The 60,948-nt window shown below is 43.1% G+C and overlaps 2 protein-coding genes across 3 annotated transcripts; both read right to left on the bottom strand.

Moving 5' to 3' along the window:
• Positions 1-707: 707 nt before the first annotated feature.
• LOC118389612 (SAM pointed domain-containing Ets transcription factor-like) lies at positions 708-22,071 on the bottom strand. Of its 2 annotated transcripts, none has more exons than XM_052526500.1 (6): positions 21,653-22,071; positions 7,172-7,637; positions 3,214-3,411; positions 1,662-1,709; positions 1,327-1,461; positions 708-1,110 (listed from the first exon to the last, which is right to left on the bottom strand). In XM_052526500.1, exons 2-6 carry the CDS (start codon positions 7,623-7,625, stop codon positions 932-934), a joined length of 1,014 nt encoding a protein of 337 aa, XP_052382460.1. In that variant the 5' UTR covers positions 7,626-7,637; positions 21,653-22,071; the 3' UTR covers positions 708-931. The 2 variants fall into 2 exon arrangements, with proteins under 2 accessions (XP_052382460.1, XP_052382461.1); XM_052526501.1 differs by lacking the exon at positions 21,653-22,071 and adding an exon at positions 8,144-8,288.
• Positions 22,072-45,843: 23,772 nt separating this feature from the next.
• Positions 45,844-54,799, bottom strand: LOC118388223 (protein ILRUN-like). Its single transcript, XM_035777054.2, has 5 exons — positions 54,436-54,799; positions 53,593-53,747; positions 53,238-53,435; positions 51,263-51,570; positions 45,844-47,663 (listed from the first exon to the last, which is right to left on the bottom strand). The coding sequence occupies exons 1-5, from the start codon at positions 54,591-54,593 to the stop codon at positions 47,628-47,630; spliced, it is 855 nt and encodes a 284-aa protein (XP_035632947.1). The 5' UTR covers positions 54,594-54,799; the 3' UTR covers positions 45,844-47,627.
• Between the last annotated feature and the right edge of the window lie 6,149 nt (positions 54,800-60,948).

Below are 60,948 nucleotides of genomic sequence, written 5' to 3'. Positions count from 1 at the left end.
AAAAGTATGGTGGAGGGAGCATCATGGTTTGGGGCTCAGGGCCTGGACAGCTTGCTGTCATCGATGGAAAAATGAATTCCCAAGTTTATCAAGACATTTTGCAGGGGAATGTAAGGCTATCTGTCTGACAATTGAAGCTCACCCTACAATGTGAATGTGTACAGGTTTTAATAAAGACATGAAAACGTATAATTGTTTGTGTGTTATTCGTTTAAGCAGACTGTGTTTGTCTAATTTTATGACCAATTTATTCAGAAATCCAGGTAATTCCAAAGGGTTCACATACTTTTTCTTGCCACTGTAAGTTAATGGAGCATGCATATAGGAGAGGGTCGGATGACTGTGGTGGCTGTATGAGTTTGCTGTCAAGGAGTTGTTGATGCACTCCCATTCAGGTTCAGTGAACTGCTCTAATTTTCTATTGTAAATGCCTTTCGGGAGAATTCCGAAGTGTGCCATGTGATGAGTAAAAAAAGAGGGAGTTGTTTGTTCCTCTGGATAACAGCCAGAACTGAATGCTACTGAAGCAAAACTTATAAACACATTCCCAAACGAAGGACAGGGACCAGATCTGATAAATTAACAAACAACAAACTGTTCTTCATTCTACAGTGTAGTTTTAAGATACTGATCATTGATTAAATGACACAATAGGAAAACAAGGACAGGCAGATCATGCAGATTAAAAAGGCAGTTGAAATGGCGGGGGGCAGTCCAGAAAGATCACTTAACATTCTCTGCGTTAGAAAAATAAAATCTTCATTTGCCAGCTTTGGCAGCTGACACTTCCGTACTGGCAAAGGGTATGTGTACTGACAGGGATTGGCCAGTGCATGTGTTTTACCCCTTTTCAGCTTAGTTGTGTAATGTTCAAGACCAAGGTGTGATCGTGTGGCCCTTTCTTTGTAGGCCTTTGTCCTCCTCCTTCCCCTTATACTGGGTGGACAAACTGGTAGACCAGTCTCTGGGAGACATCAGGCTTGCGGATGATGCCCTTCTTGTAATACTGCCGTATGGAGCGGCTCAGCTTGTCATAGTTCATCGCTGGTCGGTTCTTCCTCCGTCCCCAGAGTCTTGCCACATGAGCAGAGTCCTCGATTTTGAAAATACCTGGCAGACAGCAGAGTGGGATTAGATATAATATTATTATTATTATATGGAATACATTGTCACTCCATTCAATTGTCATTTTCCATCTTTTTGATGAAATTAGAAAATTATAATAAATATTAGAAGAGAGAAGAGGATGGATTATTGCAGAGTTGAAAATACTTCTGAACTTATCCCATCCCAGTTCTTGGCGGTCACACAGCCTGCCTGGCTCACCTTTCTCCTTGTTGAGCCAGCGGATGCAGCGTCCGTAGTTGTGGGGCTTGAGGAGCAGCTCTCTGAGGAACTGCCACAGGTGGATGGGCTGGCCTGAGCACGACGAGTCTGCCTCCAACCACAGCTCTTCTCCCCCTGCACAGAGGGGGGAGGGATGAGCACACACACACATATTTGCCAACAAGACTGCACTATACATGACTCTCTGCTCTTATACCTAGGAGCTATGAACACAACTGTCACTACTCCTTCCCAAGGGCCAACAACACTCTGGTCCTGGAGAAACGAGATTCATGTCACTTTCTGTCCTAACAAAGCCACTAGGCTAAACCTACCTATGATTTTGCTGTCTCCAACTGAACACCTCTCTTTCATCCAGGCAGCTGTGGGGAGAGAAAGAAGGGGATACAAAAAGATAGAGATTAATTGTTGTATTGTTTGAACAGAATAATACAAGCTTCACTATAGAAAATAGTAGCACAGTATGTGCAGACTGTCTACGCTAGTCATACAGCTACAGTATTATAACACAGCTGACTGTCTACGCCAGCCATACAGCCACAGTATTATAACACAGCTGACTGTCTGCGCAAGTCATACAGCCACAGTATTATAACACAGCTGAATGTCTACGCCAGTCATACAGCCACAGTATTATAACACAGCTGACTGTCTGCGCAAGTCATACAGCCACAGTATTATAACACAGCTGACTGTCTGCGCAAGTCATACAGCCACAGTATTATAACACAGCTGAATGTCTACGCCAGTCATACAGCCACAGTATTATAACACAGCTGACTGTCTGCGCAAGTCATACAGCCACAGTATTATAACACAGCTGACTGTCTGCGCAAGTCATACAGCCACAGTATTATAACACAGCTGACTGTCTGCGCAAGTCATACAGCCACAGTATTATAACACAGCTGAATGTCTATGACAGTCATACAGCTAAGCTGAGAAAAAATATAAACGCAACATGGAACAATGTCAAATATTTTACTGAGTTCCAGTTCGTGTAAGGAAATAGGTAAATCAAAATGAATTGATTAGGCCCTATTCTATGGACTGGGAATACAGATATGCATCTGTTGGTCACAGATACCCTTTAAAAAATAGGGGTGTGGATCAGAAAACCACCCCATTTGCGTTGTACAGTGCTACACATTTCCTTCGCATAGAGTTGATAAGGCTGTTGATTGTGGCCTGTGGAATGTTGTCCCAGTCCTCTTCAATGGCTGTGCGAAGTGGCTGGATATTGACGTAAATTAGAACACGCTGTCGTACACGTCGATGCTAAATGTGTGACATGTCTGGTGAGTATGCAGGTAAATGAGAACTTGTTCTCAACTTGCCTACCTGGTTAAATAAAGGTGAAATAAAAATAAATTAAATAAAGGCCGTGGAAGAACTGGAACATTTTTAGCTTCCAGGAATTGCGTACAGATCCTTGCGATATGGGGCTGTGCATTATCATGTTGAAACATGAGGTGATGGGGGTGGATGAAAATGGCCTCAGGATCTCGTAACACTATCTCTGTGCATTCAAATTAATATAATGGGCAGCCATATGCCATACCATAACCCCACCACCACCATGGGGCACTCTATTTGCAATGTTGACAGCAAACTGCTCGCCCACACAACGCCATACACAATGTCTGCAATCTGCCTGGTACACACTTCTCCAGCGTGCAAGCGGCCATTGAAGGTGAGCATTTTTCCCATTCAAGTCGGTTGCTCCATGAACTGCAGTTACCATGGTGAGTACGACGAGTACGCAGGTAAGCTTCCCTCATGAAATATGGGACCAACACTTTACATGTTGCGTGTATTATAGCATACCTGACTGTCCACACCAGTCATACAGTTATTATAACACACCTGACTTCCAGATGTCCAGGTGGGCGTGCAGAGTGTCTCCACACTGAGGGACCCTCTGCCTGAAGTCCTCTTCACTCATGGCACACAGGTCTTTCCCAGTCTGCTCCTGGAAGGTCTTTCCAGCCTGAGGCAGTCTGTACAGATGCTCTGTCCACAGCAACCACTTCTGAACGTTTCCCGAGCTCCACTCCATGGGGTCTGGGGATAACAGTTAAAAACAAAAAAATATTACTTTTTGGGTGGTTAGTCCCCTATACATCTATAGAAACCATTAGCTAGCAGTACTATTAACTAGCAGTAACATTTACGATAACTGTCAACTGCATGTCTGTTGACCTTCAATAGGGAAGGATCTTTTCAGGGTTAAAAAAAACATATGTGTGTGTGTGTGTGTGTGTGTGTGTGTGTGTGTGTGTGTGTGTGTGTGTGTGTGTGTGTGTGTGTGTGTGTGTGTGTGTGTGTGTGTGTGTGTGAGATCAAAGATCAGGTGACACTGTGGTATAGGGACCACACACACATCTAGCATCTACTGTGTTCATTGTTGTTTTGGTAACCCTCTTTAACTACCCTGAATAGATCCCTCCCTATATGTATGTATGCAGACATATACAAACACAAATGCTGTCAGTCCAGAGGCCTATCACTGTCTTCATCTCAAGCTGTTTTTTTTACTAGTATTTTCTCTGTGAGGTTCACTCTGGGTAAACTCTAATCACAGGCATGAGCTGGGGAGAATGGTGGTTTGCATAAGGTACGGACGGTACTGTTCTGTTGTGTATTCTACAATCGTTTTCATCAGTTGAAACACACCACGACACCACATTTTCGATACAACAGCAGCAGCAGCAGGACGAGGGGCTCTGAAATGTCAGGGTGTGACTGACTGAAGTCATCTTACAGTACACATACAGTACTGTATTCCTTCAACCTGCTGTTTGCTTTGCCAGTTGAACAGACCTCACCCAAGTACTGTGTACACGGCTGGCAGGCGAGCAACAACGTCATTCCCATAAAGTCCTGTTGGGTATGTGTTAAATGCATGCAAAGGTTGGGATTATACAGATCCTGGAGCAGACAAACATGACTTGCGTCAGAGAGATATCATTCTTCATCGAGCTGTCATCCAGCCATTATCATATAGCAGCAGGAGTATCTTTTGTCTCAGGGAGACTTGTCTGCTCTGAATCAATACATCAATACCTCTGTCAATACCTGGACAGTAATGCATGAATACGCTAGAATGATCGGCCATGGTGTTCTTAATGCTATTAGATAATAAGAAGAATCTACCGTACACCCACAGCTGATTAGTGAAGGTGCTGGAGGCAAAAGGCAAAACTGGAGAAACCGGAAAAAGTCTGCACACTTCAAGTCAGATGCACATTATATGCTATTTTGTTAGCCGTGTCGCATTGTTTCTAACTTATTTTGTACATAATGTTGCTGCTACGGTCTCTTATGCATCGTTCTTGTTATTTTCTTGTGTAACTTTTCATTTAATAAATGTTTTTACTTTTATTTAGTTTATTTAGTAAATATTTTCTTAACTCTATTTCTTGAACTACATTGTTCGTTAAGGGCTTGTAGTAAGTAAGCATTTCACCTGTTGTATTTGGAGCATGTGACAAATAAAATTTGATTCGATTTGTCATTTGATTTCTTTAATTATGGCTGAGCTTTCAGTCAGTCAACCTTCTTTTAATGCTCTTGAAAAGGAGACAGGATCATGCAGTGATGGCAGACATAGAATAACAATAAGGAGAAAGTGCATGGACTATGGTTTGTAGCCCACATCAAATATGAAATGCACAGAATGCTGATGTAACAACTAGAGGTCGACCGATTATGATTTTTCAAAGCCGATACCGATTATTGGAGGACAAAAAAAAAAGCAGATGCCGAATAATCGGCCGATTTTTAAAATGTATTTGTAATAATGACAATTACAACAATACCGAATGAACACTTATTTTAACTTAATATAATACATCAATAAAATCAAGTTTTAGGTTGTAGTTATTAAGGGATTATAGGTGTAACGGCGTTCTTCGTTTGTCGAAAGAGAGTCGGACCGAAATGCAGCGTGGTTGTTTCTCATGATCTTTAATGAAGGAAAACGGAACGATACATGAAATAACTCAATACAAAAACAACAAACGGAACATGAAACCTATTACAGCCTATCTGGTGAAACTACACAGAAACAGGAACCCATGAAATACAAAGCGAAACCAGGCTACCTAAATACGGTTCCCAATCAGAGACAACGAGAATCACCTGACTCTGATTGAGAACCGCCTCAGGCAACCAAGCCCATACAACACCCCTAATCAGCCGCGATCCCACATACTACAAACCCCAATACGAACATACAATATAACATAAACCCATGTCACACACTGGCCTGATCAAATAATTAAAGAAAACACAAAATACTAAGACCAAGGCGTGACAATAGGACTATGTCTCGCTATACCATTTGTATCTCATATACCTTTGGATGTTCTTATAGGCACTTTAGTATTGCCAGTGTAACAGTATAGCTTCCGTACCTCTCCACGCTCCTACCTGGGCTCGAACCAGGAACACAAAGACAACAGCCACCCTCGAAGCAGCGTTACCCATGCAGAGCAAGGGGAACAACTACTCCAAGTCTCAGAGCGAGTGACATTTGAAACGCTATTAGCGCGCACCCCGCTAACTAGCTAGCCATTTCACATCACATTGTTACACCAGCCTAATCTTGGGAGTTGATAGGCTTGAAGTCATAAACAGCAGAGCTGCTAGCAAAATGCACAAAAGTGCTGTTTGAATGAATGCTTACGAGCCTGCTGGTGCCTACCATCTCTCAGTCAGACTGCTCTATCAAATCATAGACTTAATTATAATATAATAACACACAGAAATACGAGCCTTAGGTCATTAATATGGTCAAACCCGGAAACTATCATCTCGAAAACAAGACGTTTATTCTTTCAGTGAAATACGGAACCGTTCCGTATTTTATCTAATGGGTGGCATCCATCAGTCTAAATATTCCTGTTACATTGCACAAACTTCAATGTTATGTCATAATTACGTAAAATTCTGGCAAATTAGTTCGCAATGAGCCAGGCGGCCCAAACTGTTGCATATACCCTGACTCTGCATGCAATGAACGCAAGAGAAATGACACAATTTCACCTGGTTGTATTGCCTGCTAACCTGGATTTATTTTAGCTAAATATGCAGGTTTAAAAATATATACTTCTGTGTATTGATTTTAAGAAAGGCATTGTTGTTTATGGTTAGGTACACTTTGGAGCAACGACAGTCCTTTTTCACGAATGCACACTGCATCGATTATATGCAACGCAGGACACTCTAGATAAACTAGTAATATCATCACCCATGTGTAGTTATAACTAGTGATTATGATTGATTATGTTTAATGTTAGCTAGCAACTTACCTTTGCTTCTTACTGCATTCCCGTAACAGACGGGCTCCTCGTGAGGCAGGTGGTTGAAGCGTTGGACTAGTTAACCGTAAGGTTGCAAGATTGAATCCCTGAGCTGACAAGGTAAAAATCTGTCATTCTGCCCCTGAACAAGGCAGTTAACCCACCGTTCCTAGGCCGTCATTGAAAATAAGAATGTGTTCTTAACTGACTTGCCGAGTTAAATAAAGATTAAATAAAGGTGTAAAAAATAAATAATAATAATACATAAATAAAAAAATTGGTAAAATCGGCGTCCAAAATTACAGATTTCCGATTGTTATGAAAACTTGAAATCGGCCCTAATTAATCAGCCATTCCGATTAATCGGTCGACCTCAAGTAACAACCATCATTTAATTGTACATTGGACATAGAATGAGTATCCACCACAGAACATAGCTTCAAACAAAAATATCCATAAACTCTAATAATAATATTTCTAGAATGAGAGTGCCAGCTTACTACAGTACCAGTACCTACCTGGGGTGATGTTGAGCAGCTTGCAGGCTGTCTCGATGTCCTTCAGAACCTCTCCGACCACCATGCTCTGGACCTGCTCCAGGGATCGCTCCTCCTCCTGGCCCTCTAGCCCTGGGGAGAGCCCCAGGGCCTGGCTGTCGATGACGGGGCACTGCTCTGGCTCCTCTCCGTGCGCCGTCCTGGGTACAGGGACAGGCATGGCGCAGGCCAGACCCGGGGAGGCCTCGGACACCTTCACCAGCCAGGCGGAGTCCTCGGTAAAGAGCATGTCGAAGCAGGACAGGTAGAGGCCTGGAAACCCACAATGCTCCAGAGCCTCCATGCAGGGCTTGGTGTCCTCCATCTCCCAGGCAGCCCCGGCCCTGTGTCCCATGTTTCTCTCGGGCAGACCTAGGCAGGGCGGTAACAATGAGCTGCTGCCCTCTGATGATAGACTCTCCCCCTGACTCGACATGGCTGCTGCCTCCTGGAATGGAAATATAGTTTACAATAGTCATGAATATTTACAGGTCAAAGGTCAAAGTAGTACATCAGTATTTTATATTTGATATGTTTATATACTGTAGGTGTGAAGATACAGTGCATTGGCCACATTCATAAAGTTTAGATGATGAAATAATGAATAACAACGGTTTGTCATCAAATGGTGTTTGATCCTGCAACACATAGCCTACTTGTTGACCCAAAGTAAACAAGTGTTTCTTTATTTAAGTGGGAATGAGCAATAGCACGCACTAGCTCTCTTATTTCATATTCAAATCAGTTCAATGTCGGACAGGAAAACGTAAAAGACTCTTTCACTGAAAACTATGTAAAGAAGATATTGCCAGTGACCTAAACGAGCTTCCTGATAGCCAAATTGTAATAACATTTTGGAATTATTGAAATGATTGAAATTCCAAAACAAGGAATTATGAACATATCATTTCATGCAGTAGGTGTTACTCCTGCAGTAAATCAAAATCACAGTACCTTCGAGAAACTATCCGTGCCCAAAGCTCCGGCTGCTAAACATGCAACAGTCAGTTACAAAACTGTAGGTGTGAGTCCTCCAGGAGATTGTGGGTGTGAGTCCTCCAGGGGATTGTGGGTGTGAGTCCTCCAGGGGATTGTGTGTGTGTGTCCTCCAGGGGATTGTGGGTGTGAGTCCTCCAGGGGATTGTGGGTGTGAGTCCTCCAGGGGATTGTGGGTGTGAGTCCTCCAGGGGATTGTGGGTGTGAGTCCTCCAGGGGATTGTGGGTGTGAGTCCTCCAGGGGATTGTGGGTGTGAGTCCTCCAGGGGATTGTGGGTGTGAGTCCTCCAGGGGATTGTAGGTGTGAGTCTTCCAGGGGATTGTGGGTGTTAGCCCTCAAGGGGATTGCAGGTATTAGTCCTCCAGGGGATTGTGGGTGTGAGTCCTCCAGGGGATTGTGGGTGTGAGTCCTCCAGGGGATTGTGGGTGTGAGTCCTCCAGGGGATTGTGGGTGTGAGTCCTCCAGGGGATTGTGGGTGTGAGTCCTCCAGGGGATTGTGGGTGTGAGTCCTCCAGGGGATTGTGGGTGTGAGTCCTCCAGGGGATTGTGGGTGTGAGTCCTCCAGGGGATTGTAGGTGTGAGTCCTTCAGGGGATTGTGGGTGTGAGTCCTCCAGATGGACTGCGGTGCCGGGTGTGACTCCAGAGCACCCTTGTGTCAATTCACTCTGTTTACCTACATGTTGGTTTCAGTAGTTTTCCCTGCCTCGTGTAAAATGTCCCAGAGGTATTTCTCAACACGTGACCTGAACAGGAAAAACCTTTAGAACATTTTCTTCACAGGTGCATTTCTACTGGCTTTAAATGTCCATCCTAAGTCAACATCAAGAGGATGCCAGTGTAATCACAGGATGACCTCACTATGGTTAAGTGTACCTGGCTACCTGCTGCCACAGGTTGTAGAAGGGAAGGAGCATAGGTGTCATACAGACAGGGTTATCAGTAGTTGTGCTATGTTAAAAGATGCCTGCTCTCACATAGCACATGCTCAAAGAGTGGCATGCTTTGTTTGTCCAAAGAGACTGTGAGCCAAGGTATTAATAAAACAGTTATAACACTACCGTGCCACACCCAGCAACAGCCACCGAAGCCATCAATAAGGACAATAGATTTAAGTTGATCCATTTTTCCACTTGTTATATTGTTGTTTTATCAAAGAAACGAAAAAACTTGTCATAGAATATTCCCTGGGGTGGGAAAAAGGCTCGTCTAGCATTACCCAAATAATCCTTGCAGGAACACACTTGACAGACCTGCAACAACTCTGTATCAGTCCCAGAGCTGTAACCACCCTAAAGGAAATGAAGTTATCCTCCCCAAAATAGTTCTACTCTCTCCTCTTTCTCTCTCTATTTCTCTATTCTCTGTGTCTCCAACCCCCAGTCTACCCCTCCCCCATTCCTCCTTTTATCTCCAAATGTCCCGCTAGCCTGCTGTGTGTCCACTCTCCTCTGTAACAGCTTGCGCTAAGCCCATTAGCCTGGCAAATGTAGCCATGTTAGCTTTTTCCAAAAGGAGAGGGGACGGGAGAAAGAGGCGCAAACATGCTCCCCAGGGGAAGGATTAAGGGCCTGCCTGATCTCTAAATGAGTTTGGTCAAGACGGTGATATTCATTTCAGGAGAATTAGGATCTGCTCCATTTGCTGGACAGGTCAGACACACAGTCAGAGGGACTATAGATGTGAAGGCAGCCATCATCCCTGGTAACCATCCAGGGCAGGCCTTAGACACACAGTCAGAGGGACTATATCCGTGAAGGCAGCCATCATCCCTGGTAACCATTCAGGGCAGGCCTTAGACACACAGTCAGAGGGACTATAGCTGTGAAGGCAGCCATCATCCCTGGTAACCATCCAGGGCAGGCCTTAGACACACAGTCAGAGGGACTATAGCCGTGAAGGCAGCCATCATCCCTGGTAACCATCCAGGGCAGGCCTTAGACACACAGTCAGAGGGACTATATCCGTGAAGGCAGCCATCATCCCTGGTAACCATCCAGGGCAGGCCTTAGACACACAGTCAGAGGGACTATAGATGTGAAGGCAGCCATCATCCCTGGTAACCATCCAGGGCAGGCCTTAGACACACAGTCAGAGGGACTATATCCGTGAAGGCAGCCATCATCCCTGGTAACCATCCAGGGCAGGCCTTAGACACACAGTCAGAGGGACTATAGCTGTGAAGGCAGCCATCATCCCTGGTAACCATCCAGGGCAGGCCTTAGACACACAGTCAGAGGGACTATAGCCGTGAAGGCAGCCATCATCCCTGGTAACCATCCAGGGCAGGCCTTAGACACACAGTCAGAGGGAATATAGCTGTGAAGGCAGCCATCATCCCTGGTAACCATCCAGGGCAGGCCTTAGACACACAGTCAGAGGGACTATATCCGTGAAGGCAGCCATCATCCCTGGTAACCATCCAGGGCAGGCCTTAGACACACAGTCAGAGGGACTATATCCGTGAAGGCAGCCATCATCCCTGGTAACCATTCAGGGCAGGCCTTAGACACATAGTCAGAGGGACTATATCCGTGAAGGCAGCCATCATCCCTGGTAACCATCCAGGGCAGGCCTTAGACACACAGTCAGAGGGACTATAGCCGTGAAGGCAGCCATCATCCCTGGTAACCATTCAGGGCAGGCCTTAGACACACAGTCAGAGGGACTATATCCGTGAAGGCAGCCATCATCCCTGGTAACCATCCAGGGCAGGCCTTAGACACACAGTCAGAGGGACTATATCCGTGAAGGCAGCCATTATCCCTGGTAACCATCCAGGGCAGGCCTTAGACACACAGTCAGAGGGACTATAGCCGTGAAGGCAGCCATCATCCCTGGTAACCATCCAGGGCAGGCCTTAGACACACAGTCAGAGGGACTATATCCGTGAAGGCAGCCATCATCCCTGGTAACCATCCAGGGCAGGCCTTAGACACACAGTCAGAGGGACTATATCCGTGAAGGCAGCCATTATCCCTGGTAACCATCCAGGGCAGGCCTTAGACACACAGTCAGAGGGACTATAGATGTGAAGACAGCCATCATCCCTGGTAACCATCCAGGGCAGGCCTTAGACACACAGTCAGAGGGACTATATCCGTGAAGGCAGCCATCCTCCCTGGTAACTAAATTCATTCCTCTTTCTTTTCTTTCTTGGTTTACTCTGCATCTCAGCTTGATGTTCAGCTAGAGTCTCTGTGGTTCCTAACCAGCTTTACTATGACAGGTCCTCTATGGAGACATGTAGTATGTAGGATGGGTGGTCAGGTTAAGTAACACTTATTGTTTTGGGTCCTATTCCTATGAGAAGCTCATTAAGGCAAAACTTTCTTTAATATAAATAATGTGTTTAACATTAAGTACGGTATATCCAAAGGTTTTTCCATTTCAATATTAGGATGCTAGTGACTAGTGACTTTCTCAGGAACAAGAGTCAAATACCCTGACTGCTTGGTCTTTTACAAGACTGTTGTATCTGGTTTAAAATTACTCTTTGAGACAAAAGTTGGCATAAGTACTAGATATAGGGAAATGCAACAGTCACCACATCTCCATTGTTAAGTCCTCTCCCTGTGCTCCTCCAAAGGGCTCCCCTGTTTGATTTTGGGGTTAAAGAAGTATATATAGTCAGGCATGTTTGCTGTGTGTGTAAATGTGTACGATTTAAAGAGAAATCTGGAGCCACAGGGATTCGTTGTCATTGTTTCTCACGGGAGACTTGGAACAGACGATTGAAAGAACAGTTCCGAGACGAAAGAAAAGAAAAGATAATGATTGCGCTCTACGGCAGGCTCCTACCGCAACAAGAGAATGCTGGGAAGCTACATATACCCAGCAAAGTCTGCTGTTCCCAGGAAATAGTCTTTGCTGAGAGAAATATAACCTAATACAGCCATTTGACTCTCCTTACACCATGTCATAATGCTTTATTTAACCCTTATTTAACCAGGAACTCAAATTGAGGTCAGAGGAAATCTTTAACACACTGATAACCAGGTGTTTTATATGAGGTCTGTTCAAAAAGTAAAGACCCAAGAAGCTTGTGTCAATAATGAAGAGATATTGAAAACACATTAAAAATATATATATGTGTGCAGAGAAAAGTACAATGAATGGGACTCATTTTAAATATTCGTGGTGAAAGTTCATAATAGATCAATGTGTCATTATTAAGATCAGTCATTCAGTAACAATTGAAATCTTTATAACAATGACACAAACATGTTCTGTCCCCTAGCTCTCTTCCCATCTGAGGGCATATACCTCACACTATTAAACTTCAAATGGGGAAGTCTTGGAATGAGTAAAATATCTGTATACCTCTGGCCCTTTCTTTGCACATTGTGTTAACTAACTACAAATACCTAGGGGTCTGGTTAGACTCTAAACTATCCTTCCAGACACACATTAAGCATCTCCAATCCAAAATTAAATCTAGAATTGGCTTCCTATTTCGCAAACAAAGCATCCTTCACTCATGCTGCCAAACATACCCTCGTAAAACTGACAATCCTACCGATCCTTGACTTTGGCAATGTAATTTACAAAATAGCCTCCAACACTGTACTCAACAACTTGGATGCAGTCTATCACAGTGCCATCCGTTTTGTCACCAAAGCCCCATATACTACCCACCACTGCGACCTGTACCCTCTCGTTGGCTGGCCCTCGCTTCATACTTACCGCCAAACCCACTGGCTCCAGGTCATCTACAAGTCTCTGCTAGGTAAAGCCCCGCCTTATCTCAGCTCACTGGTCACCATAGCAGCACCCACCCGTAGCACATGCTCCCGCAGGTCACCCCCAAAGCCAAATCTTCCTTTGGTCGCCTTTCCTTCCAGTTCTCTGCTGCCAATGACTGGAATGAACTGGAAAAATCACTGAAGCTGGAGACTCATATCTCCCTCACTAGCCTTAAGCACCAGCTGTCAGAGCAGCTCACAGATCAGCTCACACTGCACCTGTACATAGCTCATCTGTAAATTGCCCATCCAATTACCTCATCCCCCATACTGTATTTATTTATTTTGCTCCTTTGCACCACAGTATCTCTACTTGCACATTCATCTTCTGCACATCAACCATTCCAGTGTTTAATTGCTATTTTGTAATTATTTGGCCACCATGGCCTATTTATTGCCTTTACCTCCCTTATCCTACCTCATTTGCAAATCAGTGAAATGCTTACTTACAGGCTCTAGCCAATAGTACAAACAAATGTAATGGGTGAACAATAGGTAGGTAAAGAAATAGGTAGGTAAAGAAATAAAACAACAGTAAAAAGACAGGCTGTATACAGTAGAGAGGTTATATACAGTAGAGAGGCTATATACAGTAGAGAGGCTATATACAGTAGCGAGGCTATATACAGTAGAGAGGTTATATACAGTAGAGAGGTTATATACAGTAGTGAGGCTATATACAGTAGTGAGGCTATATACAGTAGAGAGGCTATATACAGTAGAGAGGCTATAACAGTAGCGAGGCCACATACAGACACCGGTTAGTCAGGCTGACTGAGGTAGTATGTACATGTAGATATGGTTAATGTGACTATGAATATTTGATGAACAGAGAGTAGTGATCGCGTAAAAGAGGGGTTGGCTGGTGGTGGGTGGTACACAATGCAGATAGCCCGGTTAGCCAATGTGCGGGAGCACTGGTTGGTAGGGCCAATTTAGGTAGTATGTACATGAATGTATAGTTAAAGTGACTAAGCATATATGATAAACAGAGAGTATCAGTCTAAAAGAGGGGTTGGGGGGGCACACAATGCAAATAGTCCGGGTAGCCATTTGATTACCTGCACACACTGTATATAGACTTTATATAGACTCTACTGTATTATTGACTGTATGTTTGTTTTTTCCATGTGTAACTCTGTGTTGATGTTTGTGTCGAACTGCTTTTCTTTATCTTGGCCAGGTCGCAGTTGTAAATAAGAACTTGTTCTCAACTAGCTTACCTGGTTAAATAAAGGTGAAAAATAATAAAAAATAAAAATAATAATAATTAGTCTAGACATTTTTTTGTGGACATAAATATTTTGGGGATGACCAATAACACAGAAACATACTGTAATTGCAGAAAACAGCAAAAACCATGACAACTGTATCACCCAGGAGCATTCACATATACTGTATATTTGCATGTGAAGCATGAGAAAGCATGTCCCTGGGACACACTTCGGGACATATTTCCTATTGACTACTTTCCAATGAAGTCTCTTGAGTTATTCCCCTCTGTCTTTATGGACACCTGGAAAGACCCCAGCAAGGTAAGCAAGAATCAAGAAGCATTTCATCACCATGTAAAGTATCTCTAATATATTAATTGTGACATATCCCTACATACCCCTACATGTTATGGAAGCCCAGTATCCCCTTACCCTTTCCAGGGTAACAATGCCCTCTGGTATAAATCAATCAATGAACAATAGTGGTTGAATCTACATGACTGGATTTGAATGAGGGATGTTGGTTTTTATTTCCTTGCTGAGAAGGGATTGGTATGAACTAGAGTGAATGGTTTCTTTCTGTGTCACGCTATTTTGCTATTCTTGTGACAGGACCATTTCCACCTGCAATGGCACCAGGCCAGGATCTTCAGAGAGGGATGTCTACAGTTACCTTTTTTATATTTTCTAAATATTTCATTGCTGATTTATTACTCTGAATTTGATGTTTTGAGTGTGGAGAGCTCTTGAGCACCCGCACCCTTTATCTTTTCTATCTCTGAAAATGATGTGGGCGAAATGCACTTTGTTATTTATTTTGAGACATATTCATGTGCTGTGTGGTGTTATGGGTTGGGTAGCAGCCAAAGAAAAACAGCAACTTTTCTGTACAACCTAAAACCATCAGGTGCCTGTACTTTTCTGTACAACCTAAAACCATCAGGTGCCTGTACTTTTCTGTACAACCTAAAACCATCAGGTGCCTGTACTTTTCTGTACAACCTAAAACCATCAGGTGCCTGTACTTTTCTGTACAACCTAAAACCATCAGGTGCCTGTACTTTTCTGTACAACCTAAAACCATCAGGTGCCTGTACTTTTCTGTACAACCTAAAACCATCAGGTGCCTGTACTTTTCTGTACAACCTAAAACCATCAGGTGCCTGTACTTTTCTGTACAACCTAAAACCATCAGGTGCCTGTACTTTTCTGTACAACCTAAAACCATCAGGTGCCTGTACTTTTCTGTACAACCTAAAACCATCAGGTGCCTGTACTTTTCTGTACAACCTAAAACCATCAGGTGCCTGTACTTTTCTGTACAACCTAAAACCATCAGGTGCCTGTACTTTTCTGGCCTAATTTTTATTACTGTTGGGATCCTCCAGTATCTCTTATTGGAAAGATACTTAGTATATTATGACAGAAAAATCGGTTTGTGGCCACATTTGTGATTGAATGGTGTGGTGATTACTATATTGATTGACAAACATCAAAAATACACAGATGGATGCAATAGCACAGATTCTGTAGTATTCTTGCAATTCAGATTGACATATAATAAGTATTTATTAAGTATTTTGGATGTAGTGACCTACACTGCAACATGCAATAATTTCAATAATTTCAAAGATTTTACTGAGTTACAGTTCATATAAAGAAATCAGTCAACTGAAATAAATTAATTAGTCCCCAGATAAGCATCTGTTGGTCACAGATAGCTATTTTTTTTAAGTAGGGACATGGAATTGAAAACCAGTCAGTATCTGGTGTGACCATTTGCCTCATGCAGCGCGACACATCTCCTTCTCATAGAGTTGATCAGGCTGTTGATTGTGGCCTGTGGAATGTTGTCCCGGTCCTCTTCAATGGCTGTGCAAAGATGCTGGATATTGGCGGAAACTGAAACAAACTGTCGTACATGTCAATCCAAAGCATCCCAAACATGCTCAGTGGGTGACATGTCTGGTGAGTATTCAGGCCATGGACGAACTGGGCCATTGTCAGCTTCCAGGAATTGTGTACAGATCCTTGCGACATGTGGCCGTGCATTATCATGCTGAAACATGAGGTGATGGCTGCGGATGAATGGCACGACAATGGGCCTCAGGATCTTGTCACGGCATCTCTGTTCCTTCAAATGGTAATCGATAAAATGCAATTGTGTTGGTTGTCCCTAGCTTATGCCTGCCCCATACCATAACTCCCCGCCACCATGGTGCACTCTGTTCACAACGTTGACATCAGCGATGTGAACACGTTTGTTCACAACATTTTTGAGAAACGTGCTTTCTGTGTATACCGTATGGAACATTTCTGGGATCTTCTATTTCAGCTCATGAAACATGGGACCGACACTTTACATGTTGAGTTCATATTTTTGGTCAGTTTTCTTTTTCAAAGTAACTTTAGTCAACTATATTTTTCTTAAGGGTAGTTTTAGTGTAGCTTAACTTCTTCCAGTGTGAAGTAATTGGTAGCGTGGCAAACTATATTTTTGGAGTAGCTTGCTTGATGGTGCTTGATCTCTCTTCATAAAACATAACCCCATAGACCTTTACCCCATAAGACACAGTGCCTTCATAAAGTGTTCATACCCCTTGACTTACTCCACATTTTCTTGTGCTACAGCCTGATTTCAAAAGAAATTCTACACACAATACCCCCTAATAACAAAGTGAAAACATGATTTAAGAGGATTTTTAAAAAAAAACGTTCTAGAAGCACCTTTGGCAGTGATTACAGCTGTGAGTTTTTCTGGGTAAGTGTATAAGAGCTTTCAAAGGGTGAAATTTGCCCATTATTCTTCTCACAATTCTTCAAGCTCTGTCAAATTGGTTGTTGATCATTGCTAGACAACCATTTTCAGGTCTTGCCATAGATTTTAAAGTAGATTTAAGTCAAACCTGGCCACTCAGGGACATTCAATGTCGTCTTGGTAAGCAACTCCAGTGTTTTTGGCCTTGTGTTTTAGGTTATTGTCCTGCTGAAAGGGGAATTCATCTCCCAGTGTCTGTTGGAAAGCAGCCAGAACCAAGAATTCCTCGAAAATGCTTGAAAATATGGAGAGTGGTACTCAGTAATGTGTTGCATTGGATTTGGCCCAAACATAACACTTTGTATTCAGGACAAAATGTTAATTGCTTCGCAACATTTTTTGCAGTATTACAGAACTTTTTTTTTCTGTACAGGCTTCCTTCTTTTCACTCTGTCAGTTAGGTTAGTATTGTGGAGTAACTATAATGTTGTTAATCGATCCTCAGTTTTGTCCTATCACAGCCATTAAACTCTGTAACTGTTTTGGCCTCATGGTGAAATCCCTGAGCAATTTCCTTCCTTAAGTTTTGCAAGGCTGGTCATGGCTCACAACAACACCATCATCCCAGAAACCCTAGACCCACTCCAATTTGCATACCGCCCCAACAGATCCACAGATCACGCAATCTCGATTGCACGCAACACTGCACTTTCCCACCTGGGCAAAATAAACACCTATGTGAGAATGCTGTTCATTGACTACAGCTCAGCATTCAACACCATAGTGTTGCCATAGTGGGGCTGCAGGGTAGCCTAGTGGTTAGAGCATTGGACTAGAAACCGAAAGGTTGCAAGTTCAAATCCCAGAGCTGACAAGGTACAAAATCTGTCGTTCTGCTCTGAACAGGCAGTTAACCCACTGTTCCTAGGCCGTCATTGAAAATAAGAATTTGTTCTTAACTGACTTGCCTAGTAAAAAAATAAAAATAAATTGTGCCCTCAAAGCTCATTACTAAGCTAAGGACCCTGGGATTATACACCTCCCTCTACAACTGGATCCTGGACTTCCTGATGGGCTGTCCCCAAGTGGTAAGGGTAGACAACAACACATCTGCTACACTAATCCTCAACTCGGGGGCCCCTTTGGAGTGCGTGCTTAGTCCCCTCCTGTACTCCCCGTTCACCCAAGACTGCGTGGTCAAGCACAACTCCAACACCATCATTAAGTTTGCCTACGACACAACGGTTGTAGGCCTGTTCACCAACAACAGCGGGACAGTCACCTTGAAGTGTGGTGCCAGGACAACAACCTCTCCCTCAACGTGATCAAGATAAAGGAGATGATCGTGTACTACATGAAAAGGAGGGGCGAGCATGGCCCCATTCTCATCGACGGGGATATAATGGAGCAGGTTGAGAGTTTCAAGTTCCTTGGTGTCCACATCACCAACAAACTATCATGGTGCAAAAACACACCAAGAAAGTTGTGAAGAGGGCACGACAACGCCTATTCCGCCTCAGGAGACTGAAAAGATTTGGCATGGGTCCTCAGATCCTCAAAATGTTTTACAGCTGCACCAATGAGAGCATCCTGACTGGTTGCATCACAGCCTGGTATGGCAACTGTTCAGCCACCGACCCCAAGGCACTACAGAGGGTAATGCGTACGGCCCAGTACATCACTAGGGCAAAGCTTCCTGCCATCCAGGACCTCTTTACCAGGCGGTGTCAGAGGAAGGCCCTAAAAATTGCCAAAGACTCCAGCCACCCTAGTCATAGACTGTTCTCTCTGCTACTGCATGGCAAGCAGTACCGGAGCACCAACTCTAGGTCCAAAAGGCTTCTTAACAGCTTCTACCCCCAAGCCATAAGGCTGCTGAACAGCTAATCAAATGGCTACCTGGACTATTTGCATTTTTTTACGCTGCTACTGATTGTTTATTTTCTGTTATCTATGCATAGTAATTTTACCTTCACCTACATGTACAGTGCCTTGCGAAAGTATTCGGCCCCCTTGAATTTTGCGACCTTTTGCCAAATTTCAGGCTTCAAACATAAAGATATAAAACTGTATTTTTTTGTGAAGAATCAACAACATGTGGGACACAATCATGAAGTGGAACGACATTTATTGGATATTTCAAACTTTTTTAACAAATCAAAAACTGAAAAATTGGGCGTGCAAAATTATTCAGCCCCCTTAAGTTAATACTTTGTAGTGCCACCTTTTGCTGCGATTACAGCTGTAAGTCGCTTGGGGTATGTCTCTATCAGTTTTGCACATCGATAGACTGAATTTTTTTCCCATTCCTCCTTGCAAAACAGCTCGAGCTCAGTGAGGTTGGATGGAGAGCATTTGTGAACAGCAGTTTTCAGTTCTTTCCACAGATTCTCGATTGGATTCAGGTCTGGACTTTGACTTGGCCATTCTAACACCTAGATGTTTATTTTTGAACCATTCCATTGTAGATTTTGCTTTATGTTTTGGATCATTGTCTTGTTGGAAGACAAATCTCCGTCCCAGTCTCAGGTCTTTTGCAGACTCCATCAGGTTTTCTTCCAGAATGGTCCTGTATTTGGCTCCATCCATCTTCCCATCAATTTTAACCATCTTCCCTGTCCCTGCTGAAGAAAAGCAGGCCCAAACCATGATGCTGCCACCACCATGTTTGACAGTGGGGATGGTGTGTTCAGGGTGATGAGCTGTGTTGCTTTTACACCAAACATAACGTTTTGCATTGTTGCCAAAAAGTTACATTTTGGTTTCATCTGACCAGAGCACCTTCTTCCACATGTTTGGTGTGTCTCCCAGGTGGCTTGTGGCAAACTTTAAACGACACTTTTTATGGATATCTTTAAGAAATGGCTTTCTTCTTGCCACTCTTCCATAAAGGCCAGATTTGTGCAATATACGACTGATTGTTGTCCTATGGACAGAGTCTCCCACCTCAGCTGTAGATCTCTGCAGTTCATCCAGAGTGATCATGGGCCTCTTGGCTGCATCTCTGATCAGTCTTCTCCTTGTATGAGCTGAAAGTTTAGAGGGACAGCCAGGTCTTGGTAGATTTGCAGTGGTCTGATACTCCTTCCATTTCAATATTATCGCTTGCACAGTGCTCCTTGGGATGTTTAAAGCTTGGGAAATCTTTTTGTATCCAAATCCAGCTTTAAACTTCTTCACAACAGTATCTCGGACCTGCCTGGTGTGTTCCTTGTTCTTCATAATGCTCTCTGCATTTTTAACGGACCTCTGAGACTATCACAGTGCAGTTGCATTTATACGGAGACTTGATTACACACAGGTGGATTGTATTTATCATTAACATTGGATCATTCAGAGATCCTCACTGAACTTCTGGAGAGAGTTTGCTGCACTGAAAGTAAAGGGGCTGAATAATTTTGCACGCCCAATTTTTCAGTTTTTGATTTGTTAAAAAAGTTTGAAATATCCAATAAATGTCGTTCCACTTCATGATTGTGTCCCACTTGTTTTTGATTCTTCACAAAAAAATACAGTTTTATATCTTTATGTTTGAAGCCTGAAATGTGGCAAAAGGTCGCAAAGTTCAAGGGGGCCGAATACTTTCGCAAGGCACTGTACATATTACCTGGACTAACCTGTACCCCCGCACATTGACTCGGTACCGGTACTCCTTGTACATAGCCTCGTTATTATTTTCCTGTTGCTCTTTTATTTATTACTTTAGTTTATTTAGTAAATATTTTTCTTTACATTTAGTTTTCTTAAAACTCAATTGTTGGTTAAGGGCTTATAAGTATTTCACGGTAAGGTATACCTGTTGTATTCAGCACATGTGACAAAGAAAATGTGAAGTATGCCTGTATCTTTGTAGTGACTGGGTGTATTGATACACCATCAAAAGTGCAATTATTAACTTCACCATGCTCAAAGGGATATTTAATGTCTGCTTTATTTTATTTGACCCAATAACCAATAGGTGCAGGAAATTCAAAAACCTCCCTGGTTTTTGTGGTTGAATCTGTATTTGATTTCACTTACAGACAATCATATGTATTTAAAAATATATATATATATTTACCTTTATTTAATTAGGCAAGTCAGTTAAGAACAAATTCTTATTTTCAATGACGGCCTGGGTTAACTGCCTGTTCAGGGGCAGAACGACAGATTTGCACCTTGTCAGCTTTGGGATTTGAACTTGCAACCTTCCGGTTACTAGTCCAACGCTCTAACCACTAGGCTACCCTGCCACCCTATGTGTCGGGTACAGAGTCATTCAAAATCATGTTAAACACTACTATTTCACACAGAGTGAGTCCATGTATCTTATTATGTGACTTGTTCAGAAAATGTTTACTACTGAACTTATTTAGGCTTTCCATAACAAATGGGTTGAAGTGTTATTGACTCAAGACATTTCAGCTTTTTATTTTTTCTTTACTTTTTTTTTTTTTACATAAATCCACTTTGACATTATGGGGGTATTGTATTTAGACCAGTGACAAAATAAAAGTATTTTCTTATCCATTTTAAATTCAGGCTGTAACACAACAAATGTGGAAAAAAGTAAAGGAGTGTGAATACTTTCTGAAGGCATGGTAACTGCAAAGTTAGATCTTTCTGAAAACATACAATACGACCAACACAGAGTGAACAGCACCTGATAAATCAGCCATAAGAACACACCCTGGTGCCAGTTCTGTTTCTTTCTTTTTCTTACACACAGACCCCACAGAAAGTGAATGCCAACTTCCTGTCCAACTCCTTACCTGGGCCAAGGTGTGCTGGTCTCTGGGTGGTCTCTGGCAAGGATGAGACTATTGCTGAGTGTAGACAGGACAGGACAGCAACAGATGTAATGTAGACTAGTGGTGATGATGATGTCTGGTCCAGTTAGCCCAGACTCCTCTTCTGTTAGCTTGCAGGTGTCTGGTGTTTTCTGATGGGCCAGGAGAGGCACCAGGCAGGAAGGCAAGCAGGTACCAGGTAGGGCAGGCAGGCAGGCCTCTATGTCACCCAGAAGACTGATGAAGAATCGTCTGCATTGGGACCTGAGGGCTGAGGCTGTCTCTTAGACTCTGCTAGATCACTCAAAAGACTTGAAAGGTGCAGCCTAAAAGCACACCAAGGCTAACTTACGCTATTGGTGACACTATACCTACTGTGGGTGTGACAGAGGGAGAGCAAGAGCGTGTGAAGGAATTTCAGTTCCATTGGCTGCAGGTCATATTTATACTAGGGCAGCCTTGTTACCTATGCACACAGTGTGTGTGTGTGTGTGTGTGTGTGTGTGTGTGTGTGTGTGTGTGTGTGTGTGTGTGTGTGTGTGTGTGTGTGTGTGTGTGTGTGTGTGTGTGTGTGTGTGTGTGTGTGTGTGTGTGTGTGTGTGTGTGTGTGTGTGTGTGTGTGTGAGCTGACCCTTGTCAGAGGGCCTTGTTGCCACCCCAGCCCAATCCTCCCAAAATAATGCCTAAGCCCCTTCAGAACTCTGTTAGTACAAAAGCGTCTGATCTTAGTTCAAAGTAAATGGGGGTCTGAGTGTCCATGACAACTTCTCATTTAATCTGGTAGCTTCTGCAAAGATAAACTGAAAAATCATTGGGAAATAGACAGTAGGTTGCTTTGTAAATTGTACTTGAAAAGACAGTTATTTTGACATTTAAAAAATCTAGTTGTTTTCTTTACTTGAATGTAGTTAGGCAGCACCTTAACAACTGTTAAATCAAACAACATTTTATTTGTCACATATGCTGAATACTACAGCTGTAGACCTTACCATGAAATGCTTACTAACAAGCCATTAAACCAACAATGCAGAATTATTTTTAAAGTAAGAACATATTTGCTAAAAAAAAGTACCACAGTAAAATAACAATAACAAGGCTATATACAGGGGAGAGTGGTACCGTTTAGTAGTTTTATAAAATCAAATGTATTTATAAAGCCCTACTTACATCAGCTAATATCGCAAAGTGCTGTACAGAAACCCAGCCTAAAACCGCAAACAGCAAGCAAAGCAGGTGTAGAAGAAAGGTGGCGAGTAAAAACTCCCTAGAAAGGCCAGAACCTAGGAAGAAACCAAGAGAGGAACCAGGCTATGAGGGGTGGCTGTGCCGGGTGGAGATTATAACAGAACATGGCCAAGATGTTTAAATGTTCATAGATGACCAGCATGGTCAAATAATAATAATCACAGTGGTTGTCGAGGGTGCAACAGGAGTAAATGTCAGGGCGGCAGGGTAGCCTAGTGGTTAGAGCGTTGGACTAGTAACCGGAAGGTTGCGAGTTCAAACCCCCGAGCTGACAAGGTACAAATATGTCGTTCTGCCCCTGAACAGGCAGTTAACCCACTGTTCCCAGGCTGTCATTGAAAATAAGAATGTGTTCTTAACTGACTTGCCTAGTTAAATAAAGGTAAAATAAAAATAAAATAAAAGATCATTCAGAGTATCTCTACCTGTCTCTAGAGAGTATAAAACAGCAGGTCTGGGACCGGTAGCACGTCTGGTGAACAGGTCAGGGTTCCATAGCCGCAGGCGGAACAGTTGAAACTGGAGCAGCAGCACGGCCATGTAGCAAGGAGTCATCATGCCAGGTAGTCCTGAGGCATGGTCCTAGGGCTCAGGTCCTCTGAGAGAAAGAAAGAAAGAATTAGAGAGAGCATACTTAAATTCACACAGGACACCGGATAAGACAGGAGAAATCCTCCAGATATAACAAACTGACCCTAGCCCCCTGACACAAACTACTGCAGCATAAATACTGGATGCTGAGACAGGAGGGGTCTGGAGACACTGTGGCCCCATCTGACAATACCCACGGACAGGGGCAAACAAGCAGGATATAACCCCACCCACTTTGCCAAAGCACAGCCCCCACACCACTAGAGGGATATTTTCAACCACCAACTTACCATCCTGAGACAAGGCTGAGTTTAGCCCACAAAGATCGCCGCCACGGCACGCGCCAACCCAGACAGGAAAATCACGTCAGTGACTCAACCCACTCAAGTGACGCACCCCTCCTATGGATGGTATGGAAGAGCACCAGTAAGCCAGTGACTCAGCCCCTGTAATAGTTAGAGGCAGAGAATCCCTTTGCAAAGAGGGGAGCCGGCCAGGCAGAGACAGCAAGGGCGGTTCATTGCTCCAGTGCCTTTCCATTCACCTTCACACTCCTGGGCCAGACTACATTCGATCATACTGAAGAGATGTGTCTTCAATAAAGACTTATAGGTTGAGACCAAATCTGCGTCTCTCACATGGTTAGGCAGACCATTCCATAAAAATGGAGCTCTATAGGAGAAAGCCTCCAGCATTCTAGAGACAGTTATGAGGCCTGCATCTTGTGACCGTAGTACGTGTACGGCAGGACCAAATCGGAAAGATAGGTAGGAGCAAGCCCATGTAATTCTTTAACAGGAAGCCAGTGTAGAGAAGCATGCACTGGAGGAATATGATCACATTTTTTAGTTCTAGTCAAGATTCTAGCTGCCGTGTTTAGCACTAACTGAAGTTTATTTTGTGTTTTACCCAGGTAGCCGGAGAGTAGAGCATAGCAGTAGTCTAACCTAGAAGTAACAAAAGCATGCATTAATTTTTCTGCATCATTTTTGGACAGAAAGTTTCTGATTTTTGCAATGTTACGTAGATGAAAGAAAGCTGTCCTTGAAACAGTCCTGATACGTTTGTCAAAAGAGAGATCAGGGTCCAGAGTAACGCCGAGGTCCTTCACAGTTTTATTTGAGATGACTGTACAACCATCAAGATTAGTTGTCAGATTCAACAGAAGATCTCTTTGTTTCTTGGGACAAGCATCTCTGTTTTGTCCGAGTTTAAAAGTAGAACATTTGCAGCCATCCACTCCTTATGTCTGAAACGCAGGCTTCCAGCGAGGGCAATTTTGGGGCTTCACCATGTTTCATCGACATGTACAGCTGTGTGTCATCTGCATAGCAGTGAAAGTTAACATTATGTTTCCGAATGACATCACCAAGAGGTAAAATACAGTGGGGAGAACAAGTATTTGATGCAATAAAATGCTAATTAATTACTTAAAAATCATACAATGTGATTTTCTGGATTTTTGTTTTAGATTCCGTCTCTCACAGTTGAAGTGTACCTATGATAAAAAAAATACAGACCTCTACATGCTTTGTAAGTAGGAAAACCTGCAAAATTGGCAGTGTATCAAATACTTGTTCTCCCCACTGTATATAGTGAAACCAATAGTGGTCCTAAAACGGAACTTTGAGGAACACCAAAATTTACAGTTGATTTGTCAGGACAAACCATCCACAGAGACAAACTGATATCTTTCCGACAAATAAGATCTAAACCAGGCCAGAACTTGTCCGTGTAGACCAATTTGGGTTTCCAATCTCTCCAAAATAATGTGGTGATTGATGGTATCAAAAGAAGCACTAGGTCTAGGAGCATGAGGACAGATGCAGAGCCTCTGTCTGATGCCATTAAAAGGTCCTTACCACCTTCACAAGTGCAGTCTCAGTGCTACGATGGGGTCTAAAACCAGATTGAAGCGTTTCGTATACATTGTTTGTCTTCAGGAAGGCGCAACAGCTTTTTCAAATAAAATTGAGAGGAATGGGAGATTCGATATAGGCTGATATTTAAAAAATATTTTCTGGGTCAAGGTTTGGCTTTTTCAAGAAATGCTTTATTACTGCCACTTTTAGTGAGTTTGGTACACGTCCAGTGGATAGAGAGCCGTTTATTATGTTCAACACAGGAGGGCCAAGCACAGGAAGCAGCTCTTTCAGTAGTTTAGTTGGAATAGGGTCCAGTATGCAGCTTGAAGGTTTAGAGGCCATGATTATTTTCATCATTGTGTCAAGAGTTATAGTACTAAAACACTTGAGTGTCTCCCTTGATCCTAGGTCCTGGCAGAGTTGTGCAGACTCAGGACACCTGAGCTTTGGAGGAATACGCAGATTTAAAGAGGAGTCCGTAATTTGCTTTCTAATCCTTTCTAATGGCTGTCTCATCGTTGTCGGAGATGTCTCATCGTTGTCGGTGATGTCTCATCGTTGTCGGTGATGTCTCATCGTTGTCGGTGATGTCTCATCGTTGTCAGTGATGTCTCATCGTTGTCGGAGATGTCTCATCGTTATCGGTGATGTCTCATCGTTGTCGGTGATGTCTCATCGTTGTCGGTGATGTCTCATCGTTGTCGGTGATGTCTCATCGTTGTCGGTGATGTCTCATCGTTGTCGGTGATGTCTCATCGTTGTCGGTGATGTCTCATCGTTGTCGGTGATGTCTCATCGTTGTCGGAGATGTCTCATCGTTGTCGGTGATGTCTCATCGTTATCGGTGATGTCTCATCGTTGTCGGTGATGTCTCATCGTTGTCGGAGATGTCTCATCGTTGTCGGAGATGTCTCATCGTTGTCGGTGATGTCTCATCGTTGTCGGTGATGTCTCATCGTTGTCGGTGATGTCTCATCGTTGTCGGTGATGTCTCATCGTTGTCGGTGATGTCTCATCGTTGTCGGTGATGTCTCATCGTTATCGGTGATGTCTCATCGTTGTGTCTCATCGGAGATGTCTCATCGTTATCGGTGATGTCTCATCGTTGTCGGTGATGTCTCATCGGTTGTCTCATCGGTGATGTCTCATCGTTGTCGGTGATGTCTGATGTCTCATCGTTGTCGGTGATGTCTCATCGGTTGTCTCATCGGTGATGTCTCATCGTTGTCGGATGTCTCATGTCTGTCTCATCGTTGTCGGAGATGTCTCATCGTTGGAGATGTCTCATCGGTGATGTCTCATCGTTGTCGGTGATGTCTCATCGTTGTCGGTGATGTCTCATCGTTGTCGGTGATGTCTCATCGTTGTCGGTGATGTCTCATCGTTGTCGGTGATGTCTCATCGTTGTCGGTGATGTCTCATCGTTGGTGATGTCTCATCGGATGTCTCATGTCTGATGTCTCATCGTTGTCGGTGATGTCTCATCGTTGTCGGTGATGTCTCATCGTTGTCGGTGATGTCTCATCGTTGTCGGTGATGTCTCATCGTTGTCAGTGATAAGACCTACCACTGTTGCTTTGTTGGCTAAATGAATGATGGTGTTGGGAATCGTGCTTGGCCATGCAGTTGTGGGTGAACAGACACCACAGAGGGGACTAAGCACGCACATTACACACTAGTGTGTAACGGTACCAAATATTATTTTCTTCCTTTCATGGGACCTGGAGCCGTATTCATAAAGCTTCTCAGAGTAGGAGTGCTGATTAGGGCTGTTGCTGATCTAGGATCAGTTTCGTCTTTTAGATCATAAGGATCAAGATTACAAGGACACACACATTGCTCCTAGATCCGCACTCCTACTCCAAGAAGCTTTACGACCTGATAAGAAAAAAGCATGTGGCCCTAATGTCCCGTCAATTAGAATCTAAAGAACGTAATGTAGAAGTGCTCGCTTTTTAGCAATAAAAGATGCATGCTCCCCCTAAATGACAGTAGTTTATTTCTTTCCCCCATTAATTACTTTGTACGTGCACTGTAAAACATTATTTAATTGCTATCTGGATGACCGGACCTCGATGCTGCTCTCTTAGCTATGGAGGAGTTGAGTTTAAATGACAATAGGATAAAATAACATTATTAGGTTTCATGTGTGAAAGTACTTGTGAGAAAGGAGTTTGAAGCTTGTATCCATTTTCTTTCTGTACACCAACACAGGTGATCAGTGGCTCAATAGAACACATCTAATGAATTACCTCTAATCAACTGTGTCTTTTAATCACTAAGAGTGCCATTCTTCTATTTTATTTTTCCATTACCAAGAGCGTAAGTTCGATATCATTACACATGCAGTGTGTGAATAGAGTAATTGTGAGATAGGGAGAGGGAGTGCTGCTAGCATGGGGCCTTTAGAGAGACAGCCTGGTGTGTGTTTGTACTGTTAAACAGACACACCCACACTAGCCCTGCTCTTTTACACCTGCAATAATCACATGAACCATGACAGATGGACTGTTATAATGGATCCAAGATTGAGTGTGTGTGTGTGTGTGTGTGTGTGTGTGTGTGTGTGTGTGTGTGTGTGTGTGTGTGTGTGTGTGTGTGTGTGTGTGTGTGTGTGTGTGTGTGTGTGTGTGTGTGTGTGTGTGTGTGTGTGTGTGTGTGTGTGTGTGTGTGTGTGTGTGTGTGTGTGTGTGTGTGTGTGTGTGTGTGTGTTGTGTTGGGAATGTTTTTTGTAGCATACTACATTATGAAGCATTTCATATTGTGTGAAAGGCTGGTATTGTAATACTATATATCCAGACTGAACTTGTCTGCAAAATTGAAGACATATCTTGCAATGGAGCGACACTTTTAATTGGAAAATAATTATATCCGCATTCATTCAGCATTACCACAATGAGTCAAATGGCGTAAAAATGAATAATCTCAGTTGAGCTCAACGGCACAGAGCTCCTTCTTCTCACTCTCTTCTGTTTGTTTTTGCCTTTGCCAACATCCCATCTGTCTGAAGAAATTTGCATGGCAGTTACTTGAGATGTGGGAAGAAATACTTCGCTCTTTTAACCTTTAGAAAAGATTGCTTTAGAATAACATTCACATGGTTGAGATAGGATTTGAGAGAGTTAAATAATCATGTCACAGTTCAAATTTACAACTGTGTCTAAACAATTGCAGCTATTGTAATAGACGTGATCTTGAGCAGGCGTTCGGGCCAGGCAACTGTCAATTGTGTACCTTGGTGTTATTAACCCCACTGCAACCTTCCTCAGTGACTTTCAGGGTTGGAGCAGGTGTTTCTGGCATGAATGATATATTCAGTTATGGGTTGATTGATTGTTCTGGGTTCTTGACTTATTTTACATTCGTAGGCATTGACAATCTTTAACTGCCTGATCAAATTAATATACAGATCAGTAGATAGAGTAGTAATGAATGGGGATTATGTCCTCAAATTACTTTGACTAAATGTGATGCGACACATTTGTAAATTAAACTGTGTTGACAATAATGAAAACGTAATTTGGGGAATCTTCATGGTAAATACATTGTTGGGGTTAATTACATTTCAACAATCTATGCTAGGGATAAAATCCTACCAAATAATCAAGGTAATCAATATTTAATTTATGTGGTTGTCAACTAGGCATAATGGTGCAAAACACTCCAACAAAATATGTTCTTATGAAATCTTGTTTTCAGGTTTCTGTACAGAGAGGAAGCAAAATGAAATTACCAAAAGGCAACTGGCGGCCTTCCTTTTGAAGGCCCTCAGATCAATTAAACAATCTATAAATACATAATTTAGGAACTCATTTGGGGTCTCAACTTACTGTTGCAAGTTAGAATAGTAGAATAGGTGCAATTTAGAAATGTGGTTGTGCATAAGCAGTTTTTATCTTGTGTTTTTATGTGAACAAATGTTTAATTATAATAAGGTTGGTAGCAACGTCAAATCGTTATGGAAACCTGTTGCAGTTTCCTGTTCAAGTGAGCACAGCACAACAAGGTGACCCTAATAATTTGGTATATTTTCACCTCTTAATTTCACCTAATGTTCTGACTTGGTGGTGCACATGTAGCCTATAACCTATTTTAGAGAAATGTAATCTTAAAATATTGTAAGAGCTTTCATTGTCTGTTGATATGCACCCTGCTGAAGAAATAGTTATATTGACTACATCCGTTTTAGCTCGCTCATTAATATCTTAATCGAAATTACGGATGACCTCTTATCTGCTTGTCGTCCTCGTATGCAATAGTTTGTACACCTCATTTGTCAGTAGAAAGCACATCTGTTTAAGCAAGTCAGCCATAAAAGCTATGTTTTTCAACAGGCAGTAAATGAGGCTGAAAAACTGTTTCGCTGCCAGACAAGGCTCCGCTGATAGCCATGTGTAGCAGTGGTAAGGTGTTGGGTCAGCTTTATATACGTGCTAACAGTCTGTGGGCACCGTTTGTCACCGTTAGAGTACAATTAATGTATTTTTTAGTGTTGTGTTGTGTAGTGTAGTGGCTTTGCTGGCATCCATCCCACATTATTACATTTTTTGCCCCACCAAGATTGACATGCTAAACTCGCCACTGGACATGGGTCCGTATTGATATCTTACATGTATGATAGACATTTTTGCAATCTTAAAGTTGTTTTCCTATTAATTTCCAGTGTAGTGAGAGCAGCTTTTTTCGCAATGCTACACTACATGAGCAAAAGTATGTGGACACCTGCTTGTCGAACATTTCATTCCAAAATCATGGGCATTAATATGGAGTTGGTCCCCCCTTTGCTGCTATAACAGTTTCCACTCTTCTGCGAAGGCTTTCCACTAGATGTTGGAACATTGCTGTGGAGACCTGCTTCCATTCAGCCAGAAGAGCATTAGTGAGGTCGAGCACTGATTTAGAGCCTTCTAGGAAGAGTTGCTAAGAAAAAGCCATATCTCAGACTGGCCAATAAAAATAAAAGATTAAGATTGTCAAAAGAACACAGACACTGGAGAGAGGAATCTGCCTAGAAGACCGCTCTGTTGACATTGAGACTGGTGTTTTGCGGGTACTATTTAATGAAGCTGCCAGTTGAGGACTTGTGAGGTGTCTGTTTCTCAAACTAGACACTCTAATGTACTTGTCCTCTTGCTCAGTTGTGCACCGAGGCCTCCCACTCCTCTTTCTATTCTGGTTAAGGCCAGTTTGTGCTGTTCTGTGAAGGGAGTAGTACACAGCGTTTTACAAGATCTTCATTTTCTTGGCAATTTCTCGCATAGACTAGCCTTCATTTCGCAGAACAAGAATAGACTGACGAGTTTCTTAAGTAAGGTTTTTGTTTCTGGCCATTTTGAGACTGTAATCGAACCCACAAATGCTGATGCTCCAGATACTCAACTAGTCTAAAGAAGGACAGTTGTATTGCTTCTTTAATCAGAACAACAGTTTTCAGCTGTGCTGACATAATTGAAAAAGGGTTTTCTAATGATCGCCTTTTAAAACGTTAAACTTGGATTAGCAAACACAATGTGCCATTTGAACACAGGAGTGATGTTTGGTGATGATGGGCCTCTGTACACCTATGTAGATATTCCATAGAAAATATGTTGTTTCCGGCTACAAAAGTAATTTACAACATTAACATTTTAATAGATATAAAATGTGCTTTTTTTTCAAAAACAAGGACATTTCTAAGTGACCCCAAACATTTGAACGGTAGTGTAGATGTTACCATTTTAGTAATCAACCGAGCTAGTAAAAGTAACCTTTTTATTTTTGTCTTTCAGATGGACCGGAAACACACATGGGTCTGTAGCTGCCATTTCCGGTGGGATAGAGAAAGGGCCCTGTATTTACCAGAAAAGGTAGCTCATCCACCATGGCAGAAGAGGAAGATCCGACTGTTGATTGGGAAACAAGAACAAACAGCGAGTCATGAGGATTGGGAGTTGAGGGACCAGTTGTCACATTGTCCAAGGTGTATTTGTGTTATGATAAACTATGAGTTTTCTGTCCTGATAAAGATTATGATACAGCATTGAAAAATACCCACTGCTGACCAAATGTCTCTTTGTTTTCAAGGACAACAGGAGTGAATCCTTCAGGCAGTGCTCAGGCTCACCCCACCAGAAGCAGTACACAATCAACGCCACCCTCAGCTAGGTGATCTGCTGGAAGTGATGTACTCTCTCACTCTGGGGGTAAGGCATCATTTAAACATCACAGATATAAATCCCCACTGTGCCCAAGATAAAATGCAATGTGAATAGCTTTTTGAGTAAAACTTTTATGTATTATAACCTATTCTGGAAGCCTTGCGTGTGTGTGTGTGTGTGTGTGTGTGTGTGTGTGTGTGTGTGTGTGTGTGTGTGTGTGTGTGTGTGTGTGTGTGTGTGTGTGTGTGTGTGTGTGTGTGTGTGTGTGTGCGTGTGCGTGTGCGTGTGCGTGTGTGTGTGTGTGTGTGTGTGTGTGTGTGTGTGTGTGTGTATAGATGGTGTTTTACAATGGGAGCCAAGAGCAGAAGGGGAGAACCCTGTATGCCCAATCTGCTGACTGGACTGGTAAGGTAATGGTGGATAAATGGGGTCGGGACAGTCCTGAACAGGTACCAGACTTTCTCTTGAAAGGCACATTAAGCAAAGTTTTGTTAGCAGAATGTACAAAGAGGTTACAGGACTTTGAGAGATAAACCAAGAAAGGCAAGTAGAATAGACTGGGATGATTTTAGGAAGTGGGAAAGAGAAGCAGAGAAGGGCTGACAAGAAAATTAAAGGAATAATGGTGAATGATGAGAAACAATGACAAAACTGGCATTATCAGTTGTTTGTGTGCAATGTTCCCACCATGATCTCACACACCTGCTAAACTGCCACGTAGACAGAGGTTGTATTTTCCTATAAAGGCTAAGACCCAACCCTTGTTTGTTGGGCTCTTAACTCTGCACTGTTGTTGAGTGGATTGATAACCAGAACCTTGTGACCAAAAGCCCTGACTCCTGCACATTCCTGTAGCCATGTGAATGCCTTGATGCCATCTTCTTCATCATCTGTCCCCCACTTTACAGACAACACCCCATCCAGTGACTATTCGCAGCGACAGAGTAACGCATTTATTCCTATTCATTGCTCCAAAATTGCTGGCTGTCAACATCCCTCTCCCCATGGTGTGCCAGTCAGGGTTGGTGTGCTGTTCAACTGTTGCCTGCCATATAGCCCCCTGCTCCACCACCGACAGCACCATGCCAGCCAGGATGCCTGCATGCCCCAGGTGCCCCTATTTTTTTTAACAATGTCTGGTACAGACTGGGATGACAGGGAGGGTAGCGGTTGTTCTGGCTCAGGTTCAAGGAGCCATGCCATTCCACTGAACCTGCCCCGGAGACGGTACCTTAGCCACTGAAGATCGTCCTCTGTGGGCTCTTGGGACAGAGGGTTCAAATCTTCGGCCAGGTACAGATCCCCCACTGACTGCAACTGGTTGGGCCACGGCTGGCTTCCTCCACTCGCATTCCACATCAGTAGGGACGATATTATGAACCGCCAAAATAGGCTGCATGGCTGCATGCATGGCTAGCTCCACGGAGGCATTCACATGTGGTAGAGAGAATCCCCTGGTCACCTATAGAGATCTGCCAAGAGGAAGGAGGTTAAATCAAATCAAAGTTTACAGTGAAATGCTTACTTACAGGCCCTAACCAACGGTGCAATTTTTAAGTAAAAAATAGGTATTAGGTGAACAATAGATAAGAAAGAAATAAGAAACAACAGTAAAAAGACGGTGAAAAATGACAGTAGCGAGGCTATTTATAGTAGTGGGGCTATAACAGTAGCAAGGCTATATACAGGCACCGGTTAGTCGGGCTAATTGAGGTAGTATGTACATGTAGGTATGGTTGAAGTGACTATGCAAATATGATAAACAGAGAGTAGCAGGAGTGTAAAAGAGGGGTGGTGGGTGGTGGGACACAATAAAGATAGTCTGGGTAGCCAAGTCTGGGTAGCCAATGTGAGGGCACCGGTTAGTCGGGCTAATTGTGGTAGTATGTACATATGTACATGAACGTATAGTTAAAGTGACTATGCATATATGATAAACAGAGAGTAGCAGCAGCGTAAAAAGAGGGGTTGGGGGAGCCACAATGCAAATAGTCCAGGTAGCCATTTGATTACCTGTTCAGGAGTCTTGTGGCTTGGGGGTAAAAGCTGTTGAGAAGCCTTTTGGTCCTAGACCTGGGACTCCGGTATCGCTTGCCGTGAGGTAGTGGAGAGAGCAGTCTATGACTGGGGTGGCTGGGGTCTTTGACAATTGCCCATGTCTTTCAATGCATGACTGTGAACACCTTGAAATGCATTCGTTGTAAGAAATGTGCTATATAAATATATTTTTATTTGATTGATGACATTACAACTGTAGAATATTTAATAAACTGTGATTTTCACATGAGGACAAAGTGCAGTTTTTCCATAAACCTGTAATTGATAATTGGAGATTTTGTCACTTTACATATCAATTGTATAGTGGGAAGAATCCTATAAATCAAAACTGTGAATGCATGTACCAATCTGAATAAATAAATACTGTGCCTTTGAAGATTTGTCTCTGGTCATGAAACTACAATACAGGCTGGATGTCAAAACAAAGTAAGTTCTGAATGTCAATATATTTTTTTATTTATTCTCTATCAACATTCTTGAACTGAGTTATCACTCATTGAAGTCTGGTATCCGGGGATGTCACTCCCTGATCTGTTTCACCTGTTCTTGTGCTTGTCTCCACCCCCCTCCAGGTGTCGACCATCTTCCCATTATCCCATGGGTACTTATACCTGTGTTTTCTGCCTGTGCGAATTTGTTTTGTTCGTTCAAACCTACCAGTGGCTTCCCTTGCTCCTGTCCTTGCCATACTCCCTGTTTTCTAGTTTCCTGGTTTTGACCTTTCCTACCTGCCCTGAGCCTGCCTGCCGTCCTGTACTTTTGCCTCTACACTAGATTACCGACCTCTGCCTGACCTGAGTCCGCCTGCTGTTCCGGTGCCTTACACCCTCTCTGGATTACCGACCCCTGCCTGACCTGAGTCCGCCTGCTGTTCCGCTGCCTTACACCCTCTCTGCATTACCGACCCCTGCCTGACCTGAGTCCACCTGCTGTTCCGGTGCCTTACACCCTCTCTGGATTACCGACCCCTGCCTGACCTGAGTCCGCCTGCTGTTCCGGTGCCTTCTGCATTACACCCTGCCTGACCTGAGTCCGCCTGCTGTTCCGGTGCCTTACCGACCCCTGCCTGACCTGAGTCCGCCTGCTGTTCCTTACACCAACTCTGGTTACCGCCCCTGCCTGACCTGAGTCCTGCTGTTCTGCACACCCTTACCGACCCCTGCCTGACCTGAGTCCGCCTGCTGTTCCGGTGCCTTACATCCTCTCTGTGCCCCTGCCTGACACCGCCTGCTGTTCTCTGGATTACCGACCCCTGCCTGACCTGAGTCCGCCTGCTGTTCCGGTGCCTTACACCCTCTCTGCATTACCGACCCCTGCCTGACCTGAGTCCGCCTGCTGTTCCGGTGCCTTACACCCTCTCTGCATTACCGACCCCTGCCTGACCTGAGTCCGCCTGCTGTTCCGGTGCCTTACACCCTCTCTGCATTACCGACCCCTGCCTGACCTGAGTCCGCCTGCTGTTCCGGTGCCTTACACCCTCTCTGGATTACCGACCCCTGCCTGACCTGAGTCCGCCTGCTGTTCCGGTGCCTTACACCCTCTCTGGATTACCGACCCCTGCCCGACCTGAGTCCGCCTGCTGTTCCGGTGCCTTACACCCTCTCTGGATTACCGACCCCTGCCTGACCTGAGTCCGCCTGCTGTTCCGGTGCCTTACACCCTCTCTGCATTACCGACCCCTGCCTGACCTGAGTCCGCCTGCTGTTCCGCTGCCTTACACCCTCTCTGGATTACCGACCCCTGCCTGACCTGAGTCCGCCTGCTGTTCCGGTGCCTTACACCCTCTCTGGATTACCGACCCCTGCCTGACCTGAGTCCGCCTGCTGTTCCGGTGCCTTACACCCTCTCTGCATTACCGACCCCTGCCTGACCTGAGTCTGCCTGCTGTTCCGGTGCCTTACACCCTCTCTGGATTACCGACCCCTGCCCGACCTGAGTCCGCCTGCTGTTCCGGTGCCTTACACCCTCTCTGGATTACCGACCCCTGCCCGACCTGAGTCCGCCTGCTGTTCCGGTGCCTTACATCCTCTCTGGATTACCGACCCCTGCCCGACCTGAGTCCGCCTGCTGTTCCGGTGCCTTACATCCTCTCTGCATTACCGACCCCTGCCTGACCTGAGTCCGCCTGCTGTTCCGCTGCCTTACACCCTCTCTGCATTACCGACCCCTGCCCGACCTGAGTCCGCCTGCTGTTCCGGTGCCTTACATCCTCTCTGGATTACCGACCCCTGCCCGACCTGAGTCCGCCTGCTGTTCCGGTGCCTTACATCCTCTCTGGATTACCGACCCCTGCCCGACCTGAGTCCGCCTGCTGTTCCGGTGCCTTACATCCTCTCTGGATTACCGACCCCTGCCTGACCTGAGTCCGCCTGCTGTTCCGGTGCCTTACATCCTCTCTGGATTACCGACCCCTGCCCGACCTGAGTCCGCCTGCTGTTCCGGTGCCTTACATCCTCTCTGCATTACCGACCCCTGCCTGACCTGAGTCCGCCTGCTGTTCCGGTGCCTTACATCCTCTCTGCATTACCGACCCCTGCCTGACCTGAGTCCGCCTGCTGTTCCGGTGCCTTACACCCTCTCTGGATTACCGACCCCTGCCTGACCTGAGTCCGCCTGCTGTTCCGGTGCCTTACACCCTCTCTGCATTACCGACCCCTGCCTGACCTGAGTCCGCCTGCTGTTCCGGTGCCTTACACCCTCTCTGCATTTACCGACCCCTGCCTGACCTGAGTCCGCCTGCTGTTCCGGTGCCTTACACCCTCTCTGCATTACCGACCCCTGCCTGCCTTGACCCGTTTGCCTGCCCCTGTTTAATGAATAGACTTTCGTTCCTTCAACACTGTCTGCACCTGGGTCATACCTTAAAACGTGATCGGGGTAATCTGGTTAATGATTAAATGGCTCTTTCCTTGTAGAATGTTGGTGGCAGTATAGAACATGTTGTATTGCTAAGATTTTCAAACTTAATTTAATAGCTACATTCACGTAGACAGGATAAACTTCATCCCTCATGCTGGCCCTGACCACACCGGTAAATTGCCCCTCACTATAGCTGCACTTCTCCACATGGCCAGACTTCTAGTGGTCTTCTCCCCTTTTAGTGCTCATACTTGAAAAATGCCATAAGATCTAAAATGGACACAAGTCAACATGCAGTACAAACAATTATAAATGTCACTATTTTTGATCTACTGCTCTGCTAACCAGCTAGGTAAAGTGTGGTAAGTAGCTAGCTAAGACCGAGAAAGGGGACATAAGAAGTTCCTGGATTGGGCACAGAAGGTCTCTGATCAAGCTGGTGAAAGGTAGCTGAAAGTGTCGGCCAGAAATTACGTGCAGGAGCTTCCTGACGGAATTTGTAGTCTTGCCGAGGTCTTCTCTGTTGCTAATTAACATTTACATTTTGGGGGAGTAAATTGATAAAACTCACCTTGTCCAAGAGAGAATTACGCGGTTATCAAAACGTAATGCCAGGGTAAGCCTACACAAAATACAGACCTTACATGAAGTAGTTCTAAAATCCCAGACACAATAGTTAATGATGAAAAAACTATTGGAACCATTACTGGGATTTAGTGCATCGGTCCAGTAACCGAAAGGTTGCTAGTTTGAATCCCCAGGCCAACTATGCGAAGAATCTGATGTGCACTTGAGTAAGACACTTAACCCCAATGGCTCGTGTAAGTCACTCTGAATAAGAGCATCTGCTAATTGACTAAAATGTACATTTAAAATGTACCGCTAGGTTTTATGGGTATTATGATGCAACCACTCTGCCGGACTACAGCTCAGATACACATAAAACATGAAATTACCCCTGGGAATTGGTAGAACATCGCTCAGAGATGCATGAAAACAATATAACATTCAAAATGGGTGAATCGGTCCTTTAAGTCAAGAAAGTCAAGCAAGATATGTGAAAATAATGTTAACTTTTTCGTAAAAGAATAAAACATGGTACACTTATATAGTTTGGGGCAATGAACATTTTCAGAGATGGATCCAAACTTTCACCTCATTTAAAAAAAATATTGTCATGAAATAAAGAGATGGAGCCATCGTAAAAACGCCCTCTAGGGGCCGTGGTGGCCATTTGTCCATTCCGTCATAACCAGGCAATGTGTTTTCCTTCATATATAATACTTGGGTTGATTTAAATGCACTTGCAGATCCCAGATATGATAAGCAGCGGTTTGCCATATCTTCCTTATTCAAGGTGCCAATGTACTGCAGAGAGTCAAAGTCAATATTTGTCCTCGTTTGTTCTGTTGACACCATGTCTGCACAGTCCCACTCAAATAATCACCATACACACATATTATTTTATTCAAGAAGCATCATGGTACCTGTCCATCATATAGTCAGAGACCATTCCAATGTGTTTCTATACAGTAAGGTTTGTGTTATGTTAAGTGTCCTCAGAAAGTGTTCATACCCCTTGACTTAATCCAAATTTTGTTGTTAGTGTCTTGAATTCAAAATTGATTTAAAAAATATTATTTCACACCCACCTACACACAATATCCCATAATGACGAACTGAAACTCAATATTAGGAAGGTGATGCTAATGTTTAATAACTTTGTATATATACAGTACCAGTCAAAAGTTTGGACAACTACTCATTCAAGGGTTTTTCTTTCTTTTTTACAATCATTTGTGTTGTGACAAGGTAGAGGTGGTATACAGAAGATAGCCCTATTTGGTAAAAGACCAAGTCCATATTGTGGCAAGAAGAGGTCAAATAAGCAAGAAGAAACGACAGTCCATCATTACTTTAAGACATGACGGTCAGTCAATACGGAACATTTCAAGAACTGGTAAAGTGTCTTCAAGTGCAGTCGCAAAAACCATCAAGCTGTATGATGAAACTGGGTCTCATGAGGACCGCCACAGGACAATAAGACCCAGAGTTACCTCTGCTGCAGAGGATAAGTTCATTAAGTTAACTGGGTCTCATGAGGACCGCCACAGGAAAATAAGACCCAGAGTTACCTCTGCTGCAGAGGATAAGTTCATTAGAGTTAACTGGGTCTCATGAGGACCGCCACAGGAAAATAAGACCCAGAGTTACCTCTGCTGCAGAGGATAAGTTCATTAGAGTTAACTGGGTCTCATGAGGACCGCCACAGGAAAATAAGACCCAGAGTTACCTCTGCTGCAGAGGATAAGTTCATTAGAGTTAAACTGGGTCTCATGAGGACCGCCACCGACCCAGAGTTACAGGAAAGTTCATTAAGTTAACTGGGTCTCAAGACCGCCAGGAAAATAAGACCCAGAGTTACCTCTGCTGCAGAGGATAAGTTCATTAGAGTTAAACTGGGTCTCATGAGGACCGCCACAGGAAAATAAGACCCAGAGTTACCTCTGCTGCAGGGGATAAGTTAATTAGAGTTAAACTGGGTCTCATGAGGACCGCCACAGGAAAATAAGACCCAGAGTTACCTCTGCTGCAGAGGATAAGTTCATTAAGTTAACTGGCTCTCATGAGGACCGCCACAGGAAAATAAGACCCAGAGTTACCTCTGCTGCAGAGGATAAGTTCATTAGAGTTGAACTGGGTCTCATGAGGACCGCCACAGGAAAATAAGACCCAGAGTTACCTCTGCTGCAGAGGATAAGTTCATTAAGTTAACTGGGTCTCATGAGGACCGCCACGGGAAAATAAGACCCAGAGTTACCTCTGCTGCAGAGGATAAGTTCATTAGAGTTAAACTGCATCTCAGAGTTCAAGTAACAGACACATCTCAACATGAACTGTTTAGAAGAGACTGTTTGAATCAGGCCTTCATGGTTGAATTGCTGCAAGGAAACCACCACTAAAGGACACAAATAAGAATAAGATAAGAAGAAGATACTTGCTTGGTCCAAGAAATACGAGCAATGGACATGAACCGGTGGAAATGTGTCCTTTGGTCTGGAGTCCAAATTGTAAAATTTGGGTTCCAACCGCGGTGTCTTTGTGAGACGCGGTCTGGGTGAACGGATGATCTCTGCATGTGTATTTCCCACTGTAAAGCATGGAGGAGGAGGTGTTATGGTGTGGGGGTGCTTTGCTGGTGACACTGTCTGTGATTTATTTAGAAGCATTTTGCAGTGATACACCATCATATCTGGTTTGGGCTTAGTGGGACTATCATTTGTTTTTCAACAGGACAATGACCCAACACACCTCCAGGCTGTGTAAGGGCTATTTTACCAAGATGCAGAGTGATGGAGTAATGCATCAGATGACCTGGCTTCCACAATCCCCCGGCCTCAAACAAATTGAGATGGTTTGGGATGATTCGGACCACAGAGTGAAGGAAAAGCAGCCAATAAGAGCTCAGCATATGGGGGAACTCCTTCAAGACTGTTGGAAAAGAATTCCAGGTGAAGCTGGTTTAGAGAATGCCAAGAGTGTGCAAAGCTGTCATCAAGGCAAAGGTTGGCTATTTGAAGAATCTCAAATATAAAATATATTTTCATTTGTTTACCACTTTTTTGGTTACTACAAGATTCCATATGTGTTATCTATGTACAAGGTAGAAAATAGTAAAAATAAAGAAAAACCCTTGAATGAGTAGGGGTTCTAAAATGTTTTATATTTTAAACATTCACAGTGTAGGTTGGAAAAAGCATGTGAACCCCTAGGCTAAGGACTTCTCCAAAAGCTAATTGGAGTCAGGAGTCAGCTTCAAAAGTATCTCTAAAAGCCTTGACGTTCATCAGTCCATGGTAAGAAAAATTGTCTATAAATGGAGAAAGTTCAGCACTGTTGCTACTCTCCCTAGGAGAGGGGTGGCAGGTAGCCTAGCAGTTAAAGCGTTGGACCAGTAACTGAAAGGTTGCTAGATTGAATCCCTGAGCTCACAAGTTCAAAAATCTGTTGTTCTGCCCCTGACCAAGGCAGTTAACCCATTGTTCCTAGGCTGTCATTGTGAATAAGAATTTGTTATGTACTGACTTGCCTAGATAATAAACAAAGAAGAAGAGGCTGTCCTGCAAAGATGACTGCAAGAGCACAGTGCAGAATGCTCAATGCGGTTAAGAAGAATACTAGAGTGTCAGCTAAAGATTTACATAAACCTCTGGAACATTCTAACATCTTTATTGACAAGTTTACGATACGTAAAAAACTAAACAAGAATGGTGTTCATGAGAGGACAACACGGAAGAAGCCACTTCTGTCCAAAAAAAGTTTACTAAAGTGCACCTGGATGTTCCACACGGCTACTGGCAGAATATTCTGTGGACAGATGAAACTACAGTTGAGTTGTTTGGAAGGAACGCACAACACTATGTGTGGAGAAAAAAAAGGCACAGCACACCATCAAAACCTTATCCCAACTGTAAAGTATGGTGGAGGAAGCATCATGGCTTGGTGCTGCTTTGCTATCATCGTCGTAAAAATGAATTCCCATGTTTATCAAGACATTTAGCAGGAGAATGTTAGGCTATCTGTCCGACAACTGAAGCTCAAAATAAGTTGGGTGATGCAACAGGATAACAACCCAAAACACAGAAGTAACTTAACAACAGAATGGCTTCAACAGAAGAAAATACGCCTTCTGGAGTGGCCCAGTCAGAGTCCTGACATCAACCCGATTGAGATGCTGTGGCATTACCTCAAGAGAGCAGTCCACACCAAGCATCCTAAGAATATTGCTGAACCGAAACAGTTTTGTAAAGAGGAGTGATCCAAAATTCCTCCTGACCGCTGTGCAGGTCTGATCCCCAACGACAGAAAATGTTTGGTCGAGGTTATTACTGCCAAAGGAGGGTCAACCAGTTATTAAATCCAAGGGTTCACATACTTTTTCCACCCCTGCACTGTGAATGTTTACACGGTGTGTTCAATAAAGACATGAAAACGTATAATTGTTTGTGTTATTGGTTTAAGCAGACTGTGTTTGCCTATTGTTGTGACCTAGATGAAGATCAGATCAAATGTTATGACCAATTTATGCAGAAATCCAGGTATTTCCAAAGGCTTCACATACTTTTTCTTGCCACTGTAGTTGTACAGTTTAGTTTATTAAACTAGCTGTTACACATGCAGTTTAGTAATATAGTTTCTTCTTCTTTAATTTTTTTCGACCTCAATCTGTCTTGGTCAAAACTAGCCTTTTAGGTGGGTGAATCCGTGTGCATCAGAATTCCAAAGAAGACGTTTACCTATCACCATAACAACATTAACTGTCTCAATAACTTTTGTAAGAACTATTATGGGAACTTGCTATTGAGCATAAAGAAAAACACAGCTATGCCACACGCACAGGTAATTATCCCAATGCTAAACAGTCAATTGGAGGTGTACCTGTGGATGTATTTCAAGGCCTACCTTCAAACTCAGTGCCTCTTTGCGTGACACAATTTTTTTGTAGACCTCCATAAGTCTGGTTCATCCTTGGGAGCAATTTCCAAACGCCTGAAGGTACCACGGTCACCTGTCCAAACAATAGTACGCAAGTATAAACACCATGGGACCACGCAGCCGTCATACCGCTCAGGAAGGAGACGTGTTCTGTCTCCTAGAGATGAACGTACTTTGGTGCGAAAAGTGCAAATCAATCCCAGAACAACAGCAAAGGACCTTGTGAAGATGCTGGAGGAAACAGGTACAAAAGTATCTATATCCACAGTAAAACGAGTCCTATATTGACATAACCTGAAAGGCTGCACAGCAAGGAAGAAGACACTGCTCCAAAACCGCCATAAAAAAGCCAGACTACGGTTTGCAACTGCACATGGAGACAAAGATCGCACTTTTTGGAGAAATGTCCTCTGGTCTGTTGAAACAAAAACAGAACTGTTTGGCCATAATGACCATCGTTATGTTTGGAGGAAAAAGGGGGAGGCTTGCAAGCCGAAGAACACCATCCCAACCGTGAAGCACGGGGATGGCAGCAGCATGTAGTGGGGTGCTTTGCTACAGGGGGGACTGGTGCACTTCACAAAATAGATGACAGCATGAGGGAGGAACATTATGTGGATATATGGAAGCAACATCTCAAGACATCAGTCAGGAAGTTAAAGCTTGGTCGCAAATGGGTCTTCCAAATGGACAAATGACCCCAAGCATACTTCCAAAGGTGTGGCAAAATGGCTTAAGGACAACAAAGTCAAGGTATTGGAGTGGCCATCACAATGCCCTGACCTCAATCCCATAGAATATTTGTGGGCAGAACTGAAAAAGTGTGTGTGAGCAAGGAGGCCTACAAAACTGACTCAGTTACACCAGCTCTGTCAGGAGGAATGGGCCAAAATTCACCCAACTTATTGCGGGTAGCTTGTGGAAGGCTACCCAAAATGTTTGACCCAAGTTAAACAATTTAAAGGCAATGCTACCAAAAACTTATTGAGTGTATGTAAACTTCTGAACCACTGGGAATGTGATGAAAGAAATAAAAGCTGAAATAAATCATTCCCTCTATTATTATTCTGACATTTCACATTCTTAAAATAAAGTGGTGATCCTAACTGACCTAAGACAGGGAATTTTTACTAGGACTAAATGTCAGGAATTGTGAAAAACTGAGTTAAATGTATTTGGCCAACACGGAACCCAAACTGGCTGCACGCGTGCGCCATCGTGCATAAATGTATTTTGTCCTCCTACACCAAACGCGATCACGACACGCAGGTTAACATATCAAAGCAAGCTCTGAAACAACTACATTATGTTGTACAGTATGTATATACTGTACTCGATACCATCTACTGTATGCTGCCCTGTACTATCACTCATTCATATATCCTTATGTACATATTCTTTATCCCCTTACACTGTGTATAAGACAGTAGTTTTGGAATTGTTAGTTAGATGACTTGTTGGTTATCACTGCATTGTCGGAACTAGAAGCACAAGCATTTCGCTACACTCGCATTAACATCTGCTAACCATGTGTATGTGACAAATAAAATTAGATTTGATTTGATTTTATTTGATTTAATTTGGGAACAGGTCGAAAAGTATTACACATTTATGGCAATTTAGCTAGTTAGCTACCACTTGCTAGCCAATTTGTCCTATTTAGTTAACTTGCTTTTGCTAGTTAGCTACCACTTGCTAGCCAATTTGTCCTGGGATATAAACATTGAGTTGTTACTTTACCTGAAATCCACAAGGTCCTCTACTCCGCCAATTACTCCACACATAAAACCCTCAACCGAATTGTTTTTCTAATCATCTTTCCTCATTCCCGGCTTTTTCATCTTTGAACTTATATGGTGATTGGCATTTAAACTTTCATAGTATTACTACACCGACCGACAACACAGTTCGTCTTTCAATCACCCACATGGGTAAACCCAATGAGGAAATGGCATGTGGGTACCTGCTTCTATAAATCAATTAGGAGATAGGAGAGGCAGGACTTGCAGCGTGATCTAGAAAGGAGTTCTATTTTAGCCCTTGGCAACGGAGATGCTCGTTGATGCGCGCGAGCAGTGTGGGTGCAATAATTGAATTACATAGATTTCTAAATTTATTTTGCAATGCTCGCGCATGCAAGGTGAGCGGTGTGGTCAGCCTATAAGGTGTATGTTCCGACTTCCGACTTCAACTGTACCTTAATAGAAAATGACTCAAGTAAAAGTCACACAGTAAATTACACCCAGTCTGAAAGTATTTGGTTATAAATATATCAATATATCAAAAAGTAAATGTAATCATTTTAAATTCCTTATATTAAGTAAAACAGGTGGCACCATTTTATTTTATTTTTACAGAGAGCCAGGGGCACACCTCTAACATTCATACATTGTTTAGAAACTAAGCATGTATGTTTAGTGAGTCCACCAGATCAGAGGCAGTAGGCATGACCAGGGATGTTATCTTGATAAGTGTGTGAATTGGACCATTTTCCTGTCCTGATGAGCATTAAAAATGCAACAAGTACTTATGGGTGTCAGGAATAATGTATGGAGTAAAAAGTACATACTTTTCTTTTGGAATGCAGTATGGTAAACATTGTCCAAAATTTAAATAGTAAATTACAGATACTCCCCAAAAACTACTTAAGTTGTACTTTAAAGTATTTTTACTTCAGTACTTTACAGCACTGACATACTGAATCCATACGCTCAAACGCACCACCTATCTCAATGAGGACACTGATTTCTCCCCTTTCCAGTAGCCCCTCCCCCCTACACACTCAAGTCTGGTCCTTTCAGGCTACAGACTTTAGTCCCTAAAAAATCCAATGTATTCTATTCTCCAACATTAAGTGGGGTTGTTTCATCATAAATAAGTTGTTTCTCCTTTTCAGGCACTATACATTTACATCTAACATTAATATGTTCATATTTTCAGTCTGCAACAAAAGTTATGGGTTGTTTAATGAATGTCAATTTTTCTACCATTGTCCAACTGTAATTTATTTTTATTTTTTTTACATGTGTATGCACTGTATATAGTTTATTTTACATGTGTATGCACAGTATATAGTTTATTTTACATGTGTATGCACAGTATATAGTTTATTTTACATGTGTATGCACAGTATATAGTTTATTTTACATGTGTATGCACTGTATACCGTTTATTTTCCTCTCTTCGTGACATGCAATGTGATTTAAGGTGCAGCTCTCAGCAAAGTCAGTGCGAGTAGTACAAAAGTGCAAGTGAAGGTTCACGAAAGGTAAACGTGTACATTTGGGGGATGCTGTGGGAGTTTTTCCATTGGAACTTTAGTCATTGTGATAACACCACTTAAGTCAGTGTACAGTAAGATGAAGAAGTGAGATGGCCGACACTGAACCCTGGATAGAAGAGCCCACTGTGAGGAAACATCATACCTGTCCCATAAACCAACGGCCACACCATAAATGTGGGAAGCAACCCCTCTTTCACCACTACTGCTTACTTCTCACCAATAGACTTCTAGTTGTTTGTATTGCCACAGTAATGTTTTTCTCTGGGACCCAATATCTCATTGTTCTGTCATTTGGGAACTGCAGCCTCATCCTAGTGGTTAGAGTGTTGGACTAGTAACCGAAAGGTTGCAAGATCAATATCCCTGAGCTGACAAAGTAAAAAAAATCTGTCGTTCTGCCCCTGAACAAGGCAGTTAACCCACTGTTTCTAGGCCATCATTGAAAATAAGAATTTGTTCTTAACTAGTAAAAAATACATGTAAAAAATCCTGGCAAAAGAGAACATATAACTGTGCTGTTGTCTCCCTGCCAAACGGGGCCGATTCCAAGGAATCATTACCGTCACCTGCTAACCAATGTTTCAAACAGTGTGTTACGTAAGTCAAAACTGAGTCAAAAAAAATAAACCTGGTGCCACATTTTCTGTTTCAGTGTTAATTTAATCGTACAAATGTTCATTTATACATATAGGAAAAAGGCTTTAATTTGACATTTTCTCTTCTCATGAATGTTCTATCATAAGACTATGCAAACGCGCCACTCTCCATGCCATCTTGCTTAAAACTGCACCCTCCCACCAAAATAAAAAAACGGAATAAAGCTAAGAATGAAACACTCTCTGGTTTCAGAGTAAAATGCAGAACAGTGAACACAGAGGACTAACATAATGCCCTTGACAAATACATAAATATGAAAAGCTGGTGTGAAAGCACAACAGCCACAAGAAAACAGGGACTTTTCATCAGAAGAAACCATAAGATAAGACTCTTGTATGAGCATCTACAAGATATTTAGTCTATGAATAACAATTGTCATCAATTTCCTTGTTTTTCATTTACTCATAACCTTGTGGAAATTGTGAAACATTGAAGGGGAGAAATCTTGATTGCTTGAAGAACGTGAAGGTAAATCAAATAAATTAAAATAACATTCCAAATGGGAAACAAATTGCATAACATGATGTTAACTTGGTTGATACCATGTAATTGTAAACAATAATTAATATGACTACATGTCGTAATAGAGCATTCCACGTTGACGCAGAGGAATGAATGAATTCCAGGGTTGAACCTGTCCTTTTGAGCGTATGCACCCACTCTACTTAATTTGACAATCAAAACGGGACTCAACGTTGTTAAGTGTGGAAGAAAACTAAAACACAGAGAATATATACTATTACAACAGACAATAATATCTAGATCCAGACAGCATACAGAAACTAAATCAAATCACCACTTGTAAACATCTGAAGTGACATCGTGCAAACTGCAGAAACAAAACAAACGGTGCTGATATTGTCAATGGCTTGAGCAGTCACAAACCCAGAATATAAATACCTCTCCCTATGATGGGAAAGGGAAGTCTGTTTGTCAATGTCTGTCGTGATGTTTCAGAGACCATTTGGTTTGGTTGTTTAGTTAATAGCACCATCTGCTGGCTCTAAAGAACAAGTGTTACCACTGAATGATCCATATGTGTCGTAAGTACAGTACAGCAAAGGCTTGTTTACGGGGCAACTCATTCACAGGCCTGTATCCTAATTTCTGAAACACCTGTGGAGAATTATAATTTTTTTGATTAGTATTATTTTGTTTAATCTATTTAGATACATAACCTACATAACCTACCTGGCCTACATACATAGGTCACCACAACTTCTTTACCAAAGTTGTATCCACCACTGTGTTCAGTCAAATCCAAAAGGAAACTATACACGTGCACACATGCACAATTCAGAAAACACAGACAAGGATTCAAATCCTACAATAATAGCTCAACAGGCAAAATAGTTTTTGATGGCTTTTTCTCACACATTTCATTTGCTCAAGCTCACACACATCCATCCTTTTGCTAAGCTCAACCAGCAGTGTCTACCCTACACTAATGAGGTGTGTTGACAGCTACAAATAATAATAAAACATGTATGTAGTAGAATGTAGGATTTATAGCACTCTTTATGTCGCATTCACTCATGCTGATCTTGGGAGAGTGCTGATGATGCTGGTAGGGTGTTCACTGGGATAGGTGCCTCCTTGTTCTCACTGTAGCTTGTGTTTTGGTGGAATGGGGTAGGGCTCAAGGGAGAGAGTTGTCTAGAGTCTGTATGAAATATGTGTCCCTCCCCTCTCCAGTGCCCCTGCCGCAAGCCAGCATCAGCATGCCCAGGTCTGTTCAGCACCACCTGGCCTGGGTCTCCATCTGTCTAACTCTGGCCTAACGGATAGGGTCCATGAACACCCTGAGGGGAGAGACAGAACACAGTCAACACAATGTATTCTACGAGTTATAATCTTTCTGTTATTTTTCTCTCTGCATTGTTGGGAAGTATATCACTGTTAGTCTATACCTGTTGTTTACGAAGCATGTGGCAAATATATATATTTTTATGATTTGTATTTGCATGATAGTTCAGTGATCGCCCTGGAGCATTCACATCTGTAATTATGAAGTACTTTGAAAGGCTGGTCATGACAGACATCAACACCATCATCTCAGACACCATAGATCCACTCCAATTCGCATACTGCTTCAACAGATCCACAGATGACGTTATCTCAACTGTACTTCACATTGTCCTCTCCCACCTGTATAAGAGGGGAAATAACTCAGACTTCAGGTCAGCGTTTAACACCATAGTCCCCTCCAGGCTCATCACCAAGCTAGGGACCCTGGGACTGATGGAGATGAGTCAGCCTACAGGAAGGAGATCAGCGACTTAGCAGTGTGGTGCCAGGACAACAACCTCTCCCTCAACGCCAGTAAGACCAAGGAGCTTTGTGGACTATAGTTAAAAGACGGGAGAGCACGTCCCCATCCACATCCACAGGGCTGTTGTGGAGCAGGTCAGGAGCTTCAAATTCCTTGGTGTCCACATCAATAAAGACCTAACATGGTCCACACACACCTGCACAGTTGTGAAGAGGGCACGGTAGCGCCTATTCCCCCTCAGGAGGCAGAAAATATTTGGTATGGGCCCTCGGATCCTCCAAAAGTTTGACAGCTGCACCATCGAGAGCACCTTGACTGGCTGCATCACAACTTGATATGGTAAATGCACCACCCTTGACCGCAAAGCGCTTGAGGGTGGTGCGGACAGCGCAGTACTTCACTGGGGGCCGAGCCCCCTGCCATCCAGGATCTCTATATCAGGCAGTGTCAGAGGAAGGCCCGAAAAAATGCCAAAAGACTCCACCCACCCAAGCAAGGCTGTTCACTCTGCTACCGTCCGGCAAGTAATATCGGAGACGTGGCCAACAGGCTCCGAGCCCGCTTCTACCCCCAAACCATAAGACAGCTAAATAGTCCATTAAGGGTGCCCAAAATATCTTCACTGACCCTACGCAAACTCACTAGACTATATACATTCACAAAGTATTCAGAGTCCTTCACTTTCCCCCCATTTTGTTACGTTACAGCCTTATTCTAAAATGGATTCTAAAAAATGTCCTCAATCTACACACAATAATGACGAAGCGAAAACAGGTTAAGATATTTTTGCAACTTTATAAAAAATACTTATTTACATAAGTATTCAGACCCTTTGCTATGAGACTTGAAATTGAGCTCAGGTACATCCTGTTTCCATTGATCATCCCTTTTCTCCCCAATTTCGTGATATCCAACTTGTAGTTACAGTCTTGTCCCATCGCTGCAACACCTGTACGGACTCGGCAGAGGCGAAGGTCGAGAGCCATGCGCCCCCCGAAACACGACCCCGCCAAGCCACACTTCTTCTTGACACACTGCCCGCTTAACCCTGAAGCCAGCCACACCAATTTGTCGGAGGAAACACTGTACAGCTGGCGACCGAGGTCAGCTTGCATGCACCCGGCCCGCCACAAGGAGTCGCTAGAGCGAGATGGGACAAGAACAATCCAGCTGGCCAAACCCTCCCCTAACCCGGACGATGCTGGGCCATTCGGAACAGGGCAGGCCCCTACATACAGCACAGCTGTATTTTTCAGAAAGATAAGCTCAGACGTATGTAAGGAAGTACCTCAGTCTATTACTGGCTCAATAAAATCTGTGAATGAGCAACAGAAGCATGTGTTTCTGAACAGACTAGTTTACCCAGCCAAGAGTGGCAGTAAGTTAACAATGCTGGAATAAAATGGATTGCTCTGACAGAAGTAGGAGGTGATTTAGAGCAGGCACACACAGCTCTGATGGCTATTGCACCAGTATATGGTTGTGAACTGACAAAGGGTTATTATGGCATAAACAGGTAAATTAATAAAAGGGGAATAAACTGGGCAGATGGTGGATGTTATTGCTCAGTGAAAACCACCAACTGACACGTAGGACCAGTTTCCCAGAAACAGATTAGGACTACAAGGTGCTTTCAATGGCGAATATCAGTTGAGAATGCTTTTTAGTCCAGGATTATGCTTAATATGGGTCTGGGAAACCCGTAGAGTTGACCTTTAGAGCAGGGGTGTCAAACGTACGGCCCTGTTGGCCGGGTTAAGCAAATTAACCCATTCAATCCGGTGGTTTGAGCAAACAAAATAGCACATTTTGTTTTGGGGGGGCACACAATCTCAATCAACACTGAAATTACTAAAACTAGGCCTCTCGAGTGGCACAGCGGTCTATGGCACTGAGGCACTTGAGGTTTCACTACAGACCCAGGTTCGAACCCAGGCTGTGTCAGCAGCCCGTGACCGGGCGGCGTAAAATTGGCGCAGCGTCGTCTGGGTTCGGGGAGGGTTTGGTCGGCCGGGATTTCCTTGTCCCACCGCGCTCTAGCCTGCAAACTGACTTCAGTCACCAGCTGGGCGGTATTTCCTCCGACAAATTGGTGAGGCTGGCTTCCGGGTTAAGCAAGTAGAGTGTCAAGAAGCAGTGTGGCTTGGCAGGGTCCTGTTTCGGAGGACTCTTGACCTTTGCCTCTCCCGAGTCCGTAGGGGAGATGCAGTGATGGGACAAGACTAACTACCAATTGGGAAGAAAAATGGGTAAAAGTACAAAAAAATATATAGATGAAACTGAGTAGAAATGATAACGGCGCTACATTTACAGTCTCTTCACTCTGTCCAGCTCGTTAACAGTCAGGGAGCACAAACAATTCCAAAAGCGTTGGAGAGTCATTTTTATGGTGGGGGAAATATAACAGCCCTCCAGACCTCACAGGGATATTCCCCAATGCTGGAAGGGTGGGGCCTGAGTGAAAACGTTTGGGAACGCCTGCCTTAGAGGAACTGCACAGATGCATAGAATACCAAAGAGCTCATGTGTGTTTTCTACATCTGTTCAACTGCATAATGTGGTACGATGGAGCACGGTGGTTGACATGTTACATTTTCCTCTACTACTATTGTTTTGCATAGAAGAATGGTGCAATTTTTAGAAGGTCTGTCTGTTGTGTCTGGTCACTAAGGTGACAGATAGGCTTACTTTTGAGCCAGGTGAGGGTGCAGTAAACACTGGAAAAATGTATAACGTGTCGAAATCACAACAATGCTTTTCATAGATTACTGATTAACAATACTGATGGAAAACAATTTATCTGTGCCACAATTCAGAGCAGAGATCTATTGTGATTTTTCCACACATACTGTAAAGCTACAGTAGTGGCATCATCTGGAAAACCTGAGGGCTATTGCACCAGTATATGGTTGTGAACTGAACACTGTACTCTTTTGTGACAACAACATTTTTTATTTTGAATCGGACGTTTCAAAACCAGCCATGAATAGAGCACTTTTTACACACATCCAAATGTGGCACAGAAATTGAACTTGTGCTCCCTCAATGTTAAGCAAAAAACAGCGAGGAGTGGACATCAGCTTGTTTCGAGGCAAGCTAACCTTGGTTCATTCATTCATTCATACATACCTGACTGTAAGTCACTACTGACAGATTGTTTTGTAGCCCATTCGATGCTCTATTTACAGCGTTGTGAGACAGTCCGTTTTCATCTTGCTGGATGGCGTCCTGCCTGCCCTCCCAGGCTCCTCCAGGCTCTTTGAAGTTGTTGTCGTCTCCGGCGTCGTGTTTGCTCTTCTGTGGCGAGGCAAAAGGGTTGAAGTCTCCCTCTACGTTGCGGTGCGGCTGGGTGTTGAACTCCGTCTCGAAGCAGGAAAGCTGCTGTGTCACGCCCAAAAGGCCACCCACCTCCACGCTGAGGATCACCCAGATGACGTCTGTGTGGACAGAGAGAGTGACACACACCAGGCATTAAGGGTGACTTGTTCTGTCCAGGAGACAGCACTGGTGGTAGTGATAGGAGTTAAACATCCAAAATGCTCAGTAGTCAATTAGAAAAAAGTTTACTTTACATTTTGGTCAAGTTGACCAATTTCAAGACATTGATTGACTACTCAATGTTTTGAAAAAGTACTTCACACTAAAAACGTTTCATGGGTCCGAAATGGATCCGTGGCTTTCCCACCCGACCCAATATATATATATATATATATAGGTCTTATTATTTTTCCCTCACTGAGACACGTTCCGAATAGACCGGAGGACAGTCAGACCCCTTTCCGAAAAGGACAGTGGAAAACAGACCCGTGCTGGTTCAGATCCGAGAGTAGAAAGAGAGAGAAAGAAACCGCCAACTGGGCGCTGCCAGCGCCATCAATAAACAAGCCATATTGGCCAAATGATCCACAGGCACATCCTTAAAAAAAATGTTTTGTTGTGTTTCGATGAGCAGCATATTCAAAACATTAGAATCTATTCATTGCTTTATTAGTTTTTACTTTCATTAAAAAAATATTTGTCAATGTCACAGTTCAGCTGTTGGAGATTTGAGCGATAAATGCATCAGGGCATTGCATGCATATAGGCCTAAATTATATTGTATGATATTAATATGATAGGTTATTTAAAGAATTTATTAAATAGGCCTACAATAACAATAATGACTGAACAATTGATAAATACAAAATGCATCAAACCTAAATAGCGAGATGCACACAGTCCATTTGGTCATGCCAGCTTTCTTATCTTTGTCCACTACAATATTAAAACTTGTCCCCGGGGAAATTCCCCTTGTCGGCTTCTTTTCACTCTACTCTTTCCTTTTACGTCAATGAAGAAGGACTTAATCTTAGCAATCAACTGTAGCCTAGGCTGTTATTTATTTATTTTTATATTATCTCTCTCTCTCTCTCTCAGCATGTGAGGGAAGCAGCCGGAACCAGTTTCAGCTGGACAAAAGCTGTACGTATTATTGAGTTGCAATTAGCTGACACAGATAACAAGCTCGCAATTCTCATCACACAAAATTAGGACAGGTCCAATTGGGTCCAATCAGTAAATGCATTTTAATTGCACATACCCGAGACACGTGGCAATTATATCAGACCTGAAAAATATCTGAGACAAAAGTCTGAATTTAGGACCCAGACCCGCTACGGTCCCGTGTCGGATCTCAGAATTTCAGGTCTGTTGAAACCGTGAAGACCTGTAGTCAGCACACAAACATGCAGGTTGACGTTTAATGTCATGAGTCTTGCCCTTTAGGCAGAACTGAGCGGTTTCTGCTAGATGGGCCAGCAGCAAAGTCAAAATTGGCTATATTGTAAAAATTCATGAAAACAAACATTAGCTTTTTGGTCTTAATTAAAAGGTTAGGCATTATGGTTAGCAGTGTGGTTAAGGTTAGGGATGAAATCAGATTTTATGACTTTGTGGCAGTGCCAGCTACTGACCACTCAGCAGAGCTGCCTCCAGAACAAGATCCATGTCGATAAACGCTAACCTGCCACAAACATGCAAAGGTTAACATGTGTGGATAATTTCTAGACTTGGTTACACACTTGTGTTGTCCACAAAACAGCGTGTCTGCACCGTTTGGACCTACCTCCGTAAAACAGCCCTGTGGGTGTGCACATCCTCCATTGGCCCTGGTACATGCCGGGCGCTGCGGGGCTACGCATTTGCACACTGACGTCTGAGATCTCCTGGGGTTCCAGACAGCGCACCATCACTATGTTGACGTGGCCAAACTGGTCCCCTCCAATGTACTTCAGACATACCCCAGGTGGCCAGGAATCTGCACCTGTGAAAGAGACAGACAAAGAGATTACACACGTTTACAGGCCAGTGGTTTCCGGGTCTTACATTGCAGTGAAGGTTTTTCTTCTTGTGTGACATTACATTGATGAATCATAGGTATGGAGATATGATGTAGATGTCTGAAAGGTAACCCCACCCACCTGTGTTCTGTATCCTCCAGGTCTTTGTGAATGGTGTGTCGGGGGGAACAGACTCTCCCTCACCAATCGTCACATCCTCCACAAAGGACATGGATGGTGTGTTGATGCTGGGACTCTCAACATCATAATAGGCACCGATGGCTGCCTGTAGATTCCTATTTTAATGGCAAAAGGCATTTAGAAGAGTGGGTGAGTCAATGCCATGTTTAATTAGCAAGTATTCAAACCTGATCCAGTTCCTGAAACTACTTCACAACAAGAACATTTAAAAGAAGGGAAAAAATGTAAAAGTATATCTTGCTGATAATGATTTTCCCTTGCAAGAATGAGTCGAGGTCATTTATCAGGATTGTTTTATTATGTTCACTGATAAAGTCTTGATCACTAGCCTAGATTAGCTCACTACCGATTAAATTACGTCATCATATCACAAACACTTGTGAGGTGATATAAAATGTACGCCTAGAGCCTCTTGGCGCAAGCTTTAACATTAGCGGTATATCTAGACCACAACTAGTTCAAACGCTTACAACTAATGTTAGCTAGCTGACGTTACACAATTAACAAATCTGGTCAGGTTAGTTATGGTGAATATTTATGCTGCAATACGTCCTTTTGTTTTTAGCAAAAGGTAGCTAGACTTAATTTGTAACAGATGACCAGTGACTAACTATCTGGCGTTAGCTACAGTTTCACATAGCTATGTCCTAGCAGGAATGACAGTCCGTGCAAAATATCGACACAATACGCTATACATGCAAGAGAAAAAGAGAGCCTCGGGGACTACTCAAAATGTACCTAGCTAGCTACTATACAAGCTAGGCCCCACATCCCCGAACTCACCAGTTGCTCATGTCAAGGAAGAAAGCGCATCCCGCCGGGTTGACCTGGAACCCCAGCAGTCTTTGGAACTCTGAGATGAGGACGTCCTTGTCAGTGGTGCCCATGCAGTTGAATTTCTGAACGAACTCCGGGTCCAGGTCTATGTCCATGCCCTCCATTGGCAGGTCTCCCGTGGCAGCGACGAGGGGTTCTCTCCTAATTTAGTCCGAGGCCTTGTCCAGTCATAACAACCAGTTCAACAACAACAAGCGTAATACGCATGGCTGCGGGAGGGACAACGTTGGACGTCGGTGCAATCGAACGTCACCTTTCGTCACGGTGTATGGACTAGAATTAGAAATTAAAATAATTAATTTAATAGGATCTCTATGTGTGGACTTTTGTTTACGTCATCTGTTGCTATTCGAATTATTATTTTCATTGGCTTTTCTTTCGTTAATGATAAAACAGATTAGGTCATTTAATTAATGCTATTCATCCATCTTTTTGTAGTTACTATACTAAACATGCAACAATTTCAAAGATTTGACTGAGTTACAGTTCATAGAATGAAATCAGTCAATTTAAATAAATTCATTAGGCCATAATTTATGGATTTCACATGACTGGGCAGTCAGTCGCACAGCCATGGGAGGGCTTACCCCAGCCACTTGGGAGCCAAACCCAGTCAGTTTTTCACCACAAATGGATTTATTTCAGACAGAAATACTCCTCCTCTGGGATCTTTTATTTCAGCTCATGAAACACTTTACATGTTGCGTTTATATATATTGTTCAGTATTGTTAGCTCTGGTCCATGGCACAGCTATATATTTTGATTTCAGTAACTTGGTTAACCTGCTTTTTTGTATCCCACAGATACAAAAAAAAGCTATGCAAGCTACTTACCTTACGGGTGCGGGTGATACGTACCTTACACATGACTCGCCAGCCTTTAATTTTCAGGTTTTGACACACACACACATAAACTTTGCAGGTCCGTCAACCTATTTAAATACCTCACACCCTACAGTAACCTGTAGGTCTTGAGAGAACCTTCATAAATCCGCAGAACGTTAATAACCTATTTATTCACACTTTATGTAGTATCCTGTAATACTTAGTCCATATCGCATGACTCTGTATTTAATTTAAAGTTATTCCCCTTTGGTAATTTATAACGCATACATAAATGCCTTGTATCATATGACACTGTATTAACTATGAAGTCAGACACCTTTGGTCATTCATAACACAGACATAAATGCCTTGTATGTGACTGACCGGATCAATTCGATCTTAAGTAGCAACATTTGAAATTGTGTTTTTTACATTGGATAAAAATAGAGACTTAAAGCTATAAAATAGTATATCATACACTACAGTTGAGGAACAATGAGAAAGTAATTCTGCTTTGAAAGTTGATAAACTGGTAACCTCACTTTTGAGAAAATGTCCTTTGAATGTTTTGGTACCTACTGGAGAGCTCATCTTTGTCTACACACATTCAGCATCGTTCACACACTCTTAAGCTTTAGCCCCACCCATCTCTTTAAGGGTTGATCCAAGCGTTCTGTCCTAACAACAGCAGCCAAGCACTCAAGCTAACATGCTAGCTACCTCCAGACACAAATGAGAGAACAGCTCACTCTGACCATTTTATTCGCCCTAACAGATCTGGTTCGGCTGTTTTTATGTTATCCAGAGCATTGGTGACTGCAACTGTGCTGCTGGCAACAATTTATTATTTTTTTGCCAACGTTAACTGACACCGGCCATATTCAACGGGTGTTGAACGTTCGTAAATGATTCTGTGCTCGGGAACACTCAGGCAAGATTGCTCTGAAATCTAGGTAGATAGCCAGAGAGAATTTACCAGCTTCGTCTATCAACAGCTGTCGCAATGACATCATGAACATTCTATTGAAATGGATACTTGCATTGTGGAGTCTTTTGTTAAGACATGTAGCTAGCTAGCTAAACAATTAACCATAATCCCAACTCACAACGTTATTACTCTGCATGAAGAGAACCAACCAGGTTCAATGTTAGCTAGATAACATTAGCCTATAACTAACAAAGCAAATGACTCTGAGATATGAATAATATTACTACACAGATCATACATGTAACGTTAATTAGTGAGTCAGCCAGCTAACATTAGCTAGCTAGCTAACAGTACACTTGAACTTGAAATGAAAATGACTTTCTGACAAAATTAGAAACGTCTAATATCTGAAAATGTAGCTAGCTAGAACATCTTACCCATATACGTGGATGGATGCTTCTCCCTCTCTGTTACGGATGTCATGGTTGCTCTTAGTTTGAAGACGTAATCCGGAGACAGGTGGTTTCTCCATCTCCTTAGCTATCATACTCTATTTCCACTGATTTCAAAACTCGGTCCTCCAGAAAGTGGAGAGCAACACTTATGCCATTCTACTACGCAATTCATTTTTTTTAAAGCCGCATCAGACAGGATTACCTACACATACTGACCAGCTCAAATAGACAGAAGCATGCTACATGGCAGACCAATCCGAACTCATCTCTCGACATGCCCAGCCCACTCATTATCTCAGCCAATCATGACTCGCGGGAAGGTTGCTCACTTTTTCTGTGACTAAACCAACTAGGCTCGTAATTTAACAATTGTATTCGTATTTACAGATGGCATAACATTTTGTTATTAAGGCACATGACAATTCACATATTCCAGAAGGTATTTCTGCCAAAAACGCATTTTGATTTTAAAAAAAGTTTACTTTCAAATGGCTCTCCTGTGAAGAAGTGACGCTTCGACATACTCCTAGTTTCCTGAAACGAGTCACATATCATATGATGCTGTACTCGCTAAAGTCAAACACCTTTGGTAGTGGTCCTTCTGTAGCTCAGTTGGTAGAGCATGGCGCTTGTAACGCCAGGGTAGTGGGTTCGATTCCCAGGACCACCCATACGTAGAATGTATGCACACATGACTGTAAGTCGCTTTGGATAAAAGCGTCTGCTAAATGGCATATATTATTATTATTATATATTAGTTCCTAACACGTACATACAGGCCTAATGATGAAAACACAAATGTATTAACAATTAGGGAATTATCATTAACAGCTAAACCAAATACATATTAAAGACATGTTTAAACCATACATTTCCTTTTATTTTTACATTTTTAAAACAATACAAATACATGAAGTTTCAAAACAATCCAGCAATGTAATTACATTGAACATTACACATGGCTGTGAATAGTGTAGCTTGACCCTGACCTGACAGGTGAATGGTTCTTGCCTTTCTGCCTGCTGGAGGTATAGCATGTTGGCTCCAACCTTAAAAGTAACAACAAAGAAAGTTAGGTCTGTTAGGAAATGCCTTTGTCACACCATCTGGGTAAGGCATTTCTGTGCAGTGACAGAAACTAAATGGGGAGATGGGGAAACTGCATTCAATTCGTATTATTATATTCCTCTTTCATTTACACATTTCATGACGTGACTATGAGACGTGGCTGCATATAGGGGGATTTTAGCTAGACATTTTATTTTATTTTTTATTTCACCTTTATTTAACCAGGTAGGCTAGTTGAGAACAAGTTCTCATTTGCAACTGCGACCTGGCCAAGATAAAAATAGCAGTGTGAACAGACAACACAGAGTTGTTGGAGTAAACAATTAGCAAGTCAATAACACAGTAGAAAAAAAATGGGCAGTCTATATACAATGTGTGCAAAAGGCATGAGGAGGTAGGCGAATAATACAATTTTGCAGATTAACACTGGAGTGATAAATGATCAGATGGGCATGTACAGGTAGAGATATTGGTGTGCAAAAGAGCAGAAAAGTAAATAAATAAAAACAGTATAAAAACAGTATGGGAATGAGGTAGGTGAAAAAGGGTGAGCTATTTACCTATAGACTAAGTACAGCTGCAGCGATCGGTTAGCTGCTCGGATAGCTGATGTTTGAAGTTGGTGAGGGAGATAAAAGTCTCCAACTTCAGCGATTTTTGCAATTGTTCCAGTCACAGGCAGCAGAGTACTGGAACGAAAGGCGGCCAAATGAGGTGTTGGCTTTAGGGATGATCAGTGAGATACACCTGCTGGAGCGCGTGCTACGGATGGGTGTTGCCATCGTGACCAGTGAACTGAGATAAGGCGGAGCTTTACCTAGCATGGACTTGTAGATGACCTGAGCCAGTGGGTCTGGCGACGAATATGTAGTGAGGGCCAGCCGACTAGAGCATACAAGTCGCAGTGGTGGGTGGTATAAGGTGCTTTAGTGACAAAACGGATGGCACTGTGATAGACTGCATCCAGTTTGCTGAGTAGAGTGTTGGAAGCCATTTTGTAGATGACATCATCGCCGAAGTCGAGGATCAGGATAGTCAGTTTTACTAGGTAAGCTTGGCAGCGTGAGTGAAGGAGGCTTTGTTGCGGAATAGAAAGCCGACTCTGGATTTGATTTTTGATTGGAGATGTTTGATGAGTCTGGAAGGAGAGTTTGCAGTCTAGCCAGACACCTAGGTACTTATAGATGTCCACATATTCAAGGTTGGAACCATCCAGGGTGGTGATGCTAGTCGGGCATGCGGGTGCAGGCAGCGATCGGTTGAAAAGCATGCATTTGGTTTTACTCGCTTTAAGAGCAGTTGGAGGCCACGGAAGGAGTGCTGTATGGCATTGAAGCTCGTTTGAGGTTTGATAGCACAGTGTCCAATGACGGGCCGAAAGTATATAGAATGGTGTCGTCTGCGTAGAGGTGGATCAGGGAATCGCCCGCAGCAAGAGCAACATCATTGATATATACAGAGAAAAGAGTCGGCCCGAGAATTGAACCCTGTGGCACCCCATAGAGACTGCCAGAGGACCGGACAGCATGCCCTCTGATTTGACACACTGAACTCTGTCTGCAAAGTAATTGGTGAACCAGGCAAGGCAGTCATCCGAAAACCGAGGCTGTTGAGTCTGCCGATAAGAATTTGGTGATTGACAGAGTCGAAAGCATTGGCGAGGTCGATGAAGACGGCTGCACAGTACTGTCTTTTATCGATGGCGGTTATGATATCATTTAGTACCTTGAGTGTGGCTGAGGTGCACCCGTGACCGGCTCGGAAACCAGATTGCACAGCGGAGAAGGTACGGTAGGATTCGAGATGGTCAGTGACCTGTTTGTTGACTTGGCTTTCGAAGACCTTAGATAGGCAGGGCAGGATGGATATAGGTCTATAGCAGTTTGGGTCCAGGGTGTCTCCCTTTGAAGAGGGGGATGACTGCGGCAGCTTTCAATCCTTGGGGATCTCAGACGATATGAAAGAGAGGTTGAACAGGCTGGTAATAGGGGTTGCGACAATGGCGGCAGATAGTTTCAGAAATAGCGGGTCTAGATTGTCAAGCCCAGCTGATTTGTATCCAGGTTTTGCAGCTCTTTCAGAACATCTGCTATCTGGATTTGGGTAAAGGAGAACCTGGAGAGGCTTGGGTGAGGAACTACGGGGGCGGAGCTGTTGGCCGAGGTTGGAGTAGCCAGGCGGAAGGCATGGCCAGCCGTTGAGAAGTGCTTATTGAAGTTTTCGATAATCATGGATTTATCGGTGGAGACCGTGTTTCCTAGCCTCAGTGCAGTGGGCAGCTGGGAGGAGGTGCTCTTGTTCTCCATGGACTTCACAGTTGGTGTGAACTCACCGATATTATTTAAAATAATGATTGAGGTAGATACAGTATGTAATCTAACTCAACAATCAACTACTACAAACTATTTTAAATGACAATAAATAAAGGTTAATAAAGCTGTGACAACAAAAAGACAACAGTCACACAGTGGCGGAATAATTCAACTACACATAGTGTAGGTTTGTTTCATCACAAAACCGGAGAGCAACATCTGTCCACAAAGCAAATATTGCATATAACAAACAGTATATGACTTGCAGCATGGTCAAGCAAGTTAATGTTTGACAGTTTACTAAACAACTAATGATTTAGAACCACAGAGTTACTGCAAGTCAGCACAAAGACAACAGGAGGACTATTCCAGCACCATTTCTACTTAAACATTTAAACATCATCAAATCACAAGGCTATATATGCTTAGTTTAATACATTGAAAACAAATGTAAAGAAACCAAAAACAATTTATTCCAATCAATGTTGCTGAATATCATGTGGCTGTCCATGGTACTGATTTCTGTCTGTGTGTATGTGTGTATATGTTTGTGAATGTTTTGGACTCACCCTAGATGTAGACTAGTTGAACACCAATGCCATGCCACTCTCCTTCATGTTGGCAAAACGGTCTATGGCTCTGTACGCTTTTAGTTTTTGTTTTCTTAGGCTACCTAGCTAAAATACTTGCTAGCCTGACATCCTCGCATTGGCAACAATTAATCAGCTAAGTTAGCTAGCTAGTTTGCGTGACCCTACTAGGCTACATCCAGCTTACATATTGAATTTCAATCGTCTCAGGCCAGTGGCACAATATATGAATTTATGGTTAGATCAGAATCACTGTCATAATCATTGACCTATACAGAGAA

The sequence above is a fragment of the Oncorhynchus keta genome, chromosome 10 (assembly GCF_023373465.1).
Source record: "Oncorhynchus keta strain PuntledgeMale-10-30-2019 chromosome 10, Oket_V2, whole genome shotgun sequence".
Lineage (NCBI taxonomy): Eukaryota > Metazoa > Chordata > Actinopteri > Salmoniformes > Salmonidae > Oncorhynchus > Oncorhynchus keta.
This window is presented reverse-complemented; position numbering and strand designations above follow the sequence as displayed.

Bases quoted from the DNA above. Each gene is read 5' to 3' on its own strand.
- LOC118389612 (XM_052526500.1), bottom strand. From the start codon at position 7,625: ATGTCGAGTCAGGGGGAGAGTCTATCATCAGAGGGCAGCAGCTCATTG. The intron at 1,710-3,213 runs GTGTGTTATAAT...CTCTCCCCACAG, and splicing joins CCTGGACATCTGGAAGTCAG to CTGCCTGGATGAAAGAGAGG. The intron at 1,462-1,661 runs GTAGGTTTAGCC...CCCTCTGTGCAG, and splicing joins TGGAGACAGCAAAATCATAG to GGGGAGAAGAGCTGTGGTTG.
- LOC118388223 (XM_035777054.2), bottom strand. From the start codon at position 54,593: ATGGAGGGCATGGACATAGACCTGGACCCGGAGTTCGTTCAGAAATTC. The intron at 53,748-54,435 runs GTGAGTTCGGGG...CCATTAAAATAG, and splicing joins TTCCTTGACATGAGCAACTG to GAATCTACAGGCAGCCATCG. The intron at 51,571-53,237 runs GTAGGTCCAAAC...CTGTCCACACAG, and splicing joins CACAGGGCTGTTTTACGGAG to ACGTCATCTGGGTGATCCTC.